The following is a 70,137-nucleotide window of genomic DNA, read 5'->3' as shown; positions in this document are numbered from 1 at the left end:
CCTCCCCTCCGTGCCTGTCCTAGCACACAGGCTGCTTGGGCCGGGGGCCATGCTACTGCCCCAAGGAAGCAGCTGGCATTCTTTACACAAGCACAATGTCTTGGGGGCCCCGGTCAGGGCAATCTGGGAGCTGCCGGCTGCAGGGGTGGAGCAATTTGCTACTGTGACCACGAGGGGCCGCTGTGTCGCTGAGCTGGGTAGAAAAAAGGAGAAAAAAATCCAGAATTGAAAAAAAAAATAAAAATAAAAATCTGTTTTTTCAAAATTTCCCCCTGACTGGAGCTGGGTGAAAATGGGGCTGGGGGAGGGGCTGAGAAAATGTCGAAATTTCTCCCCTTTAGTTTTCAGCAGCTGAAATGTCAATATTACAAAACTGGAAAGCTATTGACCAGTTCCTCCTCCTCCTCCTCCCCCAGGGGGCCCTGCCTGTGCCCGTGGTGTGGCGTGGCAGAGCTGGGCTGGGCTGGGCTGGGCTGGGGCAGCGGAGGGTCCCCCGTCCCCTTTGGATGGGATGGGTGAGGCAGAGACTGAGGGGTGAGTCAGCCTTGCTCCTACCCCTGTATAAACCACAGCCCAGTGTGGCCCATTGGGTGTAGCTGCGGGTGACCTGGTGTTTCCCATCTGTCCAGATGCGGCCCAGCTGTGGCTGGAAGCTGAGCTCACCGGCACTAGTGAATCAGTGCCCTGCCGTGGATTGTCCCCAGGGTCACAGATCAGGACCTGTCCAGGGTTGCGATGTAGCACCCTGAGGGCGTCTCTCACTCTTACGGGTGGGTTGAAGGCTCTGCAGGCTGGGGAAGGCCTCGGTTTGCTCTTCCTCCTCCTCCCTCTAACACCAGCAAGGGCACTGGGGGAGGCGAGTCCCCCAGGGTGAGGTGGGGCAGTGTGCGTCAGGGTCTGTGAGGTGGGGCGCTGGGATGCACATTGAAAGCCCAGGGAGCTGCACAGTGGAAAGATGATGGGAGATCAGGGATGCTCTTGTGATTAATGTGCTGGGCTGGGACCTGGGAGATCTGGATTCATTTCCTGGTTAGGCCACAGACTCCCTGGGTGACTGTGGGCAAGTCACTGCCCCTCTCTGTGCCACAGTTCTCCCCCCGCCCCAATGGTATAATGGGGTCTAGAACCCTTTGTTTGCCCAGTGAGCAGGGGCAGCAGGTTTGTATAATTTTTGGTGGTGCCCAGAACAGGCCCAAGCCCCTCTCCTCCCCGCCCTGACCCCCGCACCTGCCTGAGGCTCTGGGAGGGAGTTTGGGTGCAGGAGGGGGTTGAGCCTCTGGGCTGGGGCTGGAGGAAGGGGGCTCTGTGAGGGAGTTTGGGTGCGAGATGCGGGCTCTGGGCCAGGGCAGGGGGTTGGGGTGTGGGAGTAGTTGCAGGGTGCAGGCTCTGGGAGGGAGTTTGGGTGTGGGCTCTGGGCCAGGGCAGGGGGTTGGGCTGCAGAGCTTTCCTTGGGTGGCTCCCAAAAGTGACCCACACCCTCCTCTGGCAGCAGCTCCTAGGCTGGGGGTCCATAGGGCTCTCCACATGCCGCTGCCCATAGGCACCGTCACCGCAGCTCCCATTGGGCGCAGTTGGCAGAGTTGGCGCTCAGGGCAGGGGCAGCGTGCAGAGACACCCTCCCTGCCAGGGGCTGCAGGGACATGCCGGCTGCTTCAGGAAGAGGAGTGGGTGCGCAGGAAGATGCCTTAGCCCCACTGCACTGCCGGTGGTGGGGCCTTTCAAATTGCCTGGGGGCAGCAGGCAGGGCTGGGGGGGGGCGCTCTGGGGGAGGCACATGGGGGCGGCAGGCAGAGCCGTGGGAGAGACCCGGTCCCGAACTTTGGTGGAGTTGGGCCCCTGTGCTCTCGTATGGGTGGAGCATGGGCACCACGGGCCTATACAACTCGCCGCCCCTGACTGTGAGCTGTTTGGGGCAGGAGCTGTCATGAATCCTAGAAGATTAGGATTGGAAGACACCTCTGGAGGTCTGTGCTGCACACAGCAGAATGCACCCCTGATCTGGGTCAGGGGCTCTAGGGGCTGGCAAGGTGCTGGCAAGGTGGCAGGATGGCTGATGGGGCCATGGGGAGAATGGGTGGAATGAGCCAGAGCAGGGCACCTCATCCAAGCCCAGCACAGGGCTTGCCCCCGCGGGCAGGGCTGGGCGCTAGCCCTCCGTGCTGGGAGCGTGCGGGCAGTGAGCAGTGGCTCTGCGTGCGCATCTCAATGCACAAAAGCTGCACAAATGGGCTCGTGTGTGTGCGAGGAGGGGCCTGCGGGAAGGCGGGTGCGTCCAGGCCTGTGTGAGTGCCTGGGCAAGCGGCTGCAGAAGGAAGGGTACAGAGGAGCAGAGCTGGCCCTTTAAGTGGTGGTGCCAGGCCAGGAGGCTGCTGGTTGCACTGGGTTTGGCAGCCTCCCAGCCACACATTCAGCTTGTTCAGCTCGCACGGAGCAGGCGCCAGCAGCTGCCAGCCTGACAGCGTGGGTGGGAGCCCCGCACACCCTCCCCTCGCCCTCCAGCACTCACCGCCACAGTTAAGGTGCACCCAGAGCTGGCTTAAGGTGGAATGTTTTGGCCCGCTACCCGTGGTCTCCCCGGTCACACTGTCCCCCTGTGTGAAGGGCTCCCCAGAACTCAGGCAGTAAGCACTGAACTACGCACAGACCTGTGGTAGCTCCTGGCTGGCCGGGCTGAAGGTGCCCATCACCACGGTGTCTGGCTGCCTTTCTGCAGTCACAGGCCATGGCTGCCTGGACTGCACTTGGCAGCAAACCCCTTCCTAGGGCTGGCTTCTCAAGCTGAGTGGGAGGCAGAACTCTCCACCACCCAGGCAGGGGAATGCCCACGGCAGGCGGACTTTAAACACCAACCCGCCAACCTCCCTGTTGGGGGATGGGCCGGAGCAGATCAGGCTGCATTTGGTCAGAAGGTGCCAGGGTGGGGAAGGGAGCATCTTCCCAGCCTGTCAAGGCCACCCTGCACCCAGGAGTCAGGGAGTCCCTGGGGTTTCTTAGCTGCTGCGTCCTGTGGGGGGTTGGAGGTGGATTGGGTCTAGGAGGAGTGATGGCCTGTTAGCCCCCACAATTTTCCAGATTTCTGCATGTGAAAGGGCAGATCCACCCCTGCTTTGGCGCAGGGACAGCAGGGAGGCAGCTCATGCTCCCCTTATTCAGTGGCTATGGGGGCTGGGCTGGCAAGCTGGCACTGCCCAGGGTTGTGCCCCCGCTTCACTCCTGTGGGGCTTTGCAGGCCACAGGATTGTTGAGGGGCAAGCCCACCCTGGGCCAGCTACACCCAGCCCACCCCGGGACACCCCCTGCCCCAGGGCTGCTGCGGTGGCAGCATGGAAGCCCCTGACGGGGCAGATTCCAGAGCTGGCACTGAGGGGTCCCAGGGCTGTCCCAGGTCTCTAGTATCTGTATGTTGACAATGTTCAGGGTGGAGCCCTGCGTCCTGGCCCATTTCCCTCCCACAGCAGAACAAGCCCTGACATCCATGTTGGCTGCTGCACAAACTTGCTCCATTTCCTACACAGTGGGTTAAAATCCTGTGCTTGGAAACCCCACTGAACCTCACCTCCCAGAGCTTCGCCCCCCTGCTCCCTGCCTGGAAGGGGTGGTGAACTCGCTTCCTCCCACTAGGTGCCTGTGCCTGGAGGAGAGCCCTGCAGAATCCTGCTGTAACCAGTCGCCAGAACCATGCGCTGGAAGCAGAGGTGGTTTCCCTTGTGAGTTAAAGGGAACTTCAGGTGCTGCCCCTGCCCCGCAGCCCCCTGTGCACTTTCGCAGTCGCTCCTCGGGAGTCCCCCCACACCGGCAAAAGGGACTGGCAGGGTGGGGCAAACCCTGAACTGGTCAAACGCCCAGAGCAGCCAAACCCAAAATGGAGAAGTCTGTTTTCCTTACAGTGACCTCAGGAGCTACATGCAACAATGATAGTTACTACAGAATCAGACCGAAGAGGGATTTCCTTTGAAATCTTTTCAGACTGTGACCAAGGGGAACTTGGGACATTATAAAGGGCCCAGTTCTGAGCATGCTGGCCCCATCCAGCCAAAGATCTTAAGCACACACTTAACTTTAAGTACATGAATTATCCCATTGACTTCAAAGGGACGACTCCCATGCTTAAAGTTAAGCATGAGCCCACATGTGTTTGTGGCAGGGTTGGGTCCAGAGTGCACAAACGGTAAAATGGGGATGACAATTGTTCCTTTCTCCTCCCGTGTCCGTCCTGTCTGCTCAGACGGTGAGCACGCTCTTCTGGGCAGGGCCTGGCTCTCGCTGTGCACGACAGGACCCTAGCCTCAGCTCATTAACAATAACGACACTTTCCCCACCAAAGGACACCACTAAACTTCAGTGAAAATCTTTTCCAGACAGGTCAGCAGGTTGGACATTGAGCATCGCCCGGGGCTGCTTTGCTGTTTGTTTTGCTGGGCTTGGTCAACGTATTACAGGAGTGCAGTGGGGTGCGGGTCCTGCCAGTGGCACCTACCCCAGAGCCAGTGGGCGTTGGTCGATGTCGTAACAGGAGAGCGGGTGGAGGAGGGGCACGGACCTACCACTGCTCTGGAGCCAGCGCTGCTCCACTGCAGATCCGCACCCCAGAACAAGGTCCTGGGACATGGAGCAGGACGGGAATCAGTTCCAGGCGTTGCCTTTGTTCAGGGCTCCCTGTAACTACGTGGCACTCCCTCACTCCCCAGCTTCCCCCACTGCCTTCATCCCCTCAATCTCATCCCCCTCAAGGCACACCAAGGCCAAATCTCTTTTTCTCAGCCTCAAGGCTGCCTCTGAGAGGAGCAGAGTGCCCCTGCCCCTGGTCCCTGGGAGGGGAGAGCACGTGCCCCCCCAGCCTCTATACACGGAACAGAGGGTGGGGAGCTGAGTACTTCCTGACCTGGCATAGAGGGGAACCGGTTCCCTGGAGGCAAAAGTCTGCATATCCCCTCCCCTGTCCTGGGGCAGGATTGGACCGAGCGCCCTCAGATACAGGACTCTGCCCTGCTATAAGCTCGGTGTGTTTGCACAGCATGGGCCTGAACCAGTGCAAGGCCGCCAGGCACTGCTGTGGAAGGGCCCCCAGGGCCCCCCGCAGGGCGCAGGGGTTCCTCCATCTGCCGCTCTGAGTCTGGCTAGAGCTGTCAGGTGCACTGGCAGCCCCAGGAGCACTTCTCACCCCCCCACCGCTGCGAGCAACGTTAGGGAAACTTCTGCATGCCCAGGGACTGGCAGAGCTGCGCCCTTGGCAGGGGTGGCGCGTCGCCCAGCCCCGCAGCCCCCGGCCACAGTTCATGTCTGCTTACAAACCCCCAGGTGCAGCTGGGGGGTTCTTTGTACGCCACCTGCAGGCCCCCAGGGGAAATGCTGGTGAGATGGCCGGCCCTACGAACACCACCGCCACCCCCCATTTGTTGACAAGCTTCGCTGCTGAGTCAGCTCATCTGCTGCAAACGCAAATAAAGCCCCCTGTGGGTGGGGAACAGGGGAGATCCTGCCTGCTGCTGGAGGGGCCCTGGGGTCCCCATGCAGTCTCAGCTGCTTGCAGAACTCTCTCTTTCGACATGAACCCTGGGAATCAGCACGGCTGCTTGGTGGCTAGCAAGGCTCAGGCCTTCCCTGCTCTGTGTGAGCGGGGAGAGCAGGGGCTGGAGGGAAGCGCTCACAGCTAGATGGCAGAGGAAGGCAGAGAAGCCAGCATGTTTTCATACAGCTTGTAAGATGCCGTGTCCTGGTTTATGGACTAGCTTGTCAGCTCGAGAGCTCAGCTATAGCTGCACTGATTAATGTGGCTGAGTGGTCAGAGCAGGAGCCTGGGAGTCAGGATTCCTGGATTCTGTTTCCAGCTCTGGGAGAGGAGGCTGGTCTAGTGGTTAAAGCAACAGTCTAGAAGCCAGGACTCCTGGCTTCTTTTCCTGGATCTGTCAATAACTTGCTGCCAACTCTGAATCTGCTCTAATTCCACTTGGAATTCCAACTGGGTTTGTCCCAGCTCCATAGCAGGTTGGACTGAGCAGGGCTGAATGGGGCACATGCCTCTGAGCTCACAGGAAAGTTGAAAGACTTGGGCATGTTCAGGCTATGGAGGAGGGGGACATGATCGCAGCCTTCAAGTATAGAGGCCGCGACGGCCAGGCCATTCAGAGTAGGTCAAGAAATTGGCTAATAGGAAACATTTCATGACTCTCAGGGCAGTTCAGCTCTGGAACAGGCTTCCCAGGGAGGTCATGGAGTCCCCATCACTGGAGGTTTTTAAATTGGACAAACCCCTGCCAGGGCTGGTCTAGGGTTACTTGGCCCTGCCTCGGTGCAGGGGGCTGGACTAGGGGCCTCTTGAGGTCCCCATTTCTATGGGTCTATGCCCTGGGGCCCAGCCCAGAGCTTCAGCACCACAAGAAGACTGTGGGCATTTGGAGGGTGTCTCAAGAGCCTGCGTGATTTAGTTACCGCGAGGCTGGAAGCCAGAGAAAACCAGGGATCCAATGCCGTGATTAGCCACCCGCCTGGGATGACTCCCCAGGCCTCAGCCCTGGTCTACACTAGGACGTTAGGTCGAATTTAGCAGCGTTAAATCGATGTAAACCTGCACCCGTCCACACAATGAAGCCCTTTATTTCGACTTAAAGGGCTCTTAAAATCGATTTCCTTACTCCATCCCTGACAAGTGGATTAGCGCTTAAATCGACGTTGCCGGCTTGAATTTGGGGTACTGTGGACACAATTCGATGGTATTGGCCTCCGGGAGCTATCCCAGAGTGCTCCATTATGACCGCTCTGGACAGCACTCTCAACTCAGATGCACTGGCCAGGTAGACAGGAAAAGAACCGCGAACTTTTGAATCTCATTTCCTGTTTGGCCAGCGTGGCAAGCTGCAGGTGACCATGCAGAGCTCATCAGCACAGGTGACCATGATGGAGTCCCAGAATCGCAAAAGAGCTCCAGCATGGATCGAACGGGAGGTACGGGATCTGATCGCTGTTTGGGGAGAGGAATCCGTGCTATCAGAACTCCGTTCCAGTTTTCGAAATGCCAAAACCTTTGTGAAAATCTCCCAGGGCATGAAGGACAGAGGCCATAACAGGGACCCGAAGCAGTGCCGCGTGAAACTGAAGGAGCTGAGGCAAGCCTACCAGAAAACCAGAGAGGCGAACAGCCGCTCTGGGTCAGAGCCCCAAACATGCCACTGCTATGATGAGCTGCATGCCATTTTAGGGGGTTCAGCCACCAAAACCCCAGCCGTGTTGTTTGACTCCTTCAATGGAGATGGAGGCAATACGGAAGCAGGTTTTGGGGACGAAGAAGATGATGATGATGAGGAGGTTGTAGATAGCTCACAGCAAGCAAGCGGAGAAACCGGTTTTCCCGACAGCCAGAAACTGTTTCTCACCCTAGACCTGGAGCCAGTACCCCCCGAACCCACCCAAGGCTGCCTCCTGGACCCAGCAGGCGGAGAAGGGACCTCTGGTGAGTGTACCTTTTAAAATACTATACATGGTTTAAAAGCAAGCATGTGAAAGGATTACTTTGCCCTGGCATTTGCGGTTCTCCTAGATGTAGTCCTAAAGCCTTTGCAAAAGGTTTCTGAGGAGGGCAGCCTTATTGCGTCCTTCATGGTAGGACACTTTACCACTCCAGGCCAGTAACACGTACTCGGGAATCATTGTAGAACAAAGCATTGCAGTGTATGTTTGCTGGCATTCAAACAACATCCGTTCTTTATCTCTCTGTGTTATCCTCAGGAGAGTGAGATATAATTCATGGTCACCTGGTTGAAATAGAGTGCTTTTCTTCCGGGGACACTCAGAGGAGCCCATTCCTGCTGGGCTGTTTGCCTGTGGCTAAACAGAAATGTTCCCCGCTGTTAGCCACAGGGAGGGGGGAAGGTTGAGGGGGTAGTCACGCGGTGGGAGGAGGCAAAATGCGACCTTGTAACGAAAGCACATGTGCTATGTATGTAATGTTAACAGCAAGGTTTACCCTGAAAGAGTGTAGCCACTGTTTTATAAAATGTGTCTTTTTAAATACCGCTGTCCCTTTTTTTTTCTCCACCAGCTGCATGTGTTTCAATGATCACAGGATCTTCTCCTTCCCAGAGGCTAGTGAAGCTTAGAAAGAAAAAAAACGCACTCGCGATGAAATGTTCTCCGAGCTCATGCTGTCCTCCCACACTGACAGAGCACAGACGAATGCGTGGAGGCAAATAATGTCAGAGTGCAGGAAAGCACAAAATGACCGGGAGGAGAGGTGGCGGGCTGAAGAGAGTAAGTGGCGGGCTGAAGACAGGGCTGAAGCTCAAATGTGGCGGCAGCGTGATGAGAGGAGGCAGGATTCAATGCTGAGGCTGCTGCAGGACCAAACCAGTATGCTCCAGTGTATGGTTGAGCTGCAGCAAAGGCAGCTGGAGCACAGACTGCCACTACAGCCCCTCTGTAACCAACCGCCCTCCTCCCCAAGTTCCATAGCCTCCACACCCAGACGCCCAAGAACGCGGTGGGGGGGCCTCCGGCCAACCAGCCACTCCGCCACAGAGGATTGCCCAAAAAAAAGAAGGCTGGCATTCAATAAATTTTAAAGTTGTAAACTTTTAAAGTGCTGTGCTTAAAGTGCTGTGTGGCATTTTCCTTCCCTCCTCCACCACCCCTCCTGGGCTACCTTGGTAGTCATCCCCCTATTTGTGTGATGAATGAATAAAGAATGCATGAATGTGAAGCAACAATGACTTTATTGCCTCTGCAAGCGGTGATTGAAGGGAGGAGGGGTGGGTGGTTAGCTTACAGGGAAGTAGAGTGAACCAAGGGGCGGGGGGTTTCATCAAGGAGAAACAAACAGAACTTTCACACCGTAGCCTGGCCAGTCATGAAACTGGTTTTCAAAGCTTCTCTGATGCATACCGCGCCCTCCTGTGCTCTTCTAACCGCCCTGGTGTCTGGCTGCGCGTAACCAGCAGCCAGGCGATTTGCCTCAACCTCCCACCCCGCCATAAACGTCTCCCCCTTACTCTCACAGATATTGTGGAGCACACAGCCAGCAGTAATAACAGTGAGAATATTGGTTTCGCTGAGGTCTAAGCGAGTCAGTAAACTGCGCCAGCGCGCCTTTAAACGTCCAAATGCACGTTCTACCACCATTCTGCACTTGCTCAGCCTGTAGTTGAACAGCTCCTGACTACTGTCCAGGCTGCCTGTGTACGGCTTCATGAGCCATGGCATTAAGGGGTAGGCTGGGTCCCCAAGGATACATATAGGCATTTCAACATCCCCAACAGTTATTTTCTGGTCTGGGAATAAAGTCCCTTCCTGCAGCTTTTGAAACAGACCAGAGTTCCTGAAGATGCGAGCGTCATGCACCTTTCCCGGCCATCCCACGTTGATGTTGGTGAAACGTCCCTTGTGATCCACCAGAGCTTGCAGCACTATCGAAAAGTACCCCTTGCGGTTTATGTACTCGGCGGCTTGGTGCTCCGGTGCCAAGATAGGGATATGGGTTCTGTCTATGGCCCCACCACAGTTAGGGAATCCCATTGCAGCAAAGCCATCCACTATGACCTGCACATTTCCCAGGGTCACTACCCTTGATAGCAGCAGATCTTTGATTGCGTGGGCTACTTGCATCACAGCAGCCCCCACAGTAGATTTGCCCACTCCAAATTGATTCCCAACTGACCGGTAGCTGTCTGGCGTTGCAAGCTTCCACAGGGCTATCGCCACTCGCTTCTCAACTGTGAGGGCTGCTCTCATCTTGGTATTCATGCGCCTCAGGGCAGGGGAAAGCAAGTCACAAAGTTCCATGAAAGTGCCCTTACGCATGCGAAAGTTTCGCAGCCACTGGGAATCGTCCCAGACCTGCAACACTATGCGGTCCCACCAGTCTGTGCTTGTTTCCTGAGCCCAGAATCGGCGTTCCACAGCATGAACCTGCCCCATTAGCACCATGATGCATGCATTGGCAGGGCCCATGCTTTCAGAGAAATCTGTGTCCATGTCCTGATCACTCACGTGACTGCGCTGACGTCGCCTCCTCGCCTGGTATCGCTTTGCCAGGTTCTGGTGCTGCATATACTGCTGGATAATGCCTGTGGTGTTTAATGTGCTCCTAATTGCCAAAGTGAGCTGAGCGGCCTCCGTGCTTGCCTTGGTATGGCGTCCGCACAGAAAAAAGGCGCGGAACGATTGTCTGCCGTTGCTCTGACAGAGGGAGGGGCGACTGACGACACGGCTTTCAGGGTTGGCTTCAGAGAGCTAAAATCAACAAAGTGGGTGTCTTTACATCAAGGAGTATTTCAGGCAGGACTTCACGGAGGGTTCCAATAAGAAATGGTGCACCTAAGTTATCGTTCTTATTGGAACAAGGAGGTTAGCCTGGCCTCTGATTGATAAATGGCTAGATTTACCTCACTGCACCTTCTCTGTGAGTGACTGCAGTGTGACCTAGAGGAATGAGTCCCCTAGACAGGGGAGGAGGCAAATGAGTACAAAACAAATCTGGTCTATTTCTTGTTTTGACCCACTCCATCTATCTTTTACATCTTTGACTGGCAGCAGATGGTGCAGAAGGACTGCATGCCATCCACATCTCATGGCTGCTCGGCAGAAGATGGTACAGTACGACTGCTAGCCATCCTCATCTCTTGCCTGCCTGGCAGAAGATGGTACAATACGACTACTAGCTATCCTCATCTCTTGCCTGCCTGGCAGAAGATGGTACAGTACGACTGCTAGCAGTCCGTATCGCCTGCCCGCTCACCATAAGACGGTTCAATAGGACTGACTGCAGGACTAAAGAGAATGACCTGGTCAAGTCACTCCAAATTTAGTCCCTGTGCCCATGTCTGCCCAGGCGCTCCTGATCAACCTCACAGAGGCGACCAGGAGCACCTCAGACATGACGATGACGGCTACCAGTCGTACTGTACCGTCTGCTGCCACAAGGCAAGGGGTTGCTGCTACTGTGTAGCAATGCCGTACCGCGTCTGCCAGCACCCAGGAGACATAGGGTGACGGTTACCTGAGCGGGCTCCATGCTTGCCGTGGTATGGCGTCTGCACAGGTAACTCAGGAAAAAAGGCGCGAAATGATTGTCTGCCCTTGCTTTCATGGAGGGAGGGAGGGAACGGGGGCCTGACGATATGTACCCAGAACCACCCGCGACAATGTTTTAGCCCCATCAGGCATTGGGATCTCAACCCAGAATTCCAATGGGCAGCGGAGACTGCGGGAACTGTGGGATAGCTACCCACAATGCAACACTCCGGAAGTCGACGCTTGCCTCGGGACTGTGGAAGCGCTCCGCCGAGTTAATGCACTTAATGCACTTAGAGCATTTTCTGTGGGGACACACACGCTCGAATACATAAAACCGATTTCTAAAAAACCGACGTCTATAAATTCGACCTTATTCCGTAGTGTAGACATACCCCCAGTCAGTCCAAGGGCAGGAGGAGCAGCCTCAGAGAAACCATCTGAGCCAGAGGTGCTGGAACTGGGGGGCTGGGGGCTGCTGCACCCCCTGGCTCGAAGTGGTTTCCGTCATATCCAGGGTCTGCAGTTTGGTTCAGTGGCTCTCAGCCCCCCCACTGTGCACGTTGTCCCAGCCCCCCTGATCTGAGCTGGGCCTAGCAGTTACTGACGCCTCTGCCGGGCAGGAGCAGGTGCCGGGGCCCTGCAGCTCAGTTTCCCGTGGGAGGAAAACTCCGTGACGCAGAGTTTGGGTATCTCCTTGGGTCAGCAATCCCCAAACTTTTGAGGGCTGTGCCCCCCCCCCACCACCACGCCACGCCCTGCCCCACTGGAGCCAGGAGCGGGGCATGGCTTGCGGGGGGAGGCGGACGGGGTAAGGGGGCCTCGGCTGGGGCCAGGTCTGTGGCCGGGAGCGGGGCTGGGGGCGGAGCCACAAGTGGGCCATGATGGGGGCTGGCAGCCGGGCCAGCGGCCTGGTGCAGCTCCACTCCCGGCCCTGCCCTGCCCCACCTGCAGCCTCAGCCCCCTTACCCCGTCCGAGCCGAGCCCCACTCCCAGCTCCACCGTAGGTATTAGGGCGGCGCACGTGTCGTAGCCCGAGCACCCCCTCCATTCCCCCGCAAGTTCTCTCTGTGGTGCCCTCCTGTCCCCCTCCAGTGCAGAGACTCCCTGCAACCCCCCCCACTTCCCAGGGGCTCTGTGTGCCCCCCATTGCCCCCCTACCCCCATGCCAGGGTTCCCCCATTCTGCCCCCTCCCCATGCCAGGGGCTCCACCCCCGCTTCTCCTTTCGTCCTTTTAGGGTGTCACGATTTAAAATCTATCGGCAGGAAGGGCAGAGCTGCACGGGGGGTGCTATGCGGGCACGTGTCAATGGCGACAACCAACCAGCTCCTTAATCTACAGACGCTTACCGAGGTGCTGTGTGGTCCGGCTCATCAGATGCCAGGGGCTCCAGGTGTCCCCCGTTTCCCCTTCCAGTTTCTACCAAGATCCAACAGGGTTTTGCCCACAGAGGCCTGGAATGTTCCCTGGAGCCTGGGAACTGCTCAGATGCGGCGTTCAGAAGTTATCGCGCGACAGGCCGGCAGCGAAAGGCCATCAGGCTGAGGGAAGGTCTCCGTGAGCAGCTCGCCAACAGAGGTGTCACGGGCTGCACGCGGCCAATCTCCTGCTGCAGAAATCTCAGCCCAGACCCCGTGCGCGGCGCCCAGCAGACGGGTCCGAACCAAGGAGTGACTGAGGCAAAGATAGACTATTTTAGCTCCCCGACAAAGGCCAGGTCTCCACTCCAGGGACTGTCCTGAGCGCCGGAGTGATGCCCCCAGCGCGGTGCAGCTCGGGTGATGGAAGAATGGTTCCGTCGACCAAGCCAGCGGCGCTTGGGGAGGTGGCATCCCTGCAGCCGTGGGACACCCGTCCATCGTGGTAGCCTGGGGACGTTACACGGGCAGAGCTGTGCTGCCGGCATCCCGCTGTGTAGACATGGCCTCAGGAAGAGAGCTGCTGAGCCAGAGCCACAGAGGTACTCAGGTGCCTGTATTCCAGATTTAGGCACCACCGTGGTTCCCCAAACCCCACCTAATCCTGTGGTGCCTAATGCACTCAGCACCTACACTTTTGCTGTCAGATTTCCCTAGGTGCCTGTTTGCCTTGGGCCTCTCTCACGCCTACGTCCCAGCGCGTGGGGAACCAGGGGACGGGAGGTATGGCAATGCCTGTCTTGCCTGCAGGGGATCTGGCAGGGGAGCTCCGAGCACGTGTACCTCCTCACAAGATGGCACCTCCTCCTCCCTGCCACCCCCTGGCTGTGTTGTGTGGAGTTGGGTCGGTGCCTAAACTGTTCTCCTGGGAAACGACTTGGGTACCTAAGCCCGTGATGCCGGGAGAGAGTCCCCGGCTGCAGATCGCCAGGTGCCTCCCTGGGCTCTCTCGGACTTATGGACCAAACTCTCAGAGAGGGGCGGGACCAGTACCGGGTTTACAATGGGGCCTTGGCACCAGTCCCACACTCAGAAGGGGCCCTGGTGCCCAGACCGTGGCCCTGCTCTCCTGCTCGGCCCGTGCTCTGCCCCGAGGCCCCAGGCCACTCGACCTCTTCCCCCAAGGCCCCACTCGCTCCTCTCCCCCTTGTTCACTCCTCTCCGCACTCCTTCCCCATGCGAGTGGTGGGCAGGGCCTCGGGGGAAGAGGCTGAGTGGGGGCGGGGCCTCTGGGTAGCGGGCGGGGCACATAAAAGATTAATTTGGCCCTCGGTGGGATTTAGGCCTCACCCATTTTGTCAGCATCTCCCACTGGGTAGCTTAGGCAGCTCCCTGCCTAGTACGGGGGCTCTGTAAATCCCACTCTAAGGTCCCTCTCTCCCCTCACTGATAGTGCAGGGAGCTTGGGGGTCCAGCTCAGGGGTTGTGGACGGACAAATCACATGATGGGGTATGACTCTGTCATAGACACCAAATGAGACTAGAGAACAGGGTGATCAGCTCGTTAAACATCTATCAGTAATGAGTAGAAGGAAAAACTGTTTTCATGGGGGATTTTGACCTGGGGAACACATGGTAGAGGTCTCGTGCTGCCACTTATTAAACCACCTTGGAGTTTGTAAAATTAGATGTAAGCAGGGTCTGAATGAGCTCTCTGAATGAGCAGACCGCGTTTGCATAGACACGCCCATTCTGCCTAGCTTGCAGCATGATGGAGCTGCTTTGCCGAAATGATCTTTCAGAAATCTCAGCCCAGACCCCAGGGCTCCGTGCCCAGGGGACAGGTCTGAACCAAGCGTTGATTCCAGTTTGAGAGATTAAGGCAAAGAGCAATTCTTTACACTTAGGGTGACCAGATAGCAAGTAGAAAAGGAGGACTTGTGGCACCTTAGAGACTAACCAATTTATTTGAGCATAAGCTTTCGTGAGCTACAGCTCACTTCATCGGATGCAACTGTGTGATAGCAATGGATAGCAAGTGTGAAAAATCAGGACGGGGGGTCGCAGGGAGGGAAGTAATAGGCACCTATATAAGACACAGTCCTGAATATCAGGACTGTCCCTCTAAAATCGGGACATCTGGTCACCCTATTTTAACTGCCTCACAGAGGCCATGTCTACACCACCGGGACTGTGCTTACACGGATACGGTGCCATCGCTATGCCAGAGTAATCCCGTCGTGCAGTATTGGCTCACAAATCCCTCTAGCACTGAGTGCAGGGGTAACGGAGTGGTATTATCCCGATTGTGTGAGTAAAGGGCAGCAGAACCCTCAGCTGAACCTCACTCAGTAAGCAGGCAGTAGAGATGCGAAATCCCAATGAAAGAGAAAAGAGGGGGGAGGAAGAGGAGGAGGAAGTAATAGGGTTTCTATTGGGGGCTGTGGGTGCTGCTCAAAGAGTGCCTTTGACTTTCTCCCCAGTGTTTAAAGACACAGCTAATTAGACTTAATTGGGAGTCATGTTTCTATTCAGTGATTACTAGTGCAGCATCAGTGCAGGTCTGGGGGCTCTGCTTTTGACTTGGTGTTGGGATGGTAGTAGAAGGAAAGACAATGCAGAGGCTGTACTGGCAGGGAGGGTCCCTGCTGCCCAGTGAAATCACTAAGAGCTGAAATCACTAAAGACCTGAGTTAAGGGGTGGACACTCAGAACATGGCATCGCAGAAATGGCAGTGCGTGTTCGAAGTCAGCAGAGAAAAGCAGTGTCTGCAACAGCAAACAGCCAGTTGCAGAGGTGCACAGCGACCACACAGAGATTGTTCATGTCCCGCCCCCCCCCCCATTTCTGGGGTGGGAGGTGACCCCTGCGAACACACCTCTGACTCTGGGTCTTCGCTGGCCAAGACCAGCCAAATGTGAGTGGGTCCAACAGAGGGAGGGGGAAGTAAGGTGCTAAAGGAACATTTGTTCGTTGGACTTTCCCACCACAAGGTGGGAACCTGAGGCACGGGACGGTGCACTGGGAGGTTGGGTTTTGCCTGCTTTTGAATGTGGCTCTGGTGTCCCGAACTAATGCCTGGTTCCCTTTCCCTTTTATTAAAAGTTCTCTTTTGTTATACACAGACTCAGTGCTTGTGAGAAGGGAAGCATTGTCTCTTAGAGGCGCCCAGGGTGGTGTTGAGTTTTCCAGGATTACTGGGTGGGGGCTCGAGCCGGTTCTGTTTTGTATCGTTATGAGGAAACCCTAAATATTGAACCCGGCCTTGTTGCTGCCGACTCCATCTGGTAGAAGAGTTACTACTTTACTCTAACACAAACAGGAGTACACCCTACTTGGAACAAGTCTACGTTTGATCTCCTGACAGATGAAGATGAACTGACCACTGAGCTAAAAATTAGTGCTTGTCTGGTACAAGTGATCATAATCTAATTATATTTTTAATGTGCAAACAAAATACAGCCCTGACAAATAATATACCACTTGACTCTTTAAAAGGGCCAGTTTCCAAAGCTGAAAACAATTATGAGCAATGTTGATTGAAAGGAAAAATTTAAACAAATCAATAGGAATGACAGTTGGGAGTTGTGTAAAACTTTACTGTGTGTCAAAAAACCACAATTATGAAAGAAAGTGTCGTTGGTTAAAACACCATCCTGGTTAACAACAAAAGTGAAACCAGCAACATAAAATAAAGTAAAATACACACACATACACAAATAAAACAAATGAAAAAGGAGGAAGCTGACAACAATGGCTATAAATTAGCAATCATTAAATACAGACAGTTGAAAATAGAAGCTAAAGGTATCAGTGAAAACTATATACCAGTAGGGTTAAGAAAATAAGAAGGAACATTTTAATATACTAGGAACAAAATAAATGGAGTGACTGCAGTGAATCAGTGCCATGTTGCACATTGTCCCCAGGGTAACAGATCAGGAGCTACCCGGTAGGGGCTGCAATGTAGTATCCTGGGGGGATCTCTCACTCTTATGGGTGGGTTGGGATCTTACAGTTGTCAATAATGATGCATAAAAGGCAAAAGTGTTGAACAAATATTGCTGTTGGGTATTTGGAAAGAAGCTAGATGATGTATTCACATGCTTCACTGATTATGAAATTCTTCCTATTCCCACAGCAAGTAGGCATGATGTTAAACAGCAACTACTAAAGTTAAACATTTAAAATCTGTGGGACCAGATAAAACTTGCACCCAGGAGTTTTAGAAGAATTGGCCAAGGAACTCACTGAGCTGTTAATGTTGTTTAACAAATACTGAAGTACTGGGAAAGTTATAGAGAGCTGGGGAATAAAACTAATATTGTGCCAATATTTCGAGCAAGTGGTAACTGTAGACCAGTTAGCTTGACCTTGATTCCCGGTAAAATCATGGAAAGGCTTATACTGAATGCAATCAGTAAAAAATTGAAGGATGGCAGCATAATTAACGCCAGTCAGCATGGTATAATGGAAAATAGGTGTGTCAAACAAACTTGACAGAGATTTTTTGATGAGATTTTAAGGTTGGTGGTTAGAGTTAACTGTGTTGACATAATTTACTTAGACTTCCTGTAAGCAGGGATGCCATTTAGATGGGGCATGGGGGGGAGGGGGGCTCTAGGTCCACCCGAGTTTCGTACCTGAGGTCTGCTCACGGCGCACACCCTAGCCCCAGATAGAGCTCTTAACGGCAACACAGCTTGAGTGTGATATGTGATGTGTTCTGCGCTGCTCCCAGCTTCCCCCTTTGGGGCAGGGAGTTTGTTTATAAGCCGAGGCAGGGACACTCCAGTTAAAAGATAGGAAAAAATGGTGAGAATGGAGAGAGGTAAATGGTGGTGTCCCCCAAGGGTCTGTACTGGGCCCAGTCCTATTCAACATATTCATAAATGAGCTGGAAAAAGGGGTGAACAGTGAGGTGGCAAAATTTGCAGATGATACAAAACTACTCAAGATAGTGAAGTCCCAGGCAGACGGCGAAGAGCTACAAAAGGATCTCACAAAACTGGGTGACTGGGCAACAAAATGGCAGATGAAATTCAGTGTTGATAAATGCAAAGTAATGCACGTTGGAAAATATAAACCCAAGTATACATATAAAATGATGGGGTCTAAATTAGCTGTTACCCATCAAGAAAGAGATCTTGGAGTCATTCTGGATAGTGGTTGCTGAAAACATCTGCTCAGTGTGCAGTGGCAATCAAAAAAGCAAACAGAATATTGGGAATCATTAGGCTAGAGATAGATATAAGACAGAAAATATCCATGGCATGTCCACATATTGAATACTGTGTGCAGATTTGGTCACCCCATCACAAAAAACATATGTTGGGGTTTGGAAAAGATAGAGAGAAGAGCAACAGAAATGACTAGGGGTATGGGACAGGTTTCATATGAGGAGAGATTAAAAAGACTTGAATTTTTCAGCTTGGAAAAGAGATGACTAAGGGGGGATATGATAGAGGTCTATAAAATCATGAATGGTGTGGAAAAATTGAATAAGAAAATGTTATTTACTCCTTCACATAACACAAGAACTAGGTGTCACCCAATGAAATTAATAAGCAGCAGATTTAAAACAAACAAAATAAAGTTTTTCTTCACAGTCAACCTGTGGAACTCATTGCGGGGATGCTGTGAAGGCCAAAACTATAAAAGGGTTCCAAAAGGAATTAGATAAGTTCATGGAGGATAGGTCCATCAATGGCTATTAGCCGTATGGGCAGGGATGCAAAACCATGTTCTGCATGTCCCTAGTCTTTGTTTGCTAGAAGCTGGGAGTGGGCGACAGGGATTGAATCACTTGCCTGTGTGGTTCATTCCCTCTGAAACACCTGGCATTGGCTACTGTTGAAAGACAGGATACTGGCCTGTCTTGGTCTTATCCAGTATGGCCATTCTGATGTTCTTATATAGAACCCAGATGTATCTGCCCCACACTGTAACCCACAAGATCCCACTTCCCTCCCAGAGCTGAGATAGAACCCAGGAGTCCTGAAGGGGTTGCTCTCTCTGCAGACTTAGTAACAAAGTAAGAATATACATTACAATTTTAAACCTAACCAGTATTGCTTAAGTGACTTGCCACAAGGTGTCAGAACATGTTAGTATTAGAACTGAGTGGGTCTAATATTTATTGAATTTTCTTTCTTTTATATAGGAATTAGAGACATGCTCCTGTCTGCTAATTGCTAAGTTACCTGCCAAAAAACCCTAGAGTTTTCAAGTGCCTAAGTAGCCCCTGGAATCCCACCCTGAAAATCTGAAATGGCGCCCCTGCCTGTAAGTGATAAGTCCTGCAAGGCATTCTGATGTAAACATGAGCACTGTGCAGCATTAATGCAGCCCATATTAGCTGGATGAAAAGCTGGCTACCTGATGGATCTCAAAAAGTAATTGTCAATGAGGAATTGTCATCCCATAGATACGGTTTCTAGTAGGCCGCACAGGGATCTGTTCATGGCCACAGTATCTTTCTCAAGGATTTGGAAGAAAATATCAAATCATTGCTGGTAAAATTTGTAAACGACACGAAGATAGGTGGAGTGGTAAATAAAGATAGAGACTGGTCAGTTATGTAAAGGTCACATGGTAAGCTGGGCTCACCTGAATAACCTGTGTTTCAATACAGTTAAATAGAAGGTCATTCCTAGATTCAGAGATTCCGAGACCATTATGATCGTCTAGTCTGAGCTCCTTCATAACCCAGGCCGCAAACCTTCCCTAAAATAATCCCTAGAGCAGGAAAAACCTCCAGTCTTGATTCAAAACTGGCCAGTGATGGAGAATCCTCTATGCCCCTTGGGAAGTTGTTCCAAAGGTTAATTACCTCACTGTTAAAAAAATTATTTCAATTTCCAGTCTGGATTTGTTGAGCATTAACTTCCAGCCACTGGATCATGTTAGACCTTTGTCTGCTAGACTGAAGCGCCCATATCAAGTGCTATTCCCTTCCATAGGTACCTATAAACCATGATCAAGTCATCCCTTAATTTTCTCTTTGTTAAACTAAATTAATTGGTCTCCTCAAGTCTGTCACTATAAGGCAGGTTTTCTAATCCTTTAATCCATTCTCATGGCTCTTCTCTGAACCTTCCCCAGTTTATCAATGTCCAGCTAGAGACAAAGAATGTAGGTCCACATAGAGGATGGGGGCTCTATTTTGGAAAGTAATCACTCACAAAAGGACTTTGGGGTAGAGTGACCAGATGTCCCGATTTTATAGGGACAGTCCCGATATTTGGGGCTCTATCTTATATAGGCTCCTATTACCCCCCACTCCCTGTCCCTATTTTTCACACTTGCTGTCTGATCACCCTACTTTGGGGTCATAGGGAAACCAACCAAACATGAGCTCCTGATGCGACGTGTGGGTAACCGAGCAGGGGAGAAGGAGGGGTTGTTGTTACGGCAGCTCTGGTGAGGCCATTCCTGGATCCTGTGGTCAGTTCTGGTGCTCACACTTCAAAATGGACGTCCATGTGGGAAGGGTTCCAAAGGGAGCTACGAGGTGACTCCGGGTCTGGAAAACCTGCCTCACAGAGAAAAACGTGAAAAGTTCAATCTCTTCCATTAGCCCAAGAGACGCTGAAGGGCTGAGTTGGTGATGGCTGTGGTGGGCTTGCTGCCCTGAGACACTCGTTCCCCCTCAGCAGGCCCTTTACATCTCACTGGTCCATCCCCACCGGGGCTGGCCACAAAAGTCTTTCAAAATAAAATCCCCACAAACACAAACCCTTGGGAGCAAAAGTCCTTCCACCTAGTGTGTTCTGGGGGCAAGGGTTCCATCCATACCCTGGCAGGGGGACTCCAGGTCACCCCTTTCCCTCCCAGGATCGAAGGTCCACTAGCAAACAGACCCCGCAACTCGCCCCCCTCCCGCCCCCCGAAGCAAGAACAGGAGCTTTCTGTGCGGTTTTCCTGACAAAGTTTTTCTCTTTGAGTGATTCAGAGAGAGTGGAGCCTCGTCCCACCCTCCACGACACAGTACAGGGCCCTGGGTTTGGAAAGAAACAGTCACCTCTTCTCCCCAAGGCTCTGCTCCCATGCTACAGCAACACAGGTCCAGCTCTGCAGCCTCTGTAGCACCCTCAGGCAGCAGTGACAGGGAGCTTCCCATGGATGTGGGTCGGGAATCTACCTCACCGAGTGACAGCACCAGGTCAACAGAAGAATTCTTCCATTGACCCAGCCACATCCATGCTGGGGGTTAGCTTGGCTTAACTACACCAGCTGCAGCTAGGTCAACCTAACTTTTGAGTATAGACCAGACCCAAGTCTGGCCCTTGGACCATTTCTTCTTTTCCCACCTCTGCCCCTGTGGTCCCCAGGGTCTTCATTCAGGTGAGTCTCTTTGGAACAGGGTAACTGGGACCCCATCCTCCCAATTCCACTTTTCCTTCAAGGGTCAGTGCACCCCAGTGCAGCCATCTGTGAGTGCCCAACCCTGGGAGAGGGTTTCTGAGAGCAGAGGGGACAGTGGCGAAACGGTGGCTGGAAGCTGAAATAAGGCACAATTCTGAAGTGAGGGTAATTAGCCACTGGGGAAACTTACCTGTGATGTGGCAGATTCTCCATCCCTTGTTGTCTTCAGAGCAAGACTGGATCTTTTCTTAATACTTACGTTCCAGCCCATCCAGAAATTCTGGGCCTGACGCAGGAATCCCTATGCAGGGGGTCGGACTAGAGGACCATAATGATCTTTATTGCTCTTAAAATCTATGAATGTGATAATAATATCATGCAACGTTATAATAATAGGGGAGAGTAGTGTGTCACCACTGTCATTGAGGAGGCTGGAATCAGAACTGCTCGGCTGTGGTCCCAGGCTATACTGCTGTCAGCTGAGGAAGAGTCCCCTTCAGATCTAGCCGTGGGGGCCTCAGGCTTGTGAAGCTGGAGGAGCTGTCTCCAGGACATTCTGAGTGGCAGTGGAGGCTGTGAGGTTCCCCGTCACCAGGGATTTATTACAATAACTAAGTATCCCCAGAGGGCTAGTGATGGTCCCATGGAAGATTTGGAGCTGCCTGTATTGCCCCCTGGAAGTACCTGGGGAACCGAGTTCTACAAGTAGCCACCTGGGCTCTTTTGCTGTGATCATCCAACATCTCAGGACTTCCGGGCCTGAGAATGACCTGAAATGTCTGGAGGGCTCTGAGTCACATTGTCATAACCAAGTGATGGAGCCCTCATGCCATGGGGATGCCATGGGGATGCCATGGCTTTGTCCCCATGGGAAAGGTGTAAAAGGAGTGTGGACCACAAACTTCTCCATGCAAGAGTCCTATGGCTGGGAAAATTGCTTCCCCAGTTGTAACTTATAGGCAAAGTGGTCCAGTGGTTAGAGCAGTGGCTGGGAGTCAGGACTGCTGGGTTCTGGTCCCAAAACTCAGATGTGAGTATAGTCTAGGGATTCGAGCAGGGAACTGGAAGCCTGGACTCTTGGGTGAGCAGTGTGGGATTCATTGCTTCCTGCTGTGCAGTCAGGGTGCCTGGCTTCTGTTCCCAGCCCGCCTTGACTCATAGTGTAACTGTGGCAGGTCACGTCCCCTGTATGTGCCTCAGTTTCCCCATCTGTTAAACGAGGGGGGTAATGGCACCTGTTTTACAGTGGGGCTGGGGAGTGTAAATAAGTGTGTAGAGCACTTTGAGATCCTCTGATGAAAGTCCTACAGAAATGCAGAGTTTTATTATCATGGGAGAGCAAGACTAAAACCCTGGAGCTGCCCTCTGTGCCCAGGGCAGAGCTAGCTTTGCATTTCCACGGGGCTCTCTGGAACCAGCGTATCCAAATGCCCTTTGAGATCAGTTTTAGCATCAGGACAACAGTGACATCTGGTGGCCAATTCAATCCATCACAAGTGTGCATCCCTATTCCTCCTCTGGATAGAGAGCAGGGCCGTGGTCAGCCACTGGACTTGAAATTGGCCCTGACCTCGGTAGCTGCAGGCTCCCCGTCTCTCCCCCCGGGACTGCGTCAGACAGTAACAGCTTCAAGACCATTTGTCTTTCCCTGGAAAAGGACAGTGGAGAATGGGGCTGGGCTATTTTCAGGGAACTTACATTTAATACCCAGCATTTATACAGCACCTTGTCTCCTTTACATTCTGCTTCACCATCGCTGAAATGGAGCCACTGCTAGGTGAGGGGGTGCACCAAATGTTTAACAGCCACACAACAATGCTGCACAGGAGTGGCTTACCAAGCACTGAAATGCACCCCCTCTGGGGTGGAGCACAGCAGCTGTTTAAGAGCACACAGCCATGCCACAAAAGAGTGGCAGGTAGGAAGCTGAAGAGTTCTATGCACACCTGGACCTGCAAAGGGAATTTAGGGGGCAGAATGGAATGATGAGGGTGCCCTGTGAAAAGTGCCCTGGGATCTGTAATGAGTGGGACTGCTGCGGGAGCTCAGTGTCACAATGCTGGGGCACTGGTTCAATAAGAGTTCAAAGGAAAGACCCCCGCCTGCTACACAACACTTCCTGAGCCCCGAAGTGTTCCTTGGAAGTCGTCCATCCAAATGCGGGCCTACCCCGAGCTGACCCCCACACTGGCTGGCTCCAGGTCTTTGTCCTCCACTAGGACCTGGTCTAAGAGGATAGAAATCAGTCGGTACTCTCTGCAGCTCGAGCAGTAGAGCAGAGTGTCCTGTGTCTAGTGCAGGCAACCTGGGGGCAGTCGGTCCTTGCTGCTGGAGCACGTGGGATCCACAATTAGAACAGCAAGGCAATAAAGCAGCAGAGACGAACTGCCTTACAACTGAATCCTTGATGAGTTTGCTTGAGATGGCAGCTCTGCTCTGCCTGGAGGCCTGTGGAGCAAAGTCCTTTCTGAGCTGATGGACAGTTAAATGTGTCTGCTGTTAAATGAATCCAGTTCTAGTAACACTTACGTTCCAGCAGCTGGGGCAGATTCCAGCTTTCAGCTGGCAGGTGATTCCTGGAGCCTGCCTCTGCAACATTGCACTGTCCTGATGCCAGCTTCTTCTGTGATTGTTCATTATTCTTGTTTCCACTGCATTACGGACCCTCCTCTTGGTTTTACTTATCTGTCTTTGTGTAACCCATTGGTGGGTCCCCACGTCCCCTCTGTGCCCAACCCACAGAAGATGTGAATCTGTTGCAGCCCGAGCTGGGGAACATTAGCTCTGGAGGTCCCTGGCCAATCCCCAGTACGTCTGCCAGGATAGCAGCTGTCACTGCAGTCCCTGCTCTGTGTGTCACACACTAGCAGCTTGGTGGGGCTGGCCCGAATTCCACACTGTGCTAACTAGACTGCAGCAAATGGAGCATCACATGAATCTGATGTGTCCATCCCAGGCCGTGCGGAGCAGGCTGCAGGGAAAAAGCCAAAGAGCAGCCTTAGTTCTGTGGTGGGCTCTGCTCTTGCCAGGGATTTAATGCTGACGTTGGTTGAGTAGGCCATTATTGCAACAAGCAGCCTTTAAAGCAGCCCCCTTGGCCAGCCCAGCTCACAAGGGAGGGCTGCGTTGTCCTTGGGCCAGGTGCTGGAACAGGCCTTCTAAGCCGTGCATTCCCACCTCACCGCTTCTCCATGCAAGACTTTGCTACGGTGCGTCCTCCAGCCCTGACTCGCCCATGGCACACTGAGCCCATCCCCAGGCTGGGCAAACGCAAGGCCATACCACCGTGGGCATAGCCCCACACGGGTTTCACCTCTGCCTACCAGGACTGGGATGACAGGGCTTCCACCATGCCCCCTGGGAGTCTCGTTGCTAGCGATGGTGCTCCCCGCTGCCCCGGGGTCAGGGATGGCAGAAGAACATGCCTTGGCACAAGCGAAGCCGCCTCATCGCCAAGATCTGCACCTGTCTGCTGTAGCTTTGAAAGAGCCTCCAGGAACAGAGCAGGGGCTGGGGGGTGCCGTGAGTGGGCAGAGGGGTGCAGGGCAAGGCCATGTCTGTGGCTGACTCTGCCAGAAGCTAGGCTGGGGGCCTGGGCAGTGCCCTGGCAGCTCCCCGCACACTCCCATAGATCAGCTAACACCGCTCTCCACGCTGGGCTAGCTCTGCTGACCGATGTACAGGGGGCCAGGCTCAGTCCAGACATCTGGTGCCTGGGGAAAGGGCACAAGAGTCCATGCCCCAGACCATCCTTCTCCAGCGTGTTCCCCAGGGCCTTGCCCAATCACTCTGAGTCATGGGGCTCTCACCCCCTTGGGGACTAGTAGAGCTCAGTGCCAGGAGACGCTCCCCTGAGATTCCTGCCAAATATCCCTGGGCCTTGTCTCATCCTGCTGCAGGGTGCAATGAGAGCCCCCAAGAGGGTGCAGTTTTGCAGTGTGATTCGCCCCTCTTTGTCCATTTTTGCCCCACAGCATTGCCATCCAGCAGGGAGCTGCACCAGCTCCTATCTCAAGGTGCAGTGTAGAGCACTTACCCATTGTCCAATCCGGCCCCACACTGCATCGATTTCCCTCTGTGCAGCTGGGACAGTGCTGCATGGGCTGTGTGTGTGCACGGGGTGTGGCAGGGCTGATGCACCCTTCCCCATCCCAGCTATCACCCTGGAGAAGGGGGCAGAGGCTTCGCCCTTGTGGGGCGTATGGTTGCCAGGGGAGCTGAGCACCTGGGCTGCGAGCCCTGTACACTGGATGGCCTGCACTCCGGAGCTGCATCGGGAGCCCTTGCCCCAAGTGGTAACCCAAAAATTGAGTGCTCTTCCCTGCCACCTGGCATGGCTGGGATGGGGACCAGCTCCTTGGGGGACAAAGCCTGTGTGGGGTGGCCCCTAGCCAGATACCAGCTCCCACCCAATAGGTCTGGAGGACTTTTTGGGATGCAAGGCAGTCACATGGGGAAGTTCACTTGAAGCTGGTCGCCTTGGGGTTGCAGCTGTCACCGCATCCTTTGCTGTAGCCTCTCCATACAGATGTGCCCGTTCCCTGCCCGTCTGCAACATCCACCCCTGGGGCAGGCTCTCACTCCTCCCCTCAGGAGCTTGGAGAGGGAACCAGGAACTAGCTCAAGGGTGGGCCACATCTGGGAATAGAAATTGTATGGCGGGCTGTGAATGCTCACAAATTGGGGTTGGGGTGCAGGAGGGGGTGAGGGCTCTGGTTGGGGGTGCAGGCTCCAGGGCAGGGATATAAATGAGTTCAGGGTGCAGGAGGGGGCTCCAGGCTGGGGTGGGGGTGTGGAGAGCGGGTGAGGACTCCGGCTGCAGGGCGAGCTCTGGAGTGGGGCTGGGGATGAGGAGTTTGAGGTGTAGGAGGGTGCTCTGGGCTGGGACCGAGAGATTCGGAGGGCTGGAGGGGGATCAGGGCTGGCGCAGGGGTGCAGGCTCCGGCTGGGGGTGCGGGCTCTCGGGTGGGGCTGGGGATGAGAGATTTGGGGTGCAGGACGGTGCTCTGGGCTGGGATCAAGGGGATTGGAGGGTGGTAGGGGGATCAGGGCTGGGGCAGGGGGTTGGGCTGTGGGGAGAGCTCCTGGAAGCAGTGACATGTCCCTCCTCCGGCTCCTAAGCAGAGGTATGGCCAGGCAGCTCTGCACACTGCCCTGTCTGCAGGCACCGCCCCTGCAGGTCCCTTTGGAGTGCCGGAGGGGGGGAGCCTGTAGGCGCTGGAGCGGGGCCATGCTCTGGCTTCCGGGAGCCGCATGGTGCGGTCCCCTGATCCTGCGCCTCAGCTGGAGCGCCGGAGCAGGGCAAGCCCTGGACCCCACTTCCCAGTGGGAGCTCGCTGGGTGGCTTACAATGGCTCATGGGCCGGATTCAGCCCGTGGGCCATGGTTTGCCCACCCCTGAACTAGCTCCTCAGGCTCAAGCCAAACCATCCCAGGCTGTGACCAAGCTAATGAGCCTTTGGCTTGGTTGGGAGGCCAGGAAACCCCAGGGCACTCTGGGCAGTAGGTGGTGCTGCCATGCTCTGTGTCAGGACCGCACAGTGTGTGGGGCACCCTGAGCTCAGCAGCGGGATGAACGGCTGCCCCTTGGGTGCTGCAGCCAGTTTGCATTTCCTGCCAAAAGACATGGGGGTTGCAGACAAAATTGGTGCCAGGCAGGGGGACCCTTATGTGTGGTGTGAGTCCCTCTGATCTGTCTGTCTGTGGCATTCCCGAGTGCCATCACCTTGGGATCCCAGGGTCCAGTTCGGCACTTCAGCCTCTCAAGGGACTTAGGCACATGCTAAGTGCTTTGCTGCTCCGGGGCATGGAACTACTGCCGTCAGCGGAGAGCAGAGCGCTGCCAGGCAGCAATCACAAGCACGGGGAGTTCACACTGGCATTCTTCTCTCACCAGCGTTACACCCCTGCTGACGCTGGGGACTTACGTCGGTGCAAAGGGAGAGGCAAATCAGGCTCTGTGTGTATGGGACCTGGGTCCTTATTACTTACAGCCGTCCCAAGCAAGGCTCAGGGCCCCGTTGTGCGAGGCGCTATTACACGCTAGACACGTGTAATAAACGAGCTAGTCCCTGCCCCAGCGAGCCTGCAGGTTTAGCATACGACACGAGATGAGAGCTGGAGAGAACACACAGAAAATGGCAGGAGTGAAACAATGAGATTTAATAAAACCCTTGTTCTGCCTTTAATCCAGAGCTAACCTGGGCGTGCCAGAGACACCAAGGAGCTCGGTGCAGGGGAATGTGGGGTGCTGAGCACGTGGGAGTCTGGCCCCTGGTTTCCAGGTGACTACATATTTCTCTATGGTCCCACTTTGTCATATGGTTCCATTTAAAGCAGTGTTGAAAGGGTAATACATGATCCAGAGCTGTCATAAGCCCATTGCAGAACACGAGTTGCATGGGGTAGAGGTGTAACCCGCTTGTTAATGTGTTACAGGGTCCCATTCAGACAGTGCTGAGCTGCAGGGGAAGAGAGGCTGATACAGCCTCAGCTATGTGCTTGAACTCATGTCGTCCTAATTCAGGTCCCTGGTTTAATTCCTGGCTGCCCTGCCGCCGGGGGAGGGGGGGTGGGGGGTGCTGCTCTCCCATGTGCATGTTGCTAGAAGGGGCATTAGAGCTGGTGATAAGCCCTGGTTCTAAACATCCCAGAGCAGCTGGATTCTCTAACCGTTGATTAAAACATCCATGGATCATGTATTGACTCTTTAGAGATGGAACCGTAGTAGAAAGTGTGACCTTATTTATCCTGTAAACACCCTGCCATCACACCAGCCGCTGGGGAGTCGCCAGAGACTTTATACATGCAAAGCCTGTTCTACAATAAACAACCTCAGTGGGACCCTGCCCCTCAGCTGGAAGGGCCCTGGGGTGCAGGGCAGCAGGAGAGCTTTGCTCACCCCCCAGAGAGGCCTCCTCACAGGTCCCCCGCTAGGAAGCTGGGGCACTGAGGCCTGTGGCCCGGGGGCGAGAGGCTGGGGAGGGATTCTCACTGCTCTGCAGGACCCAGGTGGCTGCTGGAGCTGGGCACAACATGAGGGGGTTTTCCACGGAAAAATGTCAACACTTTTTTTAAGAAAATCATTTTCACTGACATGTTCCACAGGAAATGTTGGTTAATTGGTGAAAAAAATCCCCAGTCCGACTATTTCACTGTGAGAGGCTGCTGCAGGGCCTCCTGGGAGCTGTAGTTCGGGTGCCTCGCGGCGGAGCTCCCTGGTCAGACTCCGTCTCCCGGGAGGAAGGCTGTGCTGTGGCATGAAATGTTCAGTGAAATTCACAGCAGAGGGGGGGAGGAAACAACGATCTCAGGGTTGGAGAGCGAGTCCACCCCTCGCCCCCTCACCCTGCAGCATTGCCTCCTGTTCCGTGGGGCTGGGTGCGGTTCCTGCCCGGGGCGGACGGGCTGCCTCTGAGAGGTGCTGCGTGTGTTGCCTGCCGTGCCATGATTTCACGGGCTTCAGGCAGATTCATGGTTTCTGTAACCGTCATGAGAAAACCGTAGCCTTTACCCATGATGCTGCGGGGTGGGGGGCCGAAAGCCAGTGGGGACCTGGCCCGTAAGGGAGAATGAGGCTCCCAAGCCACAGCTCCCCCTGGCTCACAAGCAAAATCAGCCCCACGCCGAAACCTTCTGGGGTTTTGACACTTGTTTTTTCAACCGAAAAATCTAAATCCCCCAGGGAGCAGAGCCGTTCCGTGAAAGAATTTATTTAATTGAAACCCTCCCCCTCCGTCTTCCATGGAACAACGGTTCTGAGCTGCCTTCCTCGGCGCCCCCTCCCGCCCCAGCTTAGCCACTGGGGGGAGATGGAGCGGGGGGCATTGGCTCTGGTGGCTGGGGGGTAGGGTCTGCTGGGCGTGGGGAAGCCAGAGAAGTATTAGGGTCCTGGGAGAGCCAACACACTTGTTGCCAGTGCGGCCCAGGGGTAGGGCATGGGGCTGGGAGCCAGGAGAGCTGGGGTCTCCTCCCACTGTGTGACCATGACCCAGCTCTTCCCGAGACGGATGCTCCTCCCGCCTGTTGCCTGCTCAGACTGCACTCCTCGGGCAGGGCCTGTCTCCGCAGCGCCAGCCCCATGGACCGCTCTGGTCACGACCCTCACCTGGCTCACGTGACCTGGATGTGCGGGTTTGGCCAGCCCTGCTCACTGCTGGGCACTGGCAAAGCCTCCCTCTCCATGATGACAGCAGGGCACTGGATCAAAGCGAAAGCATTTGCCAAGAATGTTTTCATTAATCAAGAACGAAAGTCGGAGGTTCGAAGATGATCAGATACCGTCCGCCCTCCCTGCGCAGAGCGTGGGGTGGGAGTCCGGGTGGGTGGAGGGTGGCGGGGGAGGAGAGGCAAGACGGGCCCCGGCCTTTCAGCCCCAATGCAGAGAGGGAGGCAGGGTAGCCCCTCTCCGTCCTGGGCTTCCCGTGGACCGGGGGGTTGGGGGGGGGAATGAGGGTACCGAGGGGGGCATGGGCGTCCTCAGATGTCCTTCCCTCCTTGGCGGTCCCCCTTCCACCCTGCCCGGGGCCCCCTTGTGGGTGTCCACGGGCCGCCTCAGACACAGGGTGGGTTCTGGGAACTGCTGCTCAGCGCCCATGCTGGGGTGTCCAAAGATGCCATTGAAAACCCTTCCCCAGAGCTGACCCCCCTCTGTGGGCTTGGGCATCTCTGGCTCCCTTTGATCTGGCTGCAGCACCCCACCTTGCTCCCTTCGAGTGGCTTCTCTGTCCCACGCAAGGGGCAGGGGCAGGGCAGTGTCTTTGTTTGCTTGGAGGCGCATGGCAAAGCCTGGCCAATCTGCCCCGGACTCGCTCGCTCTTTCCCAGGCAGAGCCATGGCAGCTGTGGTGCGGTTCTGCTGCCCAGGCCCCAGCGTGCCTGCCAGGGAGTTGGCCAGGCACTGCCTGAGGTTGCTGGTTTGAAGCCCTTAGGGGACCAGCTCTAAAAATGGGGGGACTTGGGCTGAGAACGCCCAGGCGGTCCCAGGTAAAGACAGGCCTGTCATCGCCTGTGTGCTGGGAGCCGCTGGTCCCAACTGGTTTTTCAGGCCTGGCTTGACAAAGCCCTGGCTGGGATGATTTAGTTGGTGTTGGTCCTGCTTTGAGCAGGGGGTTGGACTAGATACCTCCTGAGGTCCCTGCCCACCCTGATATTCTATGGTTCTAATAAGAAAAGGAGGACTTGTGGCACCTTAGAGACTAACACATTTATTTGAGCATAAGCTTTCGTGAGCTACAGCTCACTTCATCGGATGCATACCGTGGAAAGTGTAGAAGATCTTTTTATATACACACAAAGCATGAAAAAATACCTCCTCCCACCCCACTCTCCTGCTGGTGATAGCTTATCTAAAGTGACCACTCTTCTTACAATGTGTATGATAATCAAGGTGGGCAATTTCCAGCACAAATCCAGGGTTTAACAAGAACGTCGGGGGGGGGGGGCAGGGGGGGTAGGAAAAAACAAGGGGAAATAGGTTACCTTGCATAAAGAAAAGGAGTACTTGTGGCACCTTAGAGACTAACCAATTTATTTGAGCATAGGCTTTCGTGAGCTACAGCTCACTGCATCGGATGCATAGCTCACGAAAGCTTATGCTCAAATAAATTAGTTAGTCTCTAAGGTGCCACAAGTCCTCCTTTTCTTTTTGCGAATACAGACTAACACGGCTGCTACTCTGAAACCTATGGTTCTAATGAAGCTGCCCCCACCCGCCCATGGACAGGCACTGGCCCAAGGGCCCAGAGTGAGCAGGAGAGCGGAGACAGGAATAGAACCCAGGCGCCCTGGCCCTTGGCCTAACCACTACGTGCGGCTCCCTCCTGCGCTGGAAGGTGCTGAGCTGGAATAACTACAATGCCCCCGCCCCAGACACCCATCACCACCGCCCTTTGGGCATTAGTGCACTTTAAACCCTAAGTGCTCCCTGTCACGGAGTGTGGGGGAGTTCAGGCCCTGCACCCCTCTTCCTGGGATTCACTGAGACTCTCAGCCAGCCAGTAAAACAGAAGGTTTATTGGACAACAGGAACACAGTCCAAAACAGAGCTTGTGGGTACAAGCAGGACCCCTCAGTCAAGTCCTTCTGGGGGAGCAGGGAGCTTAGACCCCAGCCCTGGGGTTCCCTGCGTTCCTCCACCCAGCCCCAAACTGAAACTAACCCCCCCCAGCAGGCTCCCTCCTGCAGCCTGTCTTCACATTCCTGGGCAGAGGTGTCACCTCCCCCTCCCCCTCCTGGCTCAGGTGACAGGCTCTCAGGTCTCCCACCCCCAGGGCACATTCCCAGGTCAACACTCCCCCCTCCCTGCTGAGTCACATCATCACACTCCCAACCCCTGAACTGGTCCCTCAGCACTTGGAAGGAGCTGCCACCCCTGCAGGGAAAAGCTTCCCGCCCCGGGAGGCTGGGCCCACGTGGGAGGCTGGGCAGCAGCGGCTGCAGAAACAGGGGTCCAGAACTGCTCCCCGACTACAGAGCTGTGAGGGAAGCCTTGGCCATAAATACAGAGACACCCAGTGGTTAGCCCTCATAATAGGTCCAACTCCCTATTCCTCCCACTGCTGGCTTAACCTGCCAGGGCCTGCTCTGGCCACATGCCAGCTGCCGGTTCAACGCCCGCATTTCCTGCCCTGGAGAGCTCCCTGAACCCTGGGAGCTGGGATAAAGCTGAGGGGGTGGAGGAGGCTGGGGCGCACCCTGAGCTGCCAGGCTGAAATGAGCTCCTCCCTTCCCGCCCTGGGGGGTCCCTAGAGAGACCCTCCGTGCGGGCTGGGCAGCAGCAGGATGGAGCTAGGGAGGAGACAGAGCGGCCTGCACCAGACCTCTCTCCTCGGGGGGCTGGCAGGTGAGTCCCTGAAGACCTGGTCCCTTTCACATTGATGCTGATGAGGGCAGCAGGCTGGACATGACGGATCCTAAGACCATCTGTGCACTAAGGGAATGGAGTGACCCCCAGGTTACACCACACCACTTTAACCTGGACAGCTCTCTGCCTCATCTCCCCTGCCCCCTTTCTCTCCACCCACTTGCCTTGCGCCATCCCTGGTTAGCAAGAGCTGCTGTGTCCTCCAGATGGGACTTCTGGAGCCCCCAGATGGCAGCTCCCGGGGATTTAGCTCACTGCATGGGGAGAGAATACACGAGTAATCCGCCCCCTGCAATGAGCCAGAGCGAGAAAGAACAGCTTCCAGAGGAGCCAGCTGTGACGGGGGACTCAGTGGGGTCAGGACACAGAGGGAGGCTGCCCCATAGGAGTGACTGTGGTGCAGGGGGTCAGACTGGGTGATTGCACTGGTCTGTTCTGGCCCGTCTATATGCAGGAGCTGCAGAGAAGCTGGCTCTCGAACCAGCCGTGGGGAGACTGGGGCTATGTGAGCAGAGGGCTGAGGGGATTCTGGCACAACGAGGTGGAGGCAAGCGAGGTGGGTGATATGGGGGGTGGCAGCCAGCCTGGCGGGGCGCTCTCTGTGACACTCTTATGGGTATGCACAGCCAGTGGGAGCCAGCCACAGGACAAAGCAAAGCAGCAGCGTTCTGCACCCAGGGCCAGGCAGCTAGCACTGGAGGCAGCTGGGGGGGGAGGCTGCAAGAGGAGCGAGCAAAGCGAGGGGCGGTGCCCCAAGGGGGGATCTCTGGGTGTCTTTGCTGCAATGGGCTCCCACTGCCCTGCCGCTCCCTAGCTGGGTCTGGCTGTGAGCGTCTGCCTGAGGGGCCAGCGCGAAGGGCACAATCTGCTGCTGTGTTAGGTGGGCTGAGCGCTGGGCCCCTCCCACCATGTCCCCAGGCTGCCTCAGCTCCTGCTGCAGACAGGGGCGCAAGGGGGGGCAGGGAGCCCAGGTCCCTTGGTGGCCCCCCTGACTGGATGATGGATGGATGGCCAGGCCAAATTCCAGTGAGTGGGGTCACGACCTGGTACATGGGGTCACATCACCACTCAAATTTGGGCAGCCAGGCAGGTAACCTGGGTCCCCACCTTAGCAAAATTCTGGTTGCGTCCAGGAGGCTGCAATAAGCCCTAACACCCACTCCGGGGCAGGGGGAGGGGAGAGGATCTGCTTCTGCTGCACCCCTGCCCTGCCCCAACCAGCCCTACCCAGGGAGCCCCTGGGGGCTCAGCTCTGCATCCTCCGGGCTCTTACTCCAGCGCTCCACTGGCACCCCAGGGCAGAGCAATATTCGCCTCTAATTTCTTATTTCACAGAGTTCTTACACAACCGTCCCAGGCTCGTTGGCGGCCATGGGGCTGTAAGTGGCCCCCACGCAGTACGCGTGGCTCTGTGAATCCATCAGGCAGAAGCCAACTACCCAGAGCAGGCGATGTGCCCAAGGGTGGGGAGGGAAGGGCAGCAGGAGCCTTGCCCGCCGCAGAGACCCACCAGGGCATTGGCGCTGGTGGCCTGAAGCCGTGGGAGGCTGGGCCCCAAGGGGACCCACCAGCTGGCGTGTTCCTAGCGCCCTGCTGCTAGTTCCCAAGTTAAACGCTGCAGTGGAGACAAAGGCCAAAGCAGCAGCCCCCAAATCCCCGTCCAGGTGTCAAAGCTCCCACCTGTCTCCTCCCCAACTGCCAGCAGCTTCCCCCCTCGGCTGTGCGTGTTCACTACGCGGTGCACAGGGAGCACAAGGCTCCGAGGGCAGCCTGCAGGGAACGGGGTGTGCAGTGGGGTTGACGGAAGGGGAGGCTGTGCCGAGCTTCAGTCATTCTCCTCTGGGATTCAGCAACACGCTCCATTTTGTCACTCACTGATCTGAAGCTGCTGCAGAGTCCTGGAGCACCATTGGGGAGGAGGGGGGCGGGGTGGGGAAGGAAGTAACCCACTGAGCCCTAAAAAGAAAAGGAGGACTTGTGGCACCTTAGAGACTAACCAATTTATTAGAGCATAAGCTTTCGTGAGCTACAGCTCACTTCCTCAGATGCATATCGTGGAAACTGCAGCAGGCTTTATATATACACAGAGAATATGAAACAATACCTATTCCCACCCCACTGTCCTGCTGGTAATAGCTTATCTAAAGTGATTTCCAGCACAAATCCAGGTTTTCTCACCCTCCACCCCCCCACACAAATTCACTCTCCTGCTGGAGCCCTGATTCTCTCCTGCCCCTCTGTGTAAACAGCACCGGGAGCGTCAGGAATCCGTGCTGCTGTGGGCTTTCAGTCTGCTCCAGCCAGCCCTGCTCCCGGCACGGTGCTTCCTGTCCACTGGAGGGTGGCTGGCCCTGTGGCTAAGGCCCCGCAGTGCCAGACACCCAGGTCGTCACTGCCCTGCCCAGGTGTGGTCCCCAAGGCCAGGGAAAACCGTCCCCGTTCTGGGTCAGGCATGTTCTGCTCTAGTGGGAATGACGGCGCATGGGCAATGCAGAACCTGCCCCATTGTCTCTGATCCCCACCTGTAACACGGGGAGAACAACACCCCCTCTCTCCCACCCTGCGGCTGCCCTGTCTGATCAGACGGGGAGCTCCTTGGGGCAGGTCCTGTCTCTTGCTCTGTCTGGGCACACCCGGGGTCTCAGGTGAGCTCTCTCTGGTGTTCAGTGATCACTCGGGGGGATTCACAAACCCCCAGTCAGCTGCCCCAAACCCTGGAGGCACCTAGTTTTCTGCCATTAAAGTCTCCAAGTACTTTGGTTCCGGTGAGTGGTCATGCGTTCAGCCCCTACGTCCCGACACGGCCACGCAGCCCTGACGGACGCTCAGGCCCCCGGGGCCTTCCCTGCCCGGCTGCCTTGACTTTGTGACCTGAGGCAATAGGTGTGTTCAGAGTATGTCTAAACCCATCCCAAATAGCCAGAGGAGGCAGTGCCCCCCCCCCTTTATGACCCTTAACCCAGTGATTAGGGCATTTGCCTCAGATACAGAAGACCTGGGTTCAGTCCCCCCTCGGGCTGATGTGGAGACGGGCTTTGAACTTGTCTCCCATCTTGCAGCCCACACCACTGGACTTCTGGGTACCCTGGGGCAGGTCCCTTTTAGGGGGCTTATTCCTTCACCCACTTACTTCCCTGGTCCTTCTCACATGAACAGAGAGCAACAATACCCAAAGTCCAAAGGTGCAAACAATTTGATGTTTATTGGGGTGAACTTCCAGCAAGCATGATTCCAGTTTCCTTCCTTAGTGTCCCCCTTCCCAGCTCTGACACCACAGAGCCTTACACCTGTGTCCCTGTTCCCATTCCTGCCCTTAGCCAAACATGATTCCAATTTCCCCAGCCCCATTCCCTGTTCCCATTTCCCCATTCCCATTTCCCCCCCACACACACCCACCCACCCACTCACTCACTTCCTGACTGACTGCAGACTATATAGTAAAACTTGAGTTCTGCTTAGCTATACCTTAACCAATCATTTTCCTGAAATGTAACTAACCAATCCTAACATATTGTAACATGATTATGTAACCAATTATATCCCACCACCTTAATTAGTTTACACCCAGCAAAATTAACTATACAGCAGACAGGAACAATCACAGAACCAGACAGAGATTATACAGACCAACAATAGCAAAGTGGGAACTATAATGACAAAACAACACAGAAGTGAGGATTTCACATCCCAGCTATTGATAAGTGAGTTCTTGCCAGACAGGATGCTCTCAAACTAAGTTTCCTTTTACATTTTCTAGGCACTTCCCTTTCTCTGGAGGCGATAGGCATTATCAGGACAGGATTGTATCCTAACAGCCCAATAGCACCTTCTTTCAATGTGACTGGGTTGGAATGTGAGGAGGTGACCGGTCGCTTCCCAGCTTATGGCTGCCTCTGCTGCTTAGCCAAAGGCCTTAGCCTAAGCACAGGGCCTCAGACTGTCACAGAAGAGAAGGCCCTTACACCGGCAGACAGTGATTTTGATTCTTTCTTTTAGACCTCTACAACTAGGCAAGTGATAAGAATAGACCTAAATTCTTAGAGTACAGGCCTTTACCGACAGGCCTGAATATCTATATCCTAACAGTCCCCCTAGACTTCTGGTACACTGGGGCTGCCCCCTCGCCCAAGCTGTTCCTCCGGGTATCAATAATTAAATTTTCCTGCGAGCAAAGGGATGGGACCTTGGGTCTCCAGCCTCCTAGGTGAGGGCCTAACCGCTGGGCTAGTGTCACTTCAGTTAGCTCTCTGGCCCAATGACTAATTATTCATACCCCATGGGACAGCCCTAGCAGGGGAGAGCCCTGTCCCACAATCCCCCAGAGCCCACGGGGCAGGACGCTCGCTCGGGGGCGGGGGGAGACACAAGTGCCAATCCCTTCTCCACAGCAGGTAGAGGGGGGAATATTGACCTGGTTGCTTGGAAAGGGGCTGAGGTGCAGATGCCCAATGCAGAAGGTTCATGGCTGGGAATCGCAAGTGGAGACTGGTGCCTCCCTTGGACCCAGGCTGAGGGGGAGGGGGCAGGGTCTAACCATTTCCCATGGGCCAGGCTTCTGCCACTCCCATTCCAAGGTGCCCGTCTCTCCCTAGGCATTGCACAGGGGGCTGTGGGTCCCACTAGGCAGCAGGTGCCCAAGTCCCACTTATGAATCCCACCCTCCGTACTGCAGGAGCTCTAGTCTGTGAGCAGTCCCAGCTGAGTGCACAGAACAACATGGACTTCTGCAACCCCTGCCCAGGAACCTCAGCCCTTAAAGTCACAGTCTCCCGGCCACAGCCAGGCAGCCTCCGGGACCAGCCATGATACACACAGTAGTGATAATCTCAGGCACAATGTGCCCCCAGGAAAGTCACACTTGCTGGGCCTGTGGACAGCTGCTGTGATTTCAATCCGTCACTTAGGAGGTGGCTCCTTGGACCAGACCTGGAGAGAGGAAAGGTTCGTATCCCATTATTCATGTCCCAGGCCAGCCTACTGGCCAGGGGAATACGCACCTCTCCTGCAGCCCTGCCCAGCAGGGGAGGTCTGTGGGAATTAGAGACACTGAGGCCCCAGCTCTGGCGGGTGCATAGCAGAGCTTTGTTGTGTAGAGGGGGAAGCTGAGGCTCAGGGATGGGGTGTGACTCTCCCAAGGTCACGCAGTTAATCAGTGACACAGCTGGATAGCAGCACTCAGCTGCCCTGATTTCCAGGCCTGGGCTTTATCCGCTAGCCCCTGCTCCCTCCCCTGGGTGTGGCTGCTGGGATGCCAGCTGCACAAAGGGGAGGGAGGCTGCTTAGCCAGGTCGCTGGGGGCTAATTAAGCCATTGTTCCCGTGCGGCTTGGTAGTGGCATAGCAGAGGCAGGCGCTGTTTTCCCTGCCTGGAGCCAGCGACCTCCCCAGCACGCAGACTCAGCAGCAGGTCGGTGGCACTTGACAGCAGGGAGGGGCGAGAACGCGTTGGGCTCCCCATTCGGGGTCTCGTAGTGGGGGGGAGGCACAGAGAGCTCCTGGCACCCCCCAGGCTCACAGAGCAAGTCAGCGGCACAGCTGAGAGGAACCTCAGCCCTGCCCTGCGCCTGCCCATTGCTTCAGCTGCTAGGCCCTGTTGTCTCCTTGCTGCCTTTCCGTTGGGGAGCAAGCCGCGTTCCCCAAGCATGCCGGGGCTGGACGGGGCTGGGTGCCTTCTCTCTGCTCTGGGGCCCGGGCTCTGGGTGAGGCACCTGCTCCAGCGGTGAGAAGGAATCCCAGCCCAAGTTCTCAGCGGGCACCTCAGCCGGCGAGGAGCCTTATCAGGAGCTGCTCCCATTCCTGGGCGCTGCCCTTTGTTGTGGGTACAAAGAGCCCTGCTCTTCTTGCACCCCACTGCCAGGGTGAGCATGGGCCTGAGGGGTGGCAGGCAGAGCTAATGCTGCCCGCAGGACCTGTGTGGACCAGGCACCCCAGGGCCTGCTGCTCTGGGCACGCCTGGGCGAGCTGTAATTGAGCGAGCAGAGGTAACAATAGCGGTGAAGGGGGGTGGCACAGACCCCCGCCTAGGTGAGCCAACAGAGTACGTACCCAGGCTACCTGGCAAGCTTGGACTGGGGTGGATAGCCTGTGCCCCCCGTCGTCACCATGCTCCTTACCGCACTATGTAGATTAAAGCTAGCGTCAGTGCGCCCACCCACACTCCAGTCGCACGACCGTACCCTCTGTTCCCTGCCCTCTCCCTGACCAGTGCAAAGTGTCCCCATGCTGCTCTGACTGGTTGCACAGGGCAGGGGTCAGCGGAGGTTCGGGCCCCTTGTCTTTGAATCCGCTAGTCCAAGACTCGCTCCTCACCCGGTTCTGACAGCCGCTGAGGAGAGCTAGCTGCTCCCTAATACAGAAGCCAAAGGAGAGCCCTTCCTTCTCAGCGCTCAGACGAACTGCTGGGCACCCAGCCTGCTTCCGGATCAGATGCCCCGGGTAACAAAGGGCCTGCTCACTCCCTTGACCGCCTGGGAGGTTTGTGCTCTATCCTGGAGTTCAATCCTGCAAGCCAGTGGGAGGGCTGCCCAAAGAGGGTCAGGCCCCCGTTTGCTCCCTCTTGCACAGAGTGCTTCATCCACAGATCCCAAAGTGCTTTACAGGGGGGAGGTCAGTATCCTTGCCGCAGTGGTCCCCAAACTGTGGGGTGCACCTTCCTAGGGAGGTGGGGGGCACAGTAGGGTTGCCAGGTGTCTGGTTTTCGAGCTGGTCGAAAAGGGACCCTGGTGGCTCCAGACAGCACAGCTTAGAAGTCCAGTTGGTGTGGTGCAGGCGGGCTCCCTGCCCTGCTCCACGTGGCTCCTGGGAAGCGGACAGCATGTCCCTCCAGCTCGGGGGCAGCCCCAAGGGCTCTGCATGCTGCCCCCGCCCTGCGTGCTGGCTCCACAGTGCCCATTGGCCAGGAACCGCAGCCAATGGGAGCTGCGGGGGCAGGGGCAGCGCACGGAGCCTCCGCCTAGGAGCCAGAGGGAGGTCAGCACTGCCCAGAGCCCGCACCTCCCACGCTCCAGCCCCCTCCCACAGCCCTGAGCCCCCTCCCACACCCAAAGTCCCTCCTGGAGCCTGCACCTCCTGCCCTATTCCTGAGCCCCTCCAGCACCCCAAACCCCTCATCCCTGGCCCCACCCCGGAGCCCACACCCCCAGCCCAGAGTCCCTACCCCCTCCTGCACCCCAACTCCCTGTTCCAGCCTGGAGCCCCCTTGCACACTCTGAACCTCTTGGCCCCACCCCCTATCCCGGAGTCCCTTCCTGCACCCCAAACCCATCATCCCCAGCCAGCTTTTGGAGAAGCTCCCCACTCCCCCCGAGTGCAGGGACCTTGCTGTAGCGGAGGGAGCTTGAGTGGGGCTAACAGACACCACCATGGCTTGCTCCAGGTGATCGCCTGAGACTGCTGGCCCCCACGTGGGGGGAGGGCGGGGCAGGTGCACTACATTGGGAGAACCCCACCCATTGCTGCCTCCTGGGTGAGAGAGGAGACAGGTGAGCTGCGTTCTGATTTCCCCAGTACCAGCAGCTACTCTGCTCTGCTCTGGCATGTGTGGGGCAGGGCCCCATGGAGTGCGGGGGGGATCAGAGCTGGGAGTTTGGAGCCAGGCACAGAGTTTGGAGCCAGATTGGACAGGTCCAGCAGCTGGTGGTGGTTGGATCCAGACACAATGGCCACAGCGTGGGATCTGCACTGTGGAGTCCCTGCTGGGCGTGACCAGCCGCTCTCCTGCAAATTGCCCTGCTCCCCCGTGCACCCCGAGCCAAGGCAGCCCGGCTCTCGTCCCCTCCGGTGGGGAGAAACAAAGAGGGTCATGAGCCCGCAGAGCTCCCTTCGATCAAGCAGCACAGAGGGTCACGGTCCTGGGCTTAGTCCCCATCGACGACCCAGCCGGGGTACTGCTGGGGGGGTTGGTGCTTAGGCCTCAGGGGCACAATTGAGGTATTTCCTTTAACAAGGACGACTGGGCTGCCATGGTAACCCCCATCGCTGGTATCTCACCTCGGCCTCTTCCTACCAAACTCTTGGCTCTAGTGGGACAGTGCAGTGTCCAGAGCACGGCACGTGGGGTCTTTACGCCGGCTGCTCGCTGTGCATGTTGTTCAGTGTGTTATGGGCCGGAGTCTATCCCCCAGAGCAGCAGCAATGAAGGGCTGCCTCCGTGCTGAGGGGAGGGTGGACTGGGATGGAGCGGGGCCCTGATGGGAAATCTGCGAGGAGCCGCTCCCTGCCTTGCACCCTGGCCTGGGGGTGGATCTCGCAAGCTTCCGAGGCCCCGGGCGCTTGACAGGACTGCACCCCACTCTCTGGCCCCGTGGGGGCGTGTGAACCAGTTCACTCACCGCTTGGCAGCCCCGCATTGGCCGATTTGGCATAACAGCTCTCGCGGCTCGTCTAGCGCCCCCTGCCGACGGGCTCCGGCACTGTGGCAGTATCTCTCCCAGTAACTTGGGTCTTGGGCTGGGCGTTACCCTCTTAAGTCCACCCACTCCTGGGTCACGGCTCTACAAACTAGAAGTTCCTAAATGCCTTGAACACAAAGAAAATCCTTCCATGTTCTCTGGGCCCCTCCCTCAGCCTGCAGCACCCCCACTGGGCCCAATAATCTCTGCACTGGACTTGTACCCCCACTTGCCTGGAGCCAGCAAGGGAACCCAGCCCCACCTTCTGCGCTGGGTTCTGGGCCAGAGCCCAGTCTGCTCCTTGGCCTGGGTTGTACTTTGTCCTGGGCCATTTCCAACCTTGAGGCTTCTTGGGCTGCCTCCCTACAGCCTAAGCTCCCACCTTCCCCTCGTGGTCTCTCTCTCTCTTCCCTGCTTAGTCGGGCTCTCTCCCAGCCTCCCTGCTTGGAGGGATTTCCACACTAACCCTGCTTGGGGCTTTTCCCAGCCAGACTTTGTCACCACTTAGGCCTGGCCCTCCCACTTTACTGCAGCCACCTTCTGCCCTTTATGGGGCAGTGCCTGATTCCCCCTGGGTGGGGCTCAGCCCCAGGCTCTCTGCCCTCAGGGCAAGCCAGGCTCTTACAGGGCTCTTGACGGTCCAGGAGGCCCCCCTAGGATGCGAGTCAGCAGCCAATGGATCTCAGCAGGTGAACCAGCTCTCGAGCTGAGAGGAGCCCAGTTGCTGTCCGTGCCCGTTCTGCCAGGAAGGGGGCCCACTGCCAGTTGCATCAGTGCCAGTGGCTGATGTGGATGCCCTGGCACTGAGCGCCCCCCCCCCCTTGTTCTTCTCCGTTTCTGACTGATCACCAGTGACTCCAGCTCCCCGCTGGACACCACAGAGACAGGCAGCACCGGGACACGCATGCAGCCAGCTCTGGCTGCCAAATGCCGTTTGGACAGGACGGGGAGTGAGCACCATCACATCGGCCTCGCTGTCGTGGGCGGGTGCCAGGCTTATGGCGGCCTTCCTGAGCTCCACCTGTCCTGGGCTGGCCTGGAGAAGAGACCTTCTCATTGATTGTGAGGCTGCTGCATTGGTCTGGGGAGTGGATTAATGTTGGCCTCTAGAAAGGGGATGGCCCTTGCTGGCTTCTCTCTGGTGCAGGGAGGCCTGGAAGGAGTCTAGCTTTTGCTAGAGGTTTTGCTATTCTGCTGCTGCTTTTCTTTTCTTTTTAAATACCTGAGCAATATGGCGCTGGCAGAGGACTCTTTGGAGGCTCTGAGGTGGGGCCTGGAAGTTCCCTTCGTCCTTAGTTGGAAGGGCCGGTGATTCTGAACCAGGAGTGTTTGTCATGCAGTGTCTCTGTTCAGTCCAGGGTTTTCAGTGTCTAGCAGTGAGTGTTGCGCAGGTTTCCTCTGAGGATGAGTGATCGCTTTGTGAAAAGTGCCCACCCACAGGTGACAGGGTGTTTTCGTTTTTTATTGTTTTCCTGTGTGAGTTCATTCCAGAGCGTCGTGCTTGTCTGGTTTCACCCACACAGTTGTCATTGGGGCATTTAGTGCGCTGGATGAGGTACGTCACACGTGTGATAGGCATGTGTAGGACCCGTGGATTATGAAAGGGGTGTGTGGGGAGGGGAGGGGGCTGATCATTGTAGCTGTGGAGATATGGCTGCAGGTTTGGCCTCCCTTGTTCTGGCCGGGTCTGGCGGTGCTTGAGTTGGTGTGTCCTGGTCTGTGGGGAGTTTGCTTCTGATGATGAGCTCAAAGAGGTTGGGGAGAAATAGGTGTTCTTAAAATTGCTTCTTATCTCAAAACAGGTGTCACATCTTTGGTATCTGAAATGTCATGGTCCTGCCAGTTCTCCAGTTGCCCATAGGATCTTCCGGGGCAGACAAGACCTGAATTTCTAATGGGCGAGGGGAAGAGAGTTTAAACGAATTTCCCAGCCGTCTTTGTACCTTGTAAAGGAGCAGAGACGGGCGCAGGGCCCTGCTGGTGCCATGCAGCGAGCGGAGCAAGTGCTAACCAAATGGCAGGCTGCTCGCACAGTCGGGGGCACTGTGCTCCTGTGGCTGGCTGTCCTGTTCTGCCCGGACAAGCAGGGAGTGGCTCCTCGCAGATTTCCCATAAGGGTCCCGCTCACACACTTTACCCTGGAAAGGGCCGAGGCTGGGTTCCAGGTGACACCCTGGTTACAGCAGGTAGCCCCACAGGGCACTCTGGGCAACTGGACCCAGCTGGCAGGGGCCCTGGAGCCTGAAGTGCCTGCCTAGGGGCCGAGGGAGGTGGTCAGGCTGTTCTCAGGGAGTTCTGCTCCCCAGAAAGCTGATTCTCTGCAGCCCGGCACTTGGTGCCATCACTCCCCTGTGCAGTGTGGGTGTGAGGTGCTGCCGGATCAGAGTGGGTCACTTTGCAGGGGATGGCTCAAGGTGCTGGGTGGCAGGGAGCCGGGCTGTGTGTGTCCCTCTCGCGGGGTCCCCTCTCAGAAGGGACAGTGGTATGACAGCCAGCCCCCCTAGTGTATGTATTTCACGTCGTGGCTCCTTGCCACCTGCCAGGCTGCAGAGGGTGGACGAGAGAGCCCCACATACCTGGGACCCTGGCCTCCTGGGTGGGGATGAGTGGGAGGTACCAGAGCCTGGATCCCTCCATGTTCTGCTTGGGCCCAGTCTTCCTGTCCCATTCCAGTAACATCCTCCTTCCTTCCCCTGTGGGTTTCAGGCAGTCCAAGCCACCAGCCGGGAAGCCCTCTGCATCCCCACTTATGCTCAAATAAATTGGTTAGTCTCTAAGGTGCCACAAGTACTCCTTTTCTTTTTACTGTCTGTCCAGTTGCTCAGCCTGCCCTGGGCCAGCCCGTGTTACGACAGGGAGCGTGGTCCAGAGTACCTGGTGGAAGCCCAGTGGGTCAGGACGTGGGAGTGGCACACGCTGAGCAGGACTTGCCCCCTAGCAGGGGCAGAGCTGTCTGGAGTCCTGAGGGGAGAACCAGTGCCAGGTCTGAGCTGCCAGCACCTACGGGCTCAGCGCCCCCAGCCAGGAGTGGTTAGGATGTCCCAAGGAGAAGGTAAGGTGCTGAATGAGCGGACTGACACCTTTCAGTCCCTCCCACCCTGTCCCTGCCACTGCCTGGGGCAGCCACCACGACTGCCATTGGGGAAATGAACTTACAAACCCTTCAAGCAGCTATGACGCCTTTGACAAGGGGAGGTCGTTAGCTATTTGCCCAATGGGCAGGCCAAGCCAGACCCAGATCGGGGGGGCTCTGCCCAGTCAGGGGCACCTGAGCCCAGTGTTTAGAGTTTATTTTGCAAAGTGTAACAGGAGTGGAACTAAATCAACTCTGGTTTGAACGTAACAAATCTGTGGGTGATGGGAATGGCAGAGCTGTCGCGATGGAGCACGCCATGGCCATGCTGAGCCAGTGGGAACCAAACATCTCGGGCCCTACTGAACTAACAGAGAATTGCCCCAAATTGTGGGGGGTGCAGGGCCTGTGACTACCAGTGAGCAGTGCTGGCTCCCTGCCCTCCCTCTCCCATGGCGCCAATAAGGTTTCTTGTCTCCCTGCCCCCAACTCCTCCTGTCCCTGGATCTCCCCTGTCTCCATGGTCACCCTCATCCTCTCACTCCACTCCAGCTCCGTCCCACCCTGTTTCTCACGTTGCCGCAGTGCCTAGGGAGCCGGTTTGTGCTAGGAGCTGTACGGACTGCACAGACATGGTCCCAGCCTCCATGTGCTTGTGACCCAGGATTTAGACCCTGCCCAACACAAACCCAACCTAGTCTCTGTTGGGTTCATTTGGATGGAATAATTGGTCCCAGAGAGTCAAAGGTGTTAACATGACCACGTCCACTGCACAACACCAAATAGTTAAACATGGGTTGGGCTTTGGTTTGAGTACAGAGACCTTGGCCTGCTTAGTCCCATGGCAAACACACCAAACGCTTCCTGCCCAGGTCTAGATATGGTAGGTTGGGGGGAGGGGGAGAGAGAGAGGAACAAAACCTAAAGCATTTGAGGTTGAAATCGAATGGTTCTGCAAAACCAATTTAATCCAAACTCCACCAAGTTCCTCTGTCCCAGATCCAGAAGGATCTGAGCTCCTCCCCAGCTTTAAACCGTCCTTTGGAGGAGCCCCTTCAGTGTGCCGGTCACCCAAGGGGTCCCGCTCTTCCCTAAGGCCACACCTCCAAGGCTGAGCCTCTGCCCAGTGAGTGAGACAGCCTCCTGGTTACAGATGTTTACACTCTTCAGGGACCAAAGCCCCTCGGCAAGTATTTGCAGTGAGGCCTGGCAGCCTTTTCAGAACAGAGCAGGGTTTGTCAGTCAGCTGGACGCAGCACTGGGAAGTCCTGGGGTCAGCACAGAGCAACAAAGGATAAGATGAGTCCGGGTGCTGCACGCAGCCAAGCTGCCTGGGATCCCCTCTGGGTCTCTCTGTGTCAGTCCCAGCTGAGACCTGCCACGTTTCTCCCAAGAGCTCACCTGTATTAGAATCATAGAATATCAGGGTTGGAAGGGACCTCAGGAGGTATCTAGTCCAACCCCCTGCTCAAAGCAGGACCAATCCCCAATTTTGCCCCAGATCCCAAATGGCCCCCTCAAGGATTGAACTCGCAGCCCTGGGTTTAGCAGGCCAATGCTCAAACCACTGAGCGATCCCTCCCCCCCAGGGATTCCAGCCACCCAACACCTTTCGGTCCATTGTCCAGCTCCTGCATGCCCTTGTTGAGTTCCCGTGCTCCACCTGCCGGAGATTCCCCGGGATAAGTGTCAATTTCTCAGTTGTGGGGCTTCCATGATCTTTGTGGACCCTCCACTGATATGGGTCCATTTCAGCCAGGCCATTAACGACCCATTCATCCCACCCAGGCAGTCACCTGACACCCCGCCCCCATGTTGCCTGCTGTGCCAAGGGCAGCTTTTTACCCTTTCACCGCCACTGGGTAGCAAAGTACAGAGGGGAAACTGAAGCACACCTAGGAATCATAAAAATATAACAGAACATTTCCACTTCGTCACACCCTGCTCCAGAAAGAGGATATTGGACAGAGCCTCTTATGCTTCCAGACAGCCCTGGGAAGGAAAGGGCTAGTTCCGCTACTGAATTGCGAGTGGATCTCTGTGATTGGTGGTTACTTTGTCTTGTCAAAAGCAGGAAGGCAAAGGGGGAGAAGAGAAAAGTTGGGAGAAATACAGAAGTTTTCGGAGTCCAAAGCAGCAGGTCAGCCTGAGACAGATGCTCTGGACTAGCATGGCAGCTGTTGCTCTGGACCATGGCTCCCTTCCCCAGTCTGAGACAATATCTGCAGGTCCCTTTTCCTGCATTAGTCCTGCTCAAGCAGGACAAAGCTGGATGGGCCGTCTCCTCCCATCCTACTGGTGCTGCCCGGCGTGGCTGGTCTCGGGACCAGGAGAAAAGCTGAGAGAGAGCGAGGATAAGAGGATAGCGGAGGACAGAAAGAGACACACACAGGAGTCTTCTGTCTGCCCTTCCCTCGTATCAGGCTGGGATCCTTGCTAATGTGTCACTCAGCTGCTTGTCACCACTCAGCCCTGTCTCTCTCCCTGCAGGTGGGAGAAGCAAGGAGGCTTTTGAATACCACACCGTTACAGTAAACACCATGGAGAAGGCTTCAGACCTCTACACCCAGCTCGAGAAACTTGGGGCGTAAGTCGATGGTGGGGTTCATCTGCAACAACCGGACTCTGCAGTGCCGGGACAGTCTTGTCCCCAGAGATGCCCTGTGGCTCTGGCTTGCGCAGCAGAAATGTCTCGGGGAGGGCAGGGAAGGGGGCCCTCCCTGTTCTGGTTCTGTGTGTGTTTATGGCAGAGTGTAATGGAGAGGCTGCAGGGCTGGGCAACAGGAGACCTGAGTTCTCTTCCAGGTCCTGTCCTTGACCTGCTGGGTGACCTCAGGCAAGTCGCTTCCCTTCTCTGCCTCGCTGTTTTCCCTTCCACCCCTTGGCCATTCACATTACAAACTCTCTGGGCAGAGGCAGTCCTCACTGTGTCTGCGGCATGCGGCACAACCAGACCTCTGAGTATTAATGCAGCTAATCTGTAAAGCCATGCAGGTGCTCAGAGGCCACGGTGATGGGCCGAGCTGGCTGGGGGACAGGAAGGTGTCGATGTAAATGACCAGGGTTTTCTAGCTGTATGAACGGATGGGATAGCTGAAGCTCCTGGCCTCGGGCCCCGTTTTCCTGTATCTCCTTGCTTTGTCGTGATTGGCCACAGGGCCGTCCTTAGGCATATGCAGCATACAACCGGGGCCACAGCTGGGCACAGGACTGGAGCTGGGCTGGAGGCAGAGCTGGGTGACACTTCCTCCCTGCCCCCCATTGGGGCTAGCCCGGGCCCCGCTGCACCCCCAGAATATTACTCCACTCGCCCCTTGGGGGGGGCGCATCCCACAGTTTGGGGACCACTGCCATAGCACCTAGGAGATCCAGTCCTGGCCCAGGCCCCTGGCGTGCCAGGCGCTGTACAGACACTGAACGAAAAGACAGTCCTTGCCCCAAAGAGCTGACAATCGACTTTCATTGTCGCTGTCTGCCAGCTTTACTAGCTATGGTCTGTTCTGTCCAGTTCTCTCTGGGGATCCCCAGCTGTCTAGTTCAAATCTGGGTGCTGCTGGGATACACCTAGGAGCTGGCCTGGAGCTCCCCATTCCCACTGCAAGCTGCTGCCCCAGCAGGCCAGGCACGGAAGTGCAAGCTGCCTTGCTGGGCGGGAAGCAGGAGACAGTCCCTCCTTCTCGTCTCTCCCAGTGGGAAGTTCGGGATGGTTTACAAGCTGCAGGAGAAGGCCACTGGGAAGATCCGGGCAGGGAAATACTTCCGGACGCGGACGCCCAAGGAGCGGGAGGCAGCCTGCGGGGAGGTGGAGCTGATGAACCTGCTGCATCACCCCAGGCTGGTGCAGTGCCTTGCGGCCTTCCAGAGCCGGGCGGAGCTGGTGATGGTGATGGAATAGTGAGCGGGGCGTGCTGGGCAGGTACAGGGCGGTGGGAGCGGGGGTCTCGCTCGCCGCCAGGGACACGGCGTGGGGGTGGGGGGCGAAGGGGACTGCTCTGTGCACAGGTGTTCAGGCTGCACCTCGAAGGGGATAGCAGACAGCCCACCTCCGCAGGCTCCGTCCCTGCTGCCCTGGGCTCCATGTATTCTGGTGCGTGTGCCCGTGGGGGCTTGCAGACGGTCAATCGAAGTTGAATGGGAGGCTGAGCCCTGAAGTGGGCAGCGTCGGCTGAGCCCCCCACCCCGCTTTCTGGCATTAGGAGTTCAGGCGGCTGCAGCATGGGTGGTGCAAATCTAGCCTCTACAGAACCCCTGCCCTGGCCTCTTCCCACCGGAGACTTTACCGTCAAGAAGGGACTGCAAACTATGGGATTTCCAGATGGGCCAGTGCCCAGGGCTCCAGCCTCCATCCCCTACCGGGAAGAGAGGGTTCAGGGTGGGGGAGGGCTGTTTGCACAGATTTCCAGATTTGACTTGGTTGGGTGTCTTTGCTCCCTGCTCCTTGTGTCCAGGCGGCTTCTCCATGTACTTGTTAGCTGAGTTTAGTGCCTGAGCCAGGTCCCTGGGCAGTGGGGTCTGGGCCGGCACTGCCTTGGGCACAAGATAAAGCCGTCCCTCGGAGTGAATTCCTAGGACAGACTCCCCCTCTGCTCCCGGCAGCGTCGCGGGCGGGGAGCTCTTTGAGAGGATTGTGGATGACGACTTCGAGCACACGGAGCCCACCAGCATTCAGTACATGAGGCAGATCCTGGAGGGGATCCAGTACGTCCATCGCCAGAGCATCGTCCACCTGGACCTCAAACCCGAGAACATCGTCTGTGTCAACACAAGCAGCCACTGGGTCAAAATCATCGACTTTGGCCTGGCACGGAGACTGGGTGAGCCAGAAGGGCCCGGCTGGGGAGCCCTGTCCTGGGATCTCCCTGTCCCGGAGCGAACGCTGCCTCCACAGGGGGAGAGGCCCCGATTCAGCAAAGTGCTGCTGCACGTGCTTAACCTGAAGTATGTTCCTGAGTCCGTCCCTCTTCAGCAGAGCTTGTGTTTCAAACCTTGCTGAATCCGGGCCAACAAGTGGGGACTTCCCCATGTGTCTGGAATAGGGGTGGGCAGAGGGGTCCCAGGAAATAACCAGCCTGACCCTTTGCCCAAAACTGCAACCAAACTTTCCACACTGGGGAGTCCCCACAACGCTCCTGGGGCCTGGCTCTTGGGGGCGCTGAAGTCAGTCGGAGCTGCCAGTGCCCGGCGTCCCGGCAGATTGCCCCCCCAGCTATGGCGAGGGCTCGCCCAATCCGCCGGTCTCTTCAGGATGCATTGAGCCTCGGCTTGCTTCTGTGGCTGTGTCTTTGCAATGCACCTCCCTGGCTCTGGCTGGAAGCTGAAACCCCCAGAAAGGCTGGTGTTGGGGCGTTTGGAGCTACAGGGACTTTCCTGCAATGTTTCCTGCCCACTTTTGTAGAGCTAAGACACTGGGCAGGGCAGTGGGCTGGTGCTCAGGGGACCAGGGTCTATTCCCAGCTCTACTGCTGGCATGTCACAGCCCCTCTGTGCTTTGTCTCCCTGTCTGTAACGTGAGGGTAGTGACGTGGCCCTTGCAGGGGAGTTGGGGGGCTTTGTTTCTGACTGACTGCAGAGCACTGGAGACCCACAGAAGCAAGGTGCTGTCAACCTGCCAAGCAGATTCCCCATCTTTATTGCAAATTCAGCTCCATTTCAGTTACATGCCACCTGGGATGCAAATATCTGGGTTCTGCCCATGCACCTTGGCACTGGAGAGCACAAAACCAGCTCCCCAGCTCCTGCTGGGCTGAGACAAGGGACAGTCCCTGCTAGTCTGCAGTCCCTTCTTCCCCAGCACACCAGCTCCCCGGGCATGGTCAGTCAATGCACCTGACTTTGGTGTCAGGCTGGCCCTTCAGAGCTGTATGAGCTGGAGTAGACCAGCTCTCTATCCCAGGTGACCCTGGGCGAGTCTCCCTGTGCCGCTGTTTCCCCTTCTGCCCTTTGTGGATCCAGGCTGTCAGCTCTTTGGGCAGGGCCTGTCTCCTACTGTGCAGCACCTTGCACAATGGGCTCCAGTATCAGTTCTGGGCTCTCGGTGCTGCTACCCTGCGCGTGTGGGTAATCGCTGCGGCAGCACATTGCAGTGGGGGATCCCGGAGACATGGACACGGGAGGCTGTGCTGATCCCTTGCTGTGGCTGGGGGAAGCACGGTCTGCAGGGATGGGGATGCTGGACTGCTCTTATCTTGCCCCTTCAGATCCAAAGAGCCCCGTGAAGGTGATGCACGGCACCCCGGAGTTCATGGCCCCGGAAGTGATCGCCTTTGAGCCAGTGGGATTCACCACGGACATGTGGAGCATCGGCGTGATCTGCTACATCCTGTACGTTGCTGCCCGTTAACAGCCTTTGGGGCAGAGGTCCCGGCTGAGCGAGTAACAGCCTCTTCTCTTGCTCCCCAGGCTGAGTGGGGACTCCCCCTTCCAGGGGAACAGTGACATGGAGACGCTGCACAACATCACGGCTGCCCAGTGGGAGTTTGATGAGGAGACCTTCTCGGAGATCTCCCAGGAGGCCAAGGACTTCATCAGCGAGCTACTGCAGAAAGACAGCCGGTAGAGCAGCTGATGTTGCGGGGAGGGAGAAGCGGTACTACCCAGAGTGTTCGGGGAGGGGGGCAGAAAGAGCACTCCAAGGGGGTGGGGTGGAGCGGCACCAGGTGCAGAGCTGTGGCTGCGGACTGTGAGGTTGGCCCTTCCCAACACACATACCTCCTCCTCCAGCCCTGAGTAGGTGGTTGGGAGGGACACCTTCCATGGGGAGACAGGCCTCCCTGGGGGTGGGGATAGGAGCCCAGGGGGTTTGCCAATGCCTGGGAGAATGGGTGATGCTGGATAAAAACATAAGAATGGCTATACTGGGTCAGACCAATGGTCCATCTAGCCCAGTACCCTGTCTTCTGACAGTGGCCCCAGCGGGAATGAACAGAACAGGGAATCATCAAGTGATCCATCCCCTGTCGCCCATTCCCAGCTCCTGGCAAGCAGAGGCTAGGGACACCATCCCTGCCCAGCCTGGCTAATAGCCACTGATGGACCGATCCTCCATGAACTTGTCTAGTTCTTTTTTGAATCCTGTTATAGTCTTGGCCTTCACAACATCTGCCGGCAAAGAATTCCACAGGTTGTGTGAATGTGTGCCTGATAACAGCATTGGCAACCTCGAGACATCAAAGACCATGAGTCAGATCCTTAAAAATCCTGAGACTGGCCCCACCAATCATGATTTAAAAAACATAATCAAGCCATGAGTTTTAGTCTGTCTTGACTTTAACTCCCCTCTACTCGTGTGTGTGTGTGTGTGTGTGTGCACTCAGATGGAGACGTGCTGTAATCTGGAGGGTTCAGATATGCTCAAGGAGAATTAGAATGGAGCTGATACAAAATGGTTAAGTCTTTGTTTTATTTGGGTTAGTCCTAAGTGACGAGACTTATTTCAATATCATTGTAATGCTGCTGTTAATGGCTACAAATGACAAGCTGGGTAACTGACTAGGAGGATATGAGGGAGAAAAGACCACCTACTAACTCTCTAAGGCAAGAGAGAAATCAAAGGGGAATGTGAACGAGTTTTCTCCTGTTAAAATGAGCGGGGTACATTGCAAACGAATGGTAAATCAATCGCTGAAGTCCAGAGTGACTGTTTTGAAAGAGTGATGAATGAGGAGAACTGAAGGAACTAAGAACATGTGAGCCAAACCGGGGCGTGATAGACTGCAAGCAGGAGGAAGAGATTGTAGAGGCACTTGAGAAAATGAGAGTGCACCTGGGCCAGGTGAAATACGGGTGGATGCGCTGAAGTCATGGGGAAGGGAAGGCAGAACATATTTTACAAGTCTGTTCAATTATATTCTTAAGAAAGACAAAATGCCAGATGAATGGCATAAAATCTTTGCGGTGCCCAGTTTTAAACATAGAGGAGATATTATACTGTATGCTAATTATTGCCCAATGAAGCTGATGTCATATGCTATGAAAATATGGGAGAAGAATATTGAAAAGCATCTCTGTGGAAGAGTTGAAATTTGGAAAGGTCAGTGTGGATTTCCACTGGGAAGGAGTACAACTGATGCTCTGTATGGTCTATGAATCCTTATGGAGAAGTTCAGAGAAAAGAGATGGTCTTTGTGGACTTGGGGAAGGTGTACAGTCATGTCCCGAGAGAATTAGTTTGGTTGAGTTAGTGTCAGAGCAGTGTGCTGGAAGGATGTGTTTGTCTTGTCCAGGCTACATGCAATGGCATGACTACCACAGCCAAAACCAAATGGGACTCCTGTAGAGAATTTCTAGAAAATGCTGGCCTGCACCAGGGCTCAGCGCTGAGCCCTGTTTTGTTTGCCATTGTCTTGGATGTGATAAGTGAGACTATATGAAGGGAGCCTTGGAATTTGCTATTTGCTGATGACTTAGTGATATGTGCAGAAGATTGGGAGGCCCTGCAAACCAACTTTGAATAGTGGGAACACAGTTTTGAGCAGGCTGGACTTAGAGTGAACTTGGTGAGACTTAGGCTTTGATAACTGAGAGACGCACACTCCCCAGAAAGGATGTTGCAAACACCCGAGAAACTACAAAGTGCTCTCTATCCGTATCACAGTCTCCTAGTATTTTTCAATCAAGGTTTATGTGAGTGGCCCAGAGCTCTCCATGCAAGAATATCTTTACAACCCCAAGCACCTCTGAGTTTTCTGTATGTCAGTGCAGTGACTATATTTATAACCCCCCAAATATTAGTTTTTAAAATAATCAGTTCAGTCAGAATCAAAGTATTTCAAAAATAACTTTAAACCCTTCTTCTCTTTGTATACTTTTGGTAACACCTACATTCTGTGATGGGGCAAGGCCTGATGGCTATAGTAAAGTAGTGGGAGATAGATATATTAGCCACAGGCTAAACAAATCCCTGTTACCAGGTTAAGCAAATGGCAGCTGTTCCAGGTCAATTAAGACACTTGGGGCCAATTAAGATCTTTCCAAAAGGCAGGGAGGACAGCTAGGTTGATTGGGACACCTGAAGCCAATCAGGGGCTGGCTGAAACTAGTTAAAAGCCTCCCAGTTAGTCAGGTGGGTGCATGTGTCAGGAGCTGTAGCAGGAAGTCGTGCTGCTGGAGAGACTGAGCAAACACAAACCATATCAGGCACAAGGAAGGAGACCAGGGTGAAGTGGATCTTGAGGAAGTGGGGGCTGCTGTGGGGAAGTGGCCCAGGGAATTATAAGCATCCTGTTTCTAAAAAATCAGCTACTGATACTATTAGGGTCCTGGAGTAGGGGGCGGGCCCAGGCTCCCCGCTTTGCCCCTGATTAATCACTGAGACTGGGAGACAACAGAGACTGTGCAAGGGAGGGTAGCTTCTCCTCATCTCCTTTGCTGGCTTATGATGAAAATGGCTCAGTAAGCTGTGACCCTTGCCTCTAGAGAGAGAAGGGCTATGTGGAGGGTCACAGTGAAATCCGCCAGGAAACGCAGGACCCACGGAGACAAGGACAGAGCTTTGTCACAATACCTATATGCATTATCTAGCAATTGCCATAAATTTTTTAGCTTTTAATAAAATCTCATAATTGTCCCAATAGCTAAATATAATTCACTTCAATTTTTAATTATGCTTTCCTCCCCCCATCCCCCAGCATCACCTCTGCTGCTCCTCCTGTTCTTCACCCCCTTTCCAGGACCTGGGGGGCAGCTCCAGGAGCTCCTAACCCTGCTCTATCACTGGGGAGTGTTGACCTGGGAATGTGCCCTGGGGGGTGGGAGTCCTGAGAGCCTGTCACCTGAGCCGGGAGGGGGAGGTAACACCTCTGCCCAGGAATGTGAAGACAGGCTGCAGGAGAGACCCTACTGGGGAGGGGGGTGTTAGTTTGCAGTTTGGGGCTGGGTGGAGGAACGCAGGGAACCCCAGGGCTGGGGTCTAAGCTGCCTGCTCCCCCAGAAGGACTTGACTGAGGGGTCCTGGGTGTGCCCACAAGCTCTGTTTTGGACTGTGTTCCTGTTGTCCAATAAACCTTCTGTTTTACTGGCTGGCTGAGAGTCTCAGTGGATCCCAGGAAGAGGGGGGCAGGGCCTGGACTCCCCCACACTCCGTGACACCCACTATCCAGGCAGGTGCTGGGGGCAAGAGAGAGCAGCAGAGGCACCATCCTGTCCCCATTGCTCCCAGTGGTGTGGGGGCTTACTGAGCTGCTGGCTCTTTGCTCCCCTCCCCACCCTCCTTGTGGGGCAGCGAGTGGAGGGGACAAACTCTGCTGGCTTCTGGTACGGCTGAGCTTTGTGAGAGGCTAGAGTTTCTCCTGGCATCTCCAAATGGGCTCTGCAATGGCCATGTACCGTGGTCACTGCAGAACATCAAGAGTTGGCAACACTGGGATAAATGGAAATCCCAGAAGGCACATAGGGCCCCGTGCCCATGGAGCCTCTGGGGAGGGCAGCATGCCTGTGGGAGCAGGAGCCAAAGAGGCATTGCCACCCCCTTGCTCTTTGGCCCCCTCAGCTCACACCAAGACCAGAGCATCCTGCTTCCCAGGATTGGAGCCCAGGCAATGGGGCCTGTGAGGGCTGAGCTGTCACTGACTTGACCTCCTGCCAGGCCACAGAGCCTGGAGCCCAATGCGGAGATCACTGCCCATCTCCCTCAATGTTGTCGCCCCCAGTTGCCGGCTGCCCAGCGACCAGGCCCTCGTGCACCCCTGGCTGCGGAAGACTGAGCAGAGCGACAGGAAGGTTCTGTCCAGGGAGAGGATGAGGCGATTCCTGGCCCGCCAGAAGTGGCAGGTGCGCTTGGTGCCAGTTTTGATGCTGTCTCTGCTGGCGTTGGGGCTGCACTCTGCCTGCTGGACAGCGTGTGGCCCGCGCTCTGCGGGGGGCCGTGCAATGGCCTGGTTGGGAAAGGGGCTTCAGGAGAGAGCTCCCCTCTGCCGTGGAGCCGGGGATGCCCATGCCGCTGTCCTCTGGGGGCAGAGAGGTCTCCTGCCCTTCGGCACTGGCCAGCCTGTGCTCGGGACCTGAGGGGGTAGGGGAGTGGTCGCTCGTTCCCAGCCAGCTGGGATTTTTCCTCTAGGAACCTTCACTGCTTCTTTCCTCTCTAGAAAACAGGCAACGCCGTGCTGGCCCTGCGGAGAATGTCCCGGCTGGCCCACAAGCTGGATGACCCGGTGACCACCCCCAGTGCCCAGGAGAAGGGAGGTAATGGCCCAGCCTGTCAGAATGTGTTAATCACACACACACACACCCCACACACACACACAACTGGCATAGGCTCCTTGTCTGCGCCCCGGGGCTCTTTGACTCAGTTAGCCCTGCCCTCCCTGTGACATCTACCAGCTCACCCAACCACGGCTCCCACCTCCACGCGACCAGCAGCCTCGCCTGCCCACCCACCATCTCCTCCAGCCCCCAGGCTGTCCCCCCGCACCCACCATGCCAGCCTCTGCCTCAGAGCCCACCTGCTGCGATCCCCCGATTTCCCCACCCAGCTGACTCCCGCTCCACTCCTGGCTTCGTTGTTCCCACATTCACCCTTGTGAAATGGCAGCTCGGTGCTGAGAGACAGAAGAGGCTTAGTTCCCCCATGGTTCTCTGGCCACAGGCAGGCCGACCAGTCTGGGTTTAATTTAATTGTGGGAAAGCTCTGGATGATGTGTCCTCCCAACGCCCACTGTGTTAACAATCCCGTTGTGCCTGGGGAACATCACCATCCTGGTGGAGCCTCATCATGGAGAGAGGTCGTCTCTGGAGCAGTCCAAGCCCATCTACTGCAGGCTTGGAGGATCAGGCTGTTGACAATGAGTCCTGGAGTGATGGGCTTTGTTAAACATATGCCACTTAACTGGTGAGCTGGTGTCTGCAGAACCAGCTGGAGGTCTTGCATGGCTGCATTTCCTCCTGGTACATAGAGAACTACAGTAATCTAACCTCAGTGTATGGACATCCCTCAGTCTGTTGCTAGCTAGAGCTGGGAGAAGGCATTTTAGCAGCATTTGGGCTATCTGTCACTTGTTAGATATCTAGTTTGTTGAGCAGCATGGAAGAACTCTAGGACGGAGGTCCATCTTGGCAAGCTAAGGCAGATGCCCTCAAGGGAAGGAGATGTTGTGGGGCTGGCTAGTTGTTCAAAATGATTTTTCCTTGACCCATTGACTTCACTGCCATCTTGCCTGAGTTTTTTTCATGGATTCATAGGTTTTTTTGTTTTAAGACCAGAAGGGACCCCTGTGATCATCCAGTGAGCCCCCCTGCATGACACAGCATAGGACTTCCTTGAATTGATTCCTGCTTAGAGTCCACTAGTTGCCATTGCAGATCTTTCAGAAAAGGTATCGAATCTTAATTAAAAACTTGCAGTGATGGAGAATCCATCACAGCCCTCGGTACGGTTGTTTCAGGGGTTAATTACCTTCACTGTTAGCAATGCGTGCCTTATTTCTGCTGTGCGTGTGTCCAGCTTCATCTTCCAGCCATTGGATCTTGTTAGCACTTTGTCTGCTAGGTTGAAGAGCCCTCTCCGATTAGAAATCTCCTCCTCAGGTAGGTACCTGCATGCTGTCATCAAGTCACCCCTTAATCTTCTCTTTGATAAGGTAAATAAGAACTTAAGAACGGCCACACTGGGTCAGACCCGTGGTCCATCTAGCCCGGTATCTAGTCTCTGATAGTGATCAGTGCCAGATGCTTTAGAGGGAATGAACAGAATAGGGAAATTCACTGAGTGATCCATCCCCTGTCCTCCAGTCCCAGCATCTGGCAGTCGGAGGCCTAGGGACACCCGGAGCATGGGGTTGCATCCCTGACTGTCTTGGCTAATAGCCATTGATGGACCTGTCCTCCATGAACTTATCTTGTTCTTTTTTGAACCCAGTTATACTTTTAGCCTTCACAAAATCCCCTGCCAATGAGTTCCCCAGGTTGACTGACTGTCCGTTGTGTGAAGAAATATTTCCTTATGTTTGTTTTTAAACCTGCTGCCTGTTAACTTCATTGGTGACCCCTGGTTCTTGTGTTCTGTGAAGGGGTAAATAACACTTCCCCATTAATTTCTCCACAACAGTCATGATTTTATAGACCTCTATTATATTCCACCCCGCTTAGTCGTCTCTTTTCCAAGCTGAAAAATCCTAGTCTTATTAATCTCTCCTCATATGGAAGCTATTTATGGCCCCTAATCATTTTGGTGGCCCTCTCTGTTTTTTACCAATTCTAATATCTCTTTTGAGATGGGAGGACCATGAATGTATATTGTGGCATTATGATATTTTCTGTCTTCTCAGCTGTCCCTTTCCTAATGGTTCTTAACATCCTGTTCGCTTTTTTGACTGCCGCTGCACATTGAGCAGATGTTTTCAGAGAGCTCTCCATAAAGACTCCAAGATCTCTTTGAGTGGTAACAGCTAATTTAGCCCCCATCATTTTATATGTAGAGTTGGGATTATGTTTTCCAATGTGCATTACTTTGCATTTATCAACATTAAATTTCATCTCCTATTTTCTTGCCCACTCACCCAGTTTTGTGAGATCCTTTTGTAACGCTTCGCAATCTGCTTTGGACTTAACTTTTTTGAGCAGTTTAGGATCATCGGCAAATGTTGCCACCTCACCCCCTTTTCCAGATCATTTATGACTAGGTTGAACAGCACTGGTCCCAGTACAGATCCCTAAGGGACCTAAGATCCCTCTAAGCTGCGTGGCCATGCGGCCACACAACAGGCTATCAAGGGCCACACAGGTGCGCAGCCACAGGGCCTGGGCTGGAAACACACCTCTCCCCCAGCCCTGGGCTGCTGCAGCAAGAGAGAGCTGGGGGGCAGTCCTCTCTCCCCGCTGCAGCCCCAGGGCAGCCTGCACCCCAAACCCCTCATCCCTGGCCCCAGCGCGGAGCCCTCACTCCCAGCCAGAGCCCTCTGCCCCAGCCCTGAGTCCCCTCTCACACTCCAAACCCCTTGGCCCCCACCCCCGCCACACATCACCTCCATATTGGTGCACATAACAAAATTCATTCCGCACAAGGATGTAAAAAATTAGAGGGAACACTGCGGGGGACCCCGCTATTTATGTCTCCACTGTGAAATTTATTCCTGCCCTTTGTTTTCTATATTTTAACCATTACTGATCCATGAGAAGATCTTCCTTCTTATCCCATGACTGCTTAAGTCTTCGGTGAGAGACTTTGTCAAAGGCTTTCTGAAAGTCCAAGTATACTATATCCACTGGATCACCCTGGTCCACGTGCTTGTTGACCCCCTCAAAGAATTCTAAGAGACTGGTGAGGCATGATTGCCTCTTCCCCAACATATCGTGTTCATCACCTGTCTGATAATTCTGTTCTTTAGTATAGTTTCAGCCAATTTTCCTGGTACTGAAGTCAGGCTTACCATCCTGTAACTACCAGGATCACCTCTGGAGCCTTTGTTAAAAATTGGCATCACATTAGCTATCCTCTTGTCATCTGGTACAGAGGCTGAGTTAAGCAATAGGACACATACAACACTTACTAGTGCTGCAGTTTCACATCTGAGTTCCTTCAGAATCCTTGGGTGACACCATCTGGGCCTGGTGACTTATTACTGTCTAATTTATCCATTTGTTCCAAAATTTCCTGTTTACACCTCAGTCTGAGACAGTTCCTTAGATTTTTCACCTAAAAAGAATGGCTTGGGTGTGCGAATCTCCCTCATGGCCTAGATGGGGCTCCTCCAGTCTCTCACTGTAAGGCAGGTGTTCTAATCCTTTATTCATTTTCATGGTTCTTCTCTGAACCCGCTCCAATTTACCAACATCCTTCTGGAACTGGGGACACCAGAGCTGGACACACCTGTGGCATCACACCAGTGCCAAATACAAAGGTAATATAACCTTGTTCATGTTTCCCAGGATGGCATTTGCCCTTTTGGCCGTAGCGTCGCACTGGGAGCCCATGTTCAGCTGATTATTCACTATGACCTCTGAGTCTTCTCAGAGTCCCTCCTTCCCAGGATACAGTCCCCTGTCCTGTAAGTGTGGCCTGTGTTCATCTAGCTATATGAAATGCATGTTGTTGATCTCGCTCTCAGTGACCTGTCCTCTTCCTTATTTACCATTCCTCCAATCTTTGTGTGACTTGCAAACTTTATCGGTGAGGATTTTATCTTCTAGGACATTGATACAAATATTAAATAGTGTATGGCCAAGAACTAATCCCTGTGGGACCCCAGGAGAAATATACCCGCTTGGTGACTATGCCCTGTTCAATTGCATTTAGTACAACCGCTGCTGGAAGATGTTAGGGTTAGATGTTTGACTAATTGGTCAAATAGTCTCAAAAATGGTAAAATATTTTAAAACGCTAATTATTAGAACAGTAACAAAATAAAGTAAGAATTTGTGGCCTCCAATCGGTGAGACTTAGGGCTGGTCTCCACTGCTGCTTAAGTCGATGTAACTTGCGTCACTCAGGGGTGTGAAAACGACACCCCCCTGAGCAACGTAAGTTACATCGACTTAAAGCGGTGTCCACATGTTGGCGGGAGACGCTCTCCTGCCCACATAGCATCCGCCTCTCCCGGAGGTGGAGTAGCCGACGGGAGAGCGCGTCTTCACCAGGTGCACGACAGTGGCGCAGGTGTGCCAGGGTAGTGCGGTCATGCAGACTTGCCCTCAGATACTTGGACCTAATTACAAAAACCAAGATTTTTAACTCTGAAAAATGTGAAACAATGAAATGAAGCTTTAAAAAGGAAAATAATTACCAGCTGTAGTTACAAAAGAGGAATGAAATTAAACAGAAATAAAACACCCAGAGCAACTAGAATCCTAGAATATCAGGGTTGGAAGGGACCTCAGGAGGTCATCTAGTCCAACCCCCTGCTATAACAGACTCTTCAAGCTACTTAATGGCTGTGCATCTGTTCTCTTTATGTTGGGGGAGGAGGGTTAGTGACTGTGACCCCTCTTCTCCCTCCCCCACTCCCTTGGGAGTTGAGTTCTACGTGTTTGTCTAGTCAGGGTAGACTGTAGACTCTTCAAGGCAGGGACCATGTCTTTTTCCATATTTAATGTGCTTTGTAAACCACCATGTACACTGATGGCCTGGTATACAAATAAAGATAGGCCTAGGGTGTCTGCTCTAGAAGATTCCAGCCAGTCAAGATGCTCAACTTTCAATTAGTTCGGCTTTTTCCCAAAAAGGGGCAATAGCATGTATTGAAGTGTGTGGTCAAGACATTTTAAGTAGACTTGCCAACAGAGAGCACCATGATGCAATGAAAAAAGATAGGCCATTACCTACATCAGGGCATTCTTGCTGTAATATTTGGCCATGGTCAAATAATAGGCAGTCAATTGACATTATTTGACTGATCAATTGACTGGCTTGTTGAGCTGATACGGTGTCCAGTTCTGGTGTCAACAATTCAAGAAGGATATTGATAAAACATGCCTTGTAGTGATAGACTTAAGGAGCTCAACCTGTTTTAACAAAGAGAAGGTTACGGAGTGACTTGATCGCAGCCTATAAGTACCTGCATGGGAACAAATATTTGGTAACGGGCTCTTCAGTTGAGCAGACAAAGCTATGACAAGAGCCAATGGCTGGAAGTTGAAACTGGCCAAATTCAGGCTGGAAATAAGATGTACATTATTAACAGTGAGGGTAATTAACCATTGGAACAACTTGCCCAGGGTCGTGGCGGATTCTCCATCGCTGGAGATTTTTAAACAAGACTGGATGTTTTGTTGATTTGCTCTAGTTCAAACGGGGATTAATTCAGCTAGTCTGATCTCCTGTATAACACAGGCCACCATAAGATTGCGCTGATCACCATGGTCCCTTCTGCCCATTAGACCTATCAGTTTGTCAGTCCATGAACTCTTTGATCCGTGTGGGCCGTGTTCATTTTTGGATCGTTCTAGTTTTATAATCAATAGACTCAGATTTTTGCAGCCATCTGCTCTGCATATGAATCTTCGCTTATTAACATGTCGCTTCGCCCCACCACCGTCCCCGGTCCCCAGAGCTGGGCCACAGCCAGGAAGAGGATCAGATCTTCACCTTCCTGCCACAGCAGATGGAGCAGGGGCCCAGCTTCTTGGAGCCGCTGAAGGACCAAGTAGCAACGGAAGGCAGCAGTACCTGCCTCCAGTGTCACGTTGAAGGTAACTTCCTATGAAAGCCTGCAAGGCTATTCCCACCCCCTCAATGACTGAAGTCCTTGGAATGACCTTGGAGCATGTCCCCTGGCAGGGTGCTCACCCTCAAGGACAGGCTCTGCAGGGCCTAAATCACTCTTGTGCAACAGGGGGAGCCTTGTGCACGAATGGGGGCTGCACAGCTGTGTGCTTTGAACTCTCACAAGCTAAGCAGCATTGCTGCTTGGATGAGACTTTCTTGGGATACCTTGGTACTCTAGGAAAGGGGGCGTTGATGCACTAGGTGGTTATCTTGTACTGGACTAACACCTGGCATGGTGTTAGGCGCCATGCTGCTGAATGTGTGTGTCCCTGGTAGAGGACACAGCAGTGCGGCACTGGGTGCAGGGTGATTAGGGACCTGAGAGGCTGTGATGTGACACCCAACTTGGGAGACCCAGTAGGGTCAAATAAATGTCCCAAAATTCTGGGTAGCCTGGTGGACCTTTGACCCATCACTGTGGCCTTCTTCCCTGGCAGGTTTTCCCCACCCGGAGGTGACGTGGCTCTGGAACAATGCCCCTATCCAGGAATCTCCCCGGCTCCGCATAGAGGAGGAGGAGAATGGAAGCTGCTCCCTTGCCATTGCGAGGCTCTCGGTGGAGGACACGGGGCACTACGTGTGCAGGGCCCCCAGTGCCCTAGGGGAGACAGAATGCAGTGCCAGGCTGACTGTACAGAGAGGCAGCAACACGCAGACACCAAATGCAGAGGAGGGCCCTGGAACTGACCAGCCGTGAGTGCCGCAGGTCATGGGCTCTCTGCCTGGCATTGGCGGCATGGCTTACAGGAGGTGCTCTGTTTCCAGTCTGGCTCTTTCCCTCATCCCTCGTTCCTTTTAACTGCATTGTTGGGCTCCGGGAGTGAACCTTGCTGCGCTCTGCTTCCCACTGGGCCAGGACATGGCAGGCAGCCACAGAGCGGACAAGAAGGGCCCAATCCTGCAGTCCCCAAACAGGCAAATCCCCAGTCAATCCATTTCAGTGTGCAGGAAGTCTGGCCTGTGAGGACGGCAGGATCGAGCCTGAAGTGCCTAGACCAGCCTCTCTGCTTCCACTTCCTCTCTGCCAGGCTGGGAACTCCCAGCTGCAGCGTGGACACCCCCAGGGCTGAGCTGCCTCTGGAGGACACCCCGTCCCTGCCCTCAGCCCCACACGGTGCCCTGGGGAGCAGGAGCGGGGGAGGCAGCGGGTGGGGGGCTGGTGCTGCCTGCCTAGGGAGGGCTCTGTCTCCTTTGGCAGTCTGAGTCCCAGGGTGGGCTCCAGGCCCCTGCCACCCACACCCGGAGCCCAGGACCCCCACAGCTCCAGCAGGCGGGGGTTGGGGGAGTGATGCTGGCTGGGTTCTGGGATGCTGCTGGTGCAACAGCTCACAAGCCTCTGCCAGGGCAACTCCCTGCTGTGAGCGTCTCAGGCAGGAGTGAGGGGCGACGGGAGAGAAGAATCACTCCGTCCCCCGCTCTCCCTGCAGCGCATTGCTCTTGGCCCCAGCAGGCGGGGGGGGGGCTGCGGGATCATTGTCCCCTCTCACAGCGCACAGCTCTGGCTGGGGGTCTCAGCAGTAGGCATCCCCCTCCCTCAGCCTCCTGTGCTGAGAGGCAGATGGTGCCCTTAGGGAATGTTTGCCCCCCACTGCTCTCTTACTGCCATCTCTGGGGGGGAGGGGGCGTTTCTCCCTCTTGCTGTCTGTCCTACAAGGGTGTCCTTCCCTTTGAAGAGTAGAGCACCCCCTCCTGGCCCTTTCTCAGCCTCCTCACACCCTTTGGGGTGGGCCTCAGGGGATGCGTCTTCCCCCAGTTCTGTCTCGGAGTGGGGGGGAAGGGGCAAATATTCTCTCCCTGGCTGGATCTCTCAGGCTGAGCTGCTGATTAAAAGACAGTGTCCGCCCCCCCCCCCTGTATCCCCCCATCACAGTGACGGGCCAGATCCTCGGCCAGCTCTGTGGAAATCAGGGCCCGTTGGTTCCATGCCCCTTTGCCTCATTTCCCCTTCAGCTCTGAGTCAGTCCCCTGCCCTCTGCCCCTCTCTGATGCTTGTCTCAGGAGGCAACAGCCTGGGTCAGTGCTCAGTGCAGAAAACGCGACCGCTACCCTGCTGCAGCTAAGGCGGGGACACGCTCCGTGTGTCACATGCTTGTAGGAGCTGGCAGTGCCGCTGGCATCAGCAATTATTGGCCCCATCAGATGACAAACCCTCGTCACCCTGGCCCACAGCGTGAGACTACGGCCAACACGTCAAGTCCAGCTTGTTCCAGCACCCCGCCTGTCACACCATTCATAGCGGGGGGAAGGGGAGTGCTCGCCCGCTGCCCAGGAAATCATAACCAGCCAGCAAGGCCTGCCCCAGCAATAAAGACAGAAACAGAGCAAGAACAATACGTCTGGGCCAGGGCTCCTTTCAAACAGCCCTTGCAACCAGCAGCCTGCCTGTGTCTGAAGCAGGGAGCTACAGGCTGTTCTATGGGATTCATGAACCACACACGCCCCGCCACTGACCCTCACTGCAGCGCCCCCCCCCCCGGATTTCCAGTTCAGTTTAATGAAGAGAAGATTTGGGGGTAACTTGATCCCAGTCTATAAGTACCTGCGTGGGGAACAGAGATTTAATAATGGGCTCTTTAGTCTAGGAGAAAAAGTGTAACACGATCCAGTGGCTAGAAGCTGAAGCTTGAGAAATTCAAACGGGAAATAAGATGTAAATATTTAACAGAGTCATAGACCACTGGAGCAGTTTCCCAAGCATTGTGGTGGATTTGCCATCCCTGACAATTTTTAAAATCGAGCCTGGATGTTTTTTCTAGCAGATCTGCTCTCGAGGTTATTTCGGGGCAGGGCTCCAGCCTCTGTTATACAGGGGGTCAGACTGGATGGTCACCGTGGTTCCTTCTGGCCTTGGGATCTATTAACTTTACACCCCAAGGGCTCTATGGGCTGTTCACATGGCCCATTAGTTTTGGTTTTTCTCAGGAATGTCTCAGTGTTTATTACCATTTAAAAAAAAAGGGTGAAAATTGATGCAAAAATTAGCGTCACAGTTTGCTGGCTACATTTCAGGGTTGACCTTGGGGGATGGGAGAACAGAAAAAACAGAGTAACAAATCGAAAAAAGTACAAGAGCTTCTGCCCCGGCTCCCTGCCCCAGCTAGAGAGGTGGCAGCTGTGACCCAGGCTCCTTAGCAGACGCTCCCCTGGTCTTTGCAAACAACTCACTCATCTCCAATTTGCCACGCTCACTACAACACATACAGCTTGCAGGGTATTTATCCGTCTCAACAGAAGATGGGCGGGATCAGCAAGGAAAGCTACCCCTTGGCTGTCAGAAAGCGCAGGGAAAAATGAGAAAGGCCAAAAGCCAAGAAGAGCTGGGCCTTGCAAAGGGAATTAAAGCCAACAGTAAAATGTTCTTTTGCCATGTAAATAAAAAGAACTCAAGGAAAGAAAACGTGGGGCTGCTAAACAGTGAGATTAAAGATAATCTAGGCCTGGCCCAATACCTCAACACATACTTTGCCTCCGTTTTTAATAAGGGTAATGAGGAGCTGAGGATTAGCGGCAGGTTTGGTAAGGAAACGAGGACATGGCAGTAGAAATTACCACATGGGAGGTGGAAGTCAAACTCAAACAGCTTAATGGGACTAAATTTGGGTGACCCAGATAATCTCCACCCAAAAATATTAACTAACAGACCTGGCACATGGAATTGCAAGCCCAATAGCAAGGAGGGATAGCTCAGTGGTTTGACCATTAGCTTACTAAACCCAGGGTTGTGAGTTCAATTCTTGAGGGTGCCATTTAGGGATCTGGGGCAAAAATTGGGGATTGGTTCTGCTTTGAGCAGGGGGTTGGACTAGATACCTCCTGAGGTCCCTTCCAACTCTGAGATTGTATGATTTTTAATGAATCTGTAAACTTGGGTCGTACCCTATGACTGGAGAATTGCTAATATAGTTCCTATTTTTAAGAAAGGGAAAGGAAAAAAGTGATCCACGAGATTACAGGCTTGTTAGTTTGACCTGAATTGTACACAAGGTCTTGGAACAAATTTTGAAAGAGAAAATTGTTAAGGCCATAGAGGTAAACGGTAATTGGGATAAAATAAAAGAGGGTTTTACAAAAGGTAGATCTTGATAGACCAACCGGCTCTCCTTCTTTGAGACAATAATCGATTTTTTAGACAAAGGAAATGCAGTAGAACTAATCTACCTTCATTTCAGGAAGGCGTTTGATACAGTTCCACATGGGCAATTAATTAAATTGGAGACGATGGGGATTAATATGAGAACTGAAAGGTGGATAAGAAACTGATTAAAGGGGAGACTACAGTGGGTCCTACTGAAAGGTGAACAGTCAGGCTGGAGGGAGGTTACTAGTGGAGTTACTCAGGAATCAGTCTTGGGACCAACCTTATTTAACATTTTTATTAATGACCTTGGCACAAAAAGTGGGAGTGCATTTTGTTTTGTATCATAACCATTTGTTTCCACCACACCTCCTTGTTTCTAGTTAACTCTCCGTTCTTTCTTAAATAAATACACCTCCTTTCGTTTTCTTAGACGTGCTGTGTGTGACGTAGGAGTGGCGGGGAGCGGGCGGGGGGAGTTTAAGGTAAAGCTGGTCAACTGGGGCCCACTGCTCCTTTGGGAGCTGAGGAGCTGGGATTTCTGAGAGTAGCCAGTGTCAGGGATATTACAGGGCAACGATTCAAAGGGACTGGTGTGCGTTTCTTCATGACAGGGCTGGCCTAGCCCAGAGGAGGGGGCTTGGATGGCTGATGGGCTGGTGGTGTTAGGGTGCTAACACCCAGGCAAGGCTCCCTCCCACTGGAGGAGCAAGCGGCTCAGTAACCTGGAGGGCCCAGCTCATTGAGCCACCGTCTCTCCTCCTGGAGTGGGCTCAGAAGTGGAAGAGATGGAGAAAGCGAGGGCGCCATCTCCTCATGCTGCCTCCTCTGGGCCGACTCCGGCAGGAGACCTGGCAGCTCAGTTTCCTGGGGGCTGCCACCTCTCCTTCCAGAGTGAGGAGCTGGGTCTTGGGGGAGGGTCCATCTGTGGTCTGCTCAAGTTCCTGAGCCACCATCTCCCCTTCCAGGGAGATCCCCCTGGCGTCCAGACCCAGCTCCCACCTCTGGAATGAGAGATGGCAGCTTGGTAACCAGATCTGCCTGGGCTCCTGAGCCACCAGCTCTCCTTCTGGAGCAGGGAGCCGGGTCTGGGGAGCTCCACACACCTTATTTGAGACCTTGACTATTGATGTACACATACATGCGTGTCTTCCACTACCCGGCCTTACTTTAGCGGACCACTTCACAGTTACACAGAGCAGTGTTTTCCCCAGGAATTGAAATTAGGGGAGGTGTTGGAATATTCAGGGGGGGATGAGGGCCAATGACGGATGAGACCGCGAGGATGAAGGTGGGATGTATGGCACCATAGTAAAAACTGAAAAATGTTTCACAATCATTTTATTAGATTTAACTCATGTTTTAAAATCATCACAAAAATTAAAGTTGGCTACTCAAGCCTAGTACGAAGCACGACAACTACATCCTTCTTGGTTTCTTATAATTTTGCACAACTCTTTGGTGTCTTCTTGTGTGTCTGTCACTTCCAGTCCTTCATGATATGCTCATGATCAGACAGAAGGTGACTTCTTTCAGCACACAAAATCCTATTCAATGAGGAAGAAGAATGCTCAAATGTAGCTGTTGTAACTGGGAGTAGCAAGAGAGGTATACCTACTTCTTTCATCCCAGGAAACATAGCACAAAAATTGTGTTGAACCACAAGCGATGATAAAGAAGCTGAAGTTAAATCTTCATTCGTTCATCATCTGATATTCCACTCTGTATTCAAAATTCTCTATTCTGTCCTGAGCACATGGCAGCCCCATTGCTGGGAGTGAGTGCCTCACTCCACTCAACTGTCAGTGTTTTATAAGACAGGCATCTGTACAATCTACATGGAGGCTGAGTAGAATCCAGAAATCACTGTTGTAGATTTGTAAGAATCAAGTCTGTGTACTTTTTCAGCTGGCTTAACAACCACTTCTTACCCTCTTCACTTAAGGACCTTCATTAGTCAACTTCTAGACTGAAGTCTTTGCTTCTTCCAGTCCATTTTCAATGGATCTCTCTGATTGATTCAAATGCAGCTTCTATTGCTGGACAAAGATCTACCACTGTTGTAACAGATGCCTGGATGACATTGTTTAATGACCCAAGTGGTTTCAACAGTAGACTTACAAGAGAGAGAAGGGTGATAGTCTTCTCTGAACTTAGTAACAGACGTAATCCACCAGGCTCACTACTTAGATCCGTCCCATCTTGGTGGATACTTTCCAAAGCCAGTAATAACGTTTGCAGTAATTTTAAGCCAACAGCCAAGAATCGCTCATGAGAAAGGTAGCAGGTTTTCCCAGGTTGGACTAATTTGAACTTCAATACCAGTGTATCTTCCATTTGTTTCCAAGTCGTTCAGTCCTTTTGGACTCTTGCTGAAAAAAAAAGAGTATAAAAAGCCATTCAATGTGTGGCTTTTTAAATGTCTTTTGAAGATTCTGCAGCTTGTACTGGTGCTAGCTGGAGTAGATGGCTTCTGCAGTGTGTATAGGAGAGATTAGGGTTACACTGTTCTCTGAGCAAAGCTTGTACTCCACTATGTCTTCCAGAGAAGTTCATAGCTCCATCAAATGCACAAGCAGCCATCTGTTTGGGTTCAATTTACAAGCATTTAACTCTCCTAAGATGTCAAAGATGGAGCTGATGTGTCTTCTATAACCTGAGCATCTAGAATGCATCTACTGGCCTACCACGGACATCAAGATAGCATACACAATGACTTAATACTTGATGCCTGTTTGCATTGCATTGGTGCTTCGCCAGCCACATATGCACATATTTTGAATATGGTGAGAGAGTTCTTCACTTTTCCAACTGTGGAGTCTTTCACTCTTGCAGCACATGCTTCTAGAGAGTCAACTGAGTTTTTTCAGAAAGATAGCGAGCATTTGCCAGTCTTGTTCAAAACCAGTGTCCAACTTCCACTTAACATTGGCCTCCAGTTTGCAGTGTGTGGTATCTCTTGCTTAAATAGAAAGTATAATGCAACAGCCGTGTTGGTTCACATAAACTGAGTTGTGTCTCCAGCTTTCTTAACAGCCTCATTACTTTCTTCTAAAATTGGCTTTGACAGTGACTAGCTTATAAGGCTTTCTGCATGTTGATGCGGTCCAGAGGCATGGTGTTTTACAGCCTTTTCATATAGGTTGCCAGTATTGGCTTAGTTGATCAGCTTAGCTTGAATTGGCTTAGCTTGAATACTGCGTGCAGTTCTGGTCACCCCATCTCAAAAAAAGATATATTGGAATTGGAAATGGTACAGAGAAGGGCAACAAAAATTATTAGCGGTATGGAACAGATTCCATAGGAGGAGAGATTAAAAAGACTGGGACTTTTCAGCTGGGAAAAGAGACGAGTAAGGGGGGATATGATAGAGGCTTATGAAATCGTGACTGGTGTGGAGAAAATGAATAAGGAAGTGTTATTTACCCCTTCACTTAACACAAGAACCAGGGGTCACCCAATGAAATTAATAGGCAGCAAGTTTAAAACAAACAAAAGGAAGTATTTCTTCACACAACACACAGTCACCCATGGAACTTTTTGCCAGGGAAGTTGTGAAGGCCAAAATTATAACAGGGTTCAAAAAAAAGAACTAGATAACTTCACGGAGCATAGGTCCATCAACGGCTATTAGCCAGGATGGCCCAGGATGCAACACAATGCTCTGAGTGTCCCTAGCTTCTGTTTGCCAGAAGCTGGGAATGGGTGACAGGAGATGGATCAATTGATGATTCTCTGTTCTGTTCATTCCCTCTGAAGCATCTGGAATAGTCACTGTCGGAAGACAGGATACTGGGATAGACGGACCATTGATAAGACCCAATATGGCCGTTCTCACATAAAAATATTTATAATCATAAAAAAGTTTAGTACAAAAACTCCAAGATAATGACCTCTTGAGATAGCGATGATGTGAGATAACGACCTTGGCAAATAATACATTTTTAAAATCTTGGCCTACTAGGAAACACATCTTTATATAAATTTCCCAGTCACAAATCTAGCATTCTGTAGCAAAGCCACTAAAACATGGTCCAATGCTCTGGCCCAGGTTTGTTGTGCCACCGTTCACTCTACCGCTCCATCCCCCATGGCCCTGCACTGTCACTTTCTCCTGCCACTGTGACCTCTGCGAGTTGGTCTCTCATGGTTCCACCACCTCTCAGTGGGGCAAGCTCGCTGTTGGTGCAGGCTGGGCTGTCTCTTCCACAGACACACTGTCCTGCCGCAGGCCTGAGCACGTAGACCTGATTCTCAGGGATTTCAGCTCGAGGGGTCACTTAAACCAAAAGACTCTCTATGGAGCCTAATCCGCTCTCTCTCTAAACAGGAGAGAGGGGCAGGTCAACTAGTGCCTGTGACTCTTAGGCAGAGCCCACCCCACCAAGCAAACCACCTGTCCCCATCCTCTCTCTCTTCACTCGGATCTGGCATCCAAACCTCTTGCTTAGCAAGTGCAGTTCAGTTGCGGGTGACCAGGGCTTAATCTGTAAGGAAAGAGGCGCCGGGGCTCAGGCAAGTTTGTTACTTTCATAACTGACGTGACAAGCTCAGAGGTCCCAGGGCTCTGAACGGCCAAGCCTAGAGGTGACGGGGTTCAGCCCTGGCAAGCCCTGGCACAAATTAAGCATGGAGGGAGACCCCCTCATTCAGTCAGGCTAAGCCCAGGTATGCTGCCCTTTACTCCTGCAATCAGGAGAACAACAGTTCATGACCCCCACATTGAATGCTACAGGGATTTGTAACCCAACACCAGCCAAAATTGATCACTTGGGCAGCAGAGCTCTGTCTGCTGATACCTAGGCAGAGTAGGTGTGTTCATGTAAATACGGTCTGGTCCTGAAGCCTTTCCACCCTCCACTGGCTCATCACTGGCTGTCACGGGAGAGCTGATTCAGACCTTGCTTACAAATCATAATTTGAAATTATCAGGTAGGCCAATATAGCCAAAACAAATGTGCCGACATTGTCATAAATAACAGCTGTGTGAGGAAGTCAGTCTTTGTTCACACTTTTCAAACCCATTCTGCTTTCTCAGGTAGAAGTATTTTCTCATACACTGTATCCGCTTTCATAGAATCATAGAATATCAGGGTTGGAAGGGACCCCAGAAGGTCATCTAGTCCAACCCCCTGCTCGAAGCAGGACCAATTCCCAGTTAAATCATCCCAGCCAGGGCTTTGTCAAGCCTGACCTTAAAAACCTCTAAGGAAGGAGATTCTACCACCTCCCTAGGTAACGCATTCCAGTGTTTCACCACCCTCTTAGTGAAAAAGTTTTTCCTAATATCCAATCTAAACCTCCCCCACTGCAACTTGAGACCATTACTCCTCGTTCTGTCATCTGCTACCATTGAGAACAGTCTAGAGCCATCCTCTTTGGAACCCCCTTTCAGGTAGTTGAAAGCAGCTATCAAATCCCCCCTCATTCTTCTCTTCTGCAGGCTAAACAATCCCAGCTCCCTCAGCCTCTCTCATGTGTTCCAGTCCCCTAATCATTTTTGTTGCCCTTCGCTGGACTCTTTCCAATTTATCCACATCCTTCTTGAAGTGTGGGGCCCAAAACTGGACACAGTACTCCAGATGAGGCCTCACCAATGTTGAATAGAGGGGAATGATCACGTCCCTCGATCTGCTCGCTATGCCCCTACTTATACATCCCAAAATACCATTGGCCTTCTTGGCAACAAGGGCACACTGCTGACTCATATCCAGCTTCTCGTCCACTGTCACCCCTAGGTCCTTTTCCGCAGAACTGCTGCCTAGCCATTTGGTCCCTAGTCTGTAGCTAAGTGTGGATTAATGTTTCAAAGTG

At 54.1% G+C, this 70,137-nt stretch overlaps 1 protein-coding gene across 3 annotated transcripts; it reads left to right on the top strand.

Moving 5' to 3' along the window:
• The first annotated feature begins 36,515 nt into the window (after window positions 1–36,515).
• Window positions 36,516–64,752, top strand: LOC311513653 (myosin light chain kinase, smooth muscle-like). 3 transcript variants are annotated; one of them, XM_084615620.1, is made up of 11 exons: window positions 36,516–36,998; window positions 42,920–43,033; window positions 45,545–45,641; window positions 46,745–46,948; window positions 47,651–47,868; window positions 49,252–49,375; window positions 49,454–49,606; window positions 53,701–53,821; window positions 54,136–54,232; window positions 60,032–60,172; window positions 60,686–64,752. In XM_084615620.1, the coding sequence occupies exons 2-11, from the start codon at window positions 43,018–43,020 to the stop codon at window positions 60,943–60,945; spliced, it is 1,431 nt and encodes a 476-aa protein (XP_084471746.1). In that variant the 5' UTR covers window positions 36,516–36,998; window positions 42,920–43,017; the 3' UTR covers window positions 60,946–64,752. The 3 variants fall into 3 exon arrangements, with proteins under 3 accessions (XP_084471746.1, XP_084471745.1, XP_084471747.1); XM_084615619.1 differs by having other exon boundaries at window positions 42,799–43,033; XM_084615621.1 differs by lacking the exon at window positions 42,920–43,033.
• Window positions 64,753–70,137: the final 5,385 nt, after the last annotated feature.

The sequence above is a fragment of the Lepidochelys olivacea genome (assembly GCF_965140295.1).
Source record: "Lepidochelys olivacea isolate rLepOli2 genome assembly, chromosome: 27".
Lineage (NCBI taxonomy): Eukaryota > Metazoa > Chordata > Testudines > Cheloniidae > Lepidochelys > Lepidochelys olivacea.
The sequence above is the reverse complement of the archived record's forward strand: the minus strand, read 5'-3'. Positions and strand labels throughout refer to the sequence as shown.

Excerpts from the sequence above, each read along its gene's own strand:
- LOC311513653 (XM_084615620.1), top strand. Across the intron at positions 47,869-49,251 it reads TGGCCTGGCACGGAGACTGG|ATCCAAAGAGCCCCGTGAAG; the intron begins GTGAGCCAGAAG and ends TTGCCCCTTCAG. Across the intron at positions 54,233-60,031 it reads CAGTGCCCAGGAGAAGGGAG|AGCTGGGCCACAGCCAGGAA; the intron begins GTAATGGCCCAG and ends CCCGGTCCCCAG.